The sequence below is a fragment of the Diospyros lotus genome, chromosome 9 (assembly GCF_014633365.1).
Source record: "Diospyros lotus cultivar Yz01 chromosome 9, ASM1463336v1, whole genome shotgun sequence".
Lineage (NCBI taxonomy): Eukaryota > Viridiplantae > Streptophyta > Magnoliopsida > Ericales > Ebenaceae > Diospyros > Diospyros lotus.
In genome coordinates, this window is record NC_068346.1 from 15375493 (window position 1) to 15447581 (window position 72089).

At 37.7% G+C, this 72089-nt stretch overlaps 2 protein-coding genes across 2 annotated transcripts; both read left to right on the top strand.

Moving 5' to 3' along the window:
* Positions 1-11454: 11454 nt before the first annotated feature.
* LOC127810538 (protein PECTIC ARABINOGALACTAN SYNTHESIS-RELATED) lies at positions 11455-20606 on the top strand. Its single transcript, XM_052350072.1, has 11 exons — positions 11455-11888; positions 12993-13043; positions 13141-13231; positions 13954-14030; positions 14865-14953; positions 18285-18404; positions 18710-18826; positions 18913-19056; positions 19153-19276; positions 19363-19554; positions 19886-20606. The coding sequence occupies exons 1-11, from the start codon at positions 11595-11597 to the stop codon at positions 20243-20245; spliced, it is 1659 nt and encodes a 552-aa protein (XP_052206032.1). The 5' UTR covers positions 11455-11594; the 3' UTR covers positions 20246-20606.
* A 2001-nt stretch (positions 20607-22607) lies between these two features.
* On the top strand, positions 22608-35265 carry LOC127810073 (alpha-galactosidase mel1). The gene is made up of 14 exons (XM_052349313.1): positions 22608-22752; positions 23402-23549; positions 23699-23956; positions 24218-24392; positions 30663-30724; positions 30861-31024; positions 31218-31315; positions 32153-32211; positions 32306-32440; positions 32526-32776; positions 32867-33026; positions 33372-33447; positions 33539-33589; positions 34807-35265. The coding sequence occupies exons 1-14, from the start codon at positions 22688-22690 to the stop codon at positions 35031-35033; spliced, it is 1929 nt and encodes a 642-aa protein (XP_052205273.1). The 5' UTR covers positions 22608-22687; the 3' UTR covers positions 35034-35265.
* Positions 35266-72089: the final 36824 nt, after the last annotated feature.

Sequence of the window (72089 nt, forward strand, 5' to 3'; positions counted from 1 at the left end):
ACAACCATGAACTGGTTGGCATAAAGCCCATGAGCCCAAGGCTCCCATCAGAATCACATACCAGAGTCCCCAAGTCATAACTATCTAGAGCCCAGCTTCCACTCATAGCTATTGAGGGTCAACTCCATACCACGACTCATAATCACAGTCCATATCGAACAGTAACTATGCAATGCAACAGATAATAAATGCAATCGCTTCTGTAGCATCAACGTGATGGCAAGACCCCCATAAGCCAAGCATCAGACCATGCTACGCCCACATAAGAACTCACACAAGCAAAATGCTCTAAATGCATATGCTCACTTAACATACCCAAGTCGGCACTCAACAGACCAATCGGGTTATGCCAATGTGTACACTTCCCCATATATATAAAACATGACCCCCAATGGATGTAACCATAATTCCATGCACTGTAATGTTATGCAAAATGCCACATAATGGCAGAGCTAATCGATAGTGACCAAGTACCGATTGACAATCCATGACTAGGAACAATCAATCGACAGCCGTCCTCGGCCCTATGACGGTTTGCCCCTATGTCACCAAATAGTCAACACGTTACCTCACCGAACGAAAACTCAAGCCGCCCGTTATTACCACTCACGCCCACAAATTAAACCATAACCATATCATGATAGGCACAACACTAAGGGTGGGTGTCTGGCGATACCAACTTGCCCGACCCATCTATAATCTATCGTAACAGCTGATAACTGACGCATATACATCCAGCCATCAATTGCTACGACCCAATAGTCGACAGTCAGTAGCTTTGTACCTCACACCCTATAACTCACATAAACAAATCTCAAGACTCCCAGTTACAAAAACTCATCTCGGAAGGTACTGATTAGTGGTTAATTTTGTAAAACTTGTGTTATAATTATACCCTTCTTTTGATCTTAAAAATGGTTTAAATTAGATATTAATATATATTTTATGGTTATATGCAAGTTTAAATTGAAAAATGAATGAAATAAAATCTTTAAAGTAAAATTTAATAATAATAATAATAATAATAATAATAATAATAATAATATATAAAATACATATACATCATTATATGCTTGCATGTAATATATATATATAATCTAATATATATATGTGCCATGTGTAATACACATATATATAATATATAATTTATTAATAACATTAAATTATTTTTTTAGGCATGAAGAATTCAAGTCCATGAAGAAATCAAACCCATGAAGAATTCAAGTCTATGAAGAAATCAAATCCATGAGGAAATCAAGCCCATGAAAAATTAAAGTCCATGAAGAATTCAAGCCCATGAAGAATTAAGGCCTAATTTGAGCAACCCATGGAAGATATTATTTGGAGAAGGCCCAAGAATTATTTTTAATCCTAATGAAGATTAAAAAAATCAATTTATATAAATCTATTTTTATTTTTTTATGTGAGAGCTTTATTAGGTGTGTTTTTTAGCTAAAATCCATTTAATATTAGGTGTGTATTATAGCTAAAATCCATTTAACTTTAAGTGTGTGAGTGCCCATTAGATATAATTATGTCTAATTGAATAATTGAAATTGTGTGGTTTGTATTGCATCTTGTGGCCTATAAATAGCTCACTTGATTGCATTTGTAAGTGTGATTATTATTCTTGAATCAAAGTTTAGTTATTTCTTTAGAATTCTCTCTTTGAGAATTGCTTTTGTTCTATCTCATTTTCTTTAGTATTTTCTCTTGTGATTTTACTTCTTTCTTTCTTCTTTTAAATTCTTATGTCATTTATGGTTACTTTATTATTCATCGCCTAAATGGCCGGTTAGTTTATGCCTTTAAATTTCTGCAATTTTAATTTTTGTATTTTAATTATCTACCGCCTAAATGGCCGGTTAGTTTCTACTATTTTAATTCTTGTCATTTAAATTCTGTTATTTAAATTACGTCGTTTAAATTCGTGTCAATTAACTTTTAAATGGAAATGAGTAGCTAAATCTAATCTTGGGTTAAGGCAAGGACAATGTCCAACGCCAATGATTCCAAAGAAAGCTGCGCTTTAAATGAATAACATTAATTTAAATTTCAGTATGAGTGTGTCTTAATTATTGAGAAATCACTAGGTTTGGATTGGAGCGTAAGCCTAACTTAGAGCTTTCATGTCATGCATGAGAGTTACTAGAACTGGAAACGCTATCATACCCAAACCCGAATGATTAATTTAGTTGTCTTGTATATTAATTGTAATTGGATTTATGGTAGTTGCTTAAATTAGAATCTCACATATCATGTATGGGGATTACTTAAACTAGAACTATCATCATCTCTAATTGCATTTAATAACAAACTCTTATATCTGAAATTAAATTAATGTTGCTAATCTTTTATACTAAAATTTGGGAATCAACGGGTTGGTACTGAAATTGTCTTAACTCAAGTACTATCTAATTTCATATTATCACGTTCAGTATTTATTACAACTTCTGTCTTACTTTATTTTCTAGTATTTGTTATCTAAAAAAACACCATAAAAAAATCATGTTATCAATCCATCTAAATGCATGTGCGTGTGTGTGACATTCTTTTTCTTTTGCCATAAATAAATCTCTCAGTGGACGATCTGGACTCATCCAGAAAGTATAAATTTAAATTTGGACTACAACTGTACTCGTACACTGACGAGTATAAACCTTTCGCCTAAATAAAGAAAAAAATATAAAATTTTTATTGTGTTTTGTTTTGTGTTTTAATTGCAAGGTGAGAGTGCAGCCAAATTTTGGCGCCGTTGCCGGGGAGATTAAGGCCAAAACAAAAAGAACGAAAAAATTAAAAAAAAAAAGGAATAAGCATCGCCTAATAAATTCGGTAACTCTTTGTGCATTGTATATGAGACTGAGATCAGGTAGAATTCTGAAACAACATTTTCATATCATTTTGATTCTTTACCTGCAATTTGATTGTCAACTTTACACTCATGTCTCAATACTACTACAATCTGTTTGCACAAGATACTTATCATGATGAAAATGATCATTTTGAATCCGATTTGTCTAGACCTTTTAAGGATTATCTATACCCTCCTAGGCAAACCACTTTTAATTTGCAACCAGACACTATCCATTTGTTACCCACTTACCATGAAATTAAGGTTTGGTGTGCTGTGTGTGAGACTTCAGCTCATTTGACGGATGACTGCCCTATAATACCTGCTTTTAAGGAGATATTGTATGGTCAATCCAGTTACACACACACACACACAACTATGAGGGAATGTATTACCAGAACCATGAGGAAAACTACCATTCGGACTTTGATGCATATCACCCTAATTCACACTTTCATCCAAATTTCTCATGGGAAAATGATTTTGTAGCCCAACCACATGAGCACTTCATTTCCCAGCCTTAATCATTTCAAATGAATGAAGGGTTTACATTCGATGCATATCAATCCCCTCATGGGAGTTCTTTAGAAGATACCTTCAATCTATTTATGCAAGGCCAAATAGGAATTTTTGCACAAATGTCCAAATGTCAAAAACATACCATTAGAGTTACAGAGGACATTAGGAACCAATTGACACAGCTAACACAGACTTTGAGCATGTCAGAGCCTATCCATCCTAACTCACTTCAAATTCCATTAATAAAACCCATAATCAAAAATGAAAGTCAAGAGCAAGACATAAGAGTGACTGTCTTAAGGAATGGAGAAATAATTGAGAAACTTGATGCCCCTAGAACAGTACACCCTCTGGTGCAAGAAGAGAGAGTGGTTGATCATAGTGAGGTAGATGTCAATGAAGCCTTGGAGGAAGAAAAAGACCAAAATGATGTGAGAAAAGAAGAAACCTGGGAGGAAGAAGAGGATAAAATCCGAGAGCTAAAATGTGAAGATGTCAGGTACCCACAACCACAACTGACCCACTAAGAACCTAACCCCAACCAGGTTCAGCATCATTCCCAAGAAAGTATGGGCGATACAATACCCCATAAGCACATATCGAATTAAATCTCGGACGTTTCCTACTTAATTTAACTTAATAAAATTCGCACTATAAATACCTATAGCGTATATAAATAATTTCTAGGACCAAATTGAGTGAAGGAAGGAAATGAAATTCATAAATCGAAGGAGACTCGCACGGGAGTAGAGAGCTTGCCCTAAATTAACTTACTTCATTGATTATACGCTCATACGCAACCAAATTAATATACGCTGTAAATTAGTTTAATTCAATAAAAAATTAATAAAATTACACCCTAAATAAAATTCCAACTGTACAAATTTCTTTATATAATTTACTCAACTTATCGATATATTTAAATTTTAATTAAACTGCATTTTTCTTTGAATTTCTCTCCTTATTTTCATGGTTGTGCGCGGCTTCTTCCTCTTTTTAATTTCCCCTCAACTGCTTACTGATTGCTGGCTTGAAGAAGGCCAAAATTGGCATTTAAATTAGCAACAATGAAGCCATAGAGAAGGCCACGTGGCGACCGCTAGAACCCACGCTGGGGAAGTCACCGCCTTATCAAAATGACGTCGTTTCGACGTCCATAGGCTGGAAAAAATCCAGCTTTTTACCCTCTCCAGCGTGCACTCACCCCCACTCGAACTCAGGTCGCCTGGCTAGTCTCTCACACGCGTGACCAGCTAGGCTAGCAGGCACTACCAACATGTAATCTCACTATATTGATTTTAAAGTGATTCTTTGCCACTTTCGGAATTCACATTTAACCCCCATAACTTCCAAGATTTCACACACACCCCACATAATAATATCTCTCAAACCCCAAATTTCTAATAATTACTTTTATACCCCAAGTTTTCCAACAATTAACTACCCCTCACTCTAACACAAAATAAATTAATATTTCTTTTAAACCTATCATTATTCAATAATCATCACAAATACAATAATTATTAACCACTATCGATTAAATTAATAGTTATTAATTATTCCCAAATTATCGGGATGTTACACACTCACTCACGTCTCAACCTTTGGGATGGGCCGCGAGACTCTCGGGATGGCCACCACGTGTCCCATCTCTTTCTCTTTTATAAATAGAAGGCCACTCCTCTGACCTCAGGTATGCTCTCATTGGCACTCTAAATACATTATTGTGTTCCCCGCTCCCAATAACTGACTTAAGTATCGGAGGATTTGCGAGAAGACACCTACTCGTGCGTTCATCTTATAGGTTTCTCGGTCATTAAGACTCTCTCGTTCATCAAGGGTCACTCGGTCATCAGGAAGCCTCCCGTCAGATCCAAAGAAATTTCCCGCTCATTAGGTCTCTCGTTCAAAAGATCACGAAAGGCTCCCGTCACTCACCATACCCAAGACTCTCATGACACTTTGGTGATGAGATTCTTAGGACACTTTAGTAACAAGACTCTCAAGATACTTTAGTAACAAGACTCTCAAGGCTCTTAAGATCCTCAAAACTCTCATGACCCACGAGACTCCTAAGACTCTACACTTTCAAGACTCTTGTGATCAACCATATACAAATTGCATTCTCCCATGATTAAAAATAGATTGTTGTATTTTGGCAACAACAGTTAATGTTATCTGTGGAAAGAAGAACAAAAAGTCAACTTAAAATATGGCAAACACCCGCGGACATTGACGAACTTTCTCTCAAGGTGTAGAAACACACCCATTTTCATGGGGCCCTCAGCCACATGAAGCACATATTCCTCCTCTAAACTCTCAGCCATAGAGAAGTGCTCGCTCTATTCCCTTGAATCCACAGGTGGGGTACCAGCCAGCCCCGCCTCCACTTAACATCAGCTCACAAGCACACCCCACTTATCAAGCTGGGACTTCGTGACAGGCCTCATTTATGGTCCCATGGGATGAGTATAAAGTATTAAGACAACAACATGTTGAAGGTATGCAAGCACTTCGGGACATGGCTGGGATAGCCACACTAGTCTCAACCTAATTTGGGAGTCAATTCCTATCGGGAAGCCACTATTGACTCTCACTCTCGATCTTCTCCTCGCCGGGAGAATATGACAAGATCACCACCACAAAGGAAGAATCCCCACGTTGTGCCCAAAAGAAACGATAATCCGTGAATGGAGGATAGGGTTAGAAGCCCACAAAAAGGGAGGTACCAAGAAACTGTGGCCAGTATGCCAACGGGGCGAAGACAAGATAACCAAACAGTAGCAAGTATACAAGATGACATGAAAATGGTAGTTGAGGAGGTACTTGAACAGAGGAAACTAATCCCGGTCGTAGAAGAACAACAACGTAGAAATTTTTTCTTTAATGCAAATATATTGGAAAAGCCACTACTTAGAAAATTCAAGATACCCTAAGTCTCCCCTATTCCGGAAAGGATGATCCTTACAATCACATTCAAAACTATGAGTCATTGATGCTATTACACGAATAAGATGATGCCATAATATGTCGGGCCTTCTCCCTAACTTTGTCGAGGCATGCCTAAACATGATTTAACAGTTTACCTGAGCCCTTTATCTCTTCATTTGGACAGCTTAGAACATAATTTATTAAAGCCTTTGCAATTAACAGTTGGAGAAAGAAGGATGCTACATACTTACTCAATATTCTGTAGGGAAATAAAGAAACTCTGCGTTAATATATAAACAGATTCCGTAACATTACTCTTGAGATCCGTAATTTACTAGTTGAAATGGCAATGTCTGCTATGTTATAAAGAACACGACTAACTTCCTTACAAGAATCATTATCTTTGGACCTACCAACATCCCTAGTAGATTTGTTTGCTAGAGCAAATAAATACGTGCTCCATACAGAAGTTATGAGAGCTGTATGAGGGAATGAGGATAGAGAGCGAAAAAGGAAGGAACGCGATGTTGAAGAAGACTCCAGTCGAGTTAAGGGATCAGATGTACCTCGGCCCCAGTTCCACGATTATACCAAACTCCTCTAACCTCAGCCGGTTATACTTGCAACCATAAAAGGGTCAGGTCTCATTAAACTCCCAAAAAAAGTTGACCGTGGGGAAGAATAGGAAAGAATATTGTAGATATCACAGGATACGTGGTTGTTCCACCGACCAGTGCCGAGAATTGAAAAATCATATTAAAATGCTCATCTGATAAAGGTATCTGCAAAGATATGTACAGAATGAAGAAGAAGAATGTAAGGAAACTATATGAAGGGAAGGCATGTGTGAGGGGCAAGAAAGGCAAAACCTAAGACAATAAGAGATGATAAGGGATCACAGACAAAACCTCTCTCCAGAGAATGAACCAACCCACCAAGCCATCCATATTATTTTGGGTTGTGAAACTTTGGCTAGAGATACTTCAGCCTTACGGAAGGCATATGCCTATCAGGCTTACTAGGTTATTTTAGTGATGAAAGTTAGAGATGATGAGAAACCAATTACATTCACTCCTACTGATAAAGGAGAAATAATACTTTCACATGACAATCTGATGGTAATTTCTACGATTGTTGCAAAACACCTTATCAGTAGAATCCTAACGGGTAGCGGCAGCTCTGTTAACCTCATCTACTAGAATTGCTTTGAGCAAATGCGTGCATCCCATGATCGATTAAAGAAAGTGTCCTTCTTCCTGTATAGCTTTACCGGGAAAGATGTCCCAGTAGTAGAGTCCATTCATTTACCAATCATGTTGGGCTTGGATCCCCAAAGTGTGACTCGGCAAGTGAACTTTATGGTGGTCAAAGCACCTTTAGCGGTATACAACATAATCCTGGGCCTACTATTTCTCAATGATATGAGGGCTGTTGTGTCTTCTTGTTACTTATTGATGAAGTTCCCCACACTCGAAGAAGTAGGATATGTTCGAGGAGATCAAAAGAAGGCACGCACATGTTATGTGTCATCCACAAAAGGGAAAAAGAGCGAAGACTTTATTCATTACCAAGACAAGCTATGAAAGGACATGCCCTTAAGAGAAGGGCCAGCTATCATCAACGCCCTCGCAGAAAGAATTGGGAGCAAACTTCATACACATTCAAGAGGGACTATGTGAAATATCGAGAAACTAAACTGTTTGAAATTGTGTGTGACCTGTGTATCTCATGATCAGTAGTAGTGATAAAACCTCAAAATGAAACAGTGGATGTACTCTCTTTTTGTTAAACCATGCAAAAAATGTTGGCGTTTTCATTACTTGCACATTGCTTTATGAAAGTGTATTTATTATGTTTTGCTTCTAGGAAATAAAAACAAACTCAAGCCCGTTGCCCTGCTTACATCCCAGTAACAGGGAAAAAACAAATTCAAACCCGTTACCCCACTTACAGCCCGACAACGAATGAAAAAAAAATTTGAGCTCGTTGCCCTGCCTATAACCTGACAACGAGAGAAAAACAAATTCAAACCCATTGCCCTTTTCATAGCCCGATAACAATGGAAAAACAAACTCAAGCCCATTATTCCGCTCATAACCCGGTAATGAGGAAAAAACGAATTCAAGCTTGTTGCCCTTCTCACAGCCCAGTAACGAGAGAAAAACGAATTCAAGCCCATTACACCGCTTACAGCCTGGCAACAAGGAAAAAATAAACTCAAGCCTGTTGTCCTGCTTATAGCCCAATGATGAAAGAAAAATTAACTCCAGCCCATTGCCCTTCTCATAGCCCGACAATTGGGGGAAAAATCCAAACTCATTGCCTCGCGCATGACCCAACAATGAAGGGTAAATCCAAAACCCATTGTTTTGCTCAATGGTCGATAACAAGGAAAAAATGAACTCAAGCCCATTGTCTTGATTACAACCCAACAACGAGGAAAAAATGATCTCGGGCCTCTTGTCCCACTCATAGCTCGATAATTGGGAGAAAAATCCAAATTTATTGTCTAGTGCATAGCTCGACAATTAAAGGTAAATCCAAAACCCATTGTCCTGCTCAAGGGCCGATAACGAGGAAAAAATGAACTCAAGCCTGTTATCCTACTCACAGTCTGACAATAAAGAAAAAATAAGTGCAAGCTTATTGCCCTACACATAATGCGATAACTAGGAGCAGAATCAAGCCCATTATATAATGCATGGCTCATCAACGAACAAAATCAAATGCATTTGTTCGGTACATGGATCAACGTCTATGGAAAGAAAACTTGTCATGCATCTCTTTAAGAGAATTGGAGAGTATGAGAGACCAAGAAATCCAAACACACGATGCGTGAATAGATTCGAAAGAACGTGTAAAAGTGAAACAACTAAAAAAAATGAATATCGAACTGTTTCTAGGACAAGGTACTCTTCTGCTTGGGATTCTCAGCCGAAATAGTAGATAGCAATTGATATGCCTTGCAAACGAGGAAATGTTCATAGAAAATCAAGTGGGCAGACACCTCACGGTAGAGTCCAAAATGTGACGAGAGTCTAAAATGTAACGAGACCTGAGAAAACTTGAACCTTGAAATCACCCATAACTGAAAAACCATCCAAAGCGAATGTGATATGCCCTAAAAATTGCACTCGTATCCGGTTAAGAAACAAATATGAGTATTGGAGTAGAAATGGGTTTGAACCAAGGCGAAAAGGCAAAAAGAGCCGTTCAAGACCGAGCGGGTGAAGATTCACTCGGTCATATGACCGAGTGGGTGGGGGGATTTTTTCCCCCACAAGGACATGACCTACTTGGTCATATGACTGAGTGGGTAAGAGCTCTTCTCATTCTTTATCTTTTCTACCCTCCGAAGCATGAAAAAACCAGGTCATTCGGTCAAATGACTGAGTGGGTGTCACTCATTCACGTCTCAACCCTTGGATACACCGTTGAGATCGTGAAACTCTTGGGATGGGCCGTGAGACTCTCAGGATGGCCACCATGTGTCCCCCATCTCTCTCATCTATAAATAAGATGCCACGCCTCCGATCTCAGGTATGCTTTCCTTGGCACTCTAAATACATTCTTGCACTTCCGCTTTTGAGAACTGACTTAAGCATCAGAAGGTTTGCGAGGGGACACCCACCCACCCAACCGTGCATTCATCTTACAAGTCTCTTGATCATTAAGACTTTCTCATTCATCAAGGGTTACTCGGTCATTAGGAAGCTTCCCGTCAGATCCAAAGAAGTCTCCTGCTCATTAGGTTTCCCGTTCAAAAGATCATGAGAGTCTCCTATCACTTACCATAACCAAAACTCTTAGGACACTTTAGTGACGAGACTCTCAAGACACTTCGGTAACGAGACTCTCAAGATATTTTGTTAACGAGACTCTCAAGTTTCTCAGGATCCTCAAGACTTTCAAGACCGCAGACTCTTAAGACTCTACATTTTCAAGACTCTTGTGATCAACCACGCAACAAATTATTGTATTCTCCCACGATTAAAATTAAATTATTTTATTTTGACAATAACAAATATGAAAATTAAAAAAAATATGCTTATTATTTTACTTATCAAATATGTTTATTATTTTATTTGTATTAATTTTATTATTTTAATTTTATTGTTCCCTTAATATTGCAAATAAATCTACCATGACAACATATATTGTAAATCTTGATTAGTGATATTGTAAACCTTAATTAGTGATGAAAATTTACTCAAATAAATCACAAAAATCGCATTATAAATACAGTGCATGGTTTTTGGAGATCAAATTAGATTGCGTAATTTGGAGTAATAAAAAAATCGCACATATGATTTAGCATATTGAAAAATGCTTAGATCAACCAAACCGCACCTGATCACTCCTATCAAACACTTTACAAAGTATCAATATTGCCATTCCTGGAAATATTTTGTTATCCATGCATTTTGGTGTATTATTGAAAAAGTTATCTTATAATTTTTATATTTGTAAATCCTATAAATAAATAAATTTAAATACATAGATTAACGCTCTTTATTTTTACAGTGCTTGTCCATATATCAAAATATTATGAAGGATTTTCTTCATAAATATTTAAGAATTATAAGTGTCAAATTTAACTGTTAAATTAGTACAAAAAATGATGTAGTAAAATATCATAAATTATTAAGATTAAAGATTTAAATATCACAATTATCCCTAATTTTTCATTCAATTTTATATTATTACACTATTGCTCTAAAATAGAAAATATTCAGTTACATAAATAAAAAATAGATCAAGAGAAGAGTTTTTAAATATAAAGAAAAAAAGTTTCAAAAATTAAAATAATTCTTTTCATACGAATTATGTTTACAATTAAATTTATATAAATTTTGTATAAATAACATCATTGATATTGTCAACGTATGATTGGGTTCTCTACACAAGATATTGTTCACTTTTACCTAAAATATATTTATATATTTAGATATGACCACATGATTTTGTTATAAAAAATAATAATCCTCATAAAAATAATAATTTATCACTCATAACTCATGGTCCATGTTTGACTGCCTTCCAAAGATAGGTGTTTGGGGGTTAGTAACATTGGGTGTAATCTAGGGGTCGTCGGTGTAATTTACACAAAAAACTGGATGAATCTGTGGTAATGATAACAGGACCCTTGATAAGTGCGAAGATTGCAAACGGTATTGAAATGGCGATTGAGCTTGATCGGAACTCACGTGGACTGTGCGACCCGCAAGACTAGACATACAGATACAGCGAGATCTGGACAGAGAAGCTGGCCTACAGTCCGAAGCGAGCGATGGCGGAGCTTCGCCACTCGAGCTCCATGGGAAGCCGCGCTGTGTCGTCGTCGTCGCCGAAGAAGCGAGACGACGTAGCGTCGCCTCTGGTGCCGGAGAACCTGCCGGACGACGGCCACGACCGTCACTCCAGAGACCGAGTCCGCTCGTTCTTCTCAAATTTCCAATCTCTTTGCCCTTACTTTGGTGATGATAATAGATTTCACGTGTACAACTCCAAGATCTCGCTCTTTATCCTCGCTCTCCTTCTCCTCGCCGGATCGATCTCCGTTTTCTCAATCCTGAAACGACTGGTATGGTAGTATTCCTCATTTCTTCGCTCACGTACATTGTTACGAACTTTACATGTATATCTAGTGTATTTTCCATTTATCTACATATTTGCGATCTTGATTCAGTATGTTGCATGAAGTTATCGTCAGATTTCGCGAATAATGACATATTGTTTTTCTACTGCCATTTTTAGTTGTTCTAATCAGCTTCTCACTCTTGGAATTGTGTGTTTCCCGCAACCAAGGCTAATATGTAATTTCGTTTGGGATAGTTACATTATCCATTGGGCATTCCTAGGGCGGGAGGGAGCTTAATTAGTTTATGTGACAAAGAGCGAATGTAGCAATTTTGAACTGAAAGAGTGATGTAGCTAACTAGGATTATATAGACGATTACAGCAAGTTGGGAAAAAGGCTTTGGAGTTGAGTTTATTATTATATAATAAGAATGAAATTAAAGGTGTCGCATGACCATCAGTCTATGACATGCTTGATATGCTGCATTGTCGATCATAATGCTTGGATAATTGTCAATTTGGCGAGGCAATTATGCAATTACATATTTCTTATTTAGCAATGGGCAGTATATAGTTGAAGTTGGTTTTGTTACCAAGGCCCTGGGTCCTTTCTGTTTAATAGTGTTAGATTAATTTCAGAATGGAAAATAAGAACGTTAATTTCCAGTGAGCTTATAGGAGCTATATGATCCATGTAACTTTTTGTACTTAACTCTATACATGAAAGGTTGTTTATTTTCACCTAAGCACAGTAGTCAGAAAATAATGGAAACATATAGTGCATAGGTGGTAAGGGTGCATGTATTTGTGTTCTCCAAGGCTCTTTAGTATTATTTTATGATGTAGGGTTTCTTCCTTTGCGACTGAATGAGTTCATTTTAACGTGCAAAATGCCCCTTTTCGTTTCTTCTCTTCTGTATGGTTTAATATTTTACAGTCATATGTTCACATTGTCAGCTTGTGTGTTCTACATTAAAAAGATTATTTGTTCTGTCGCTGTTGAGGATTGTATCTATTATTTTCTACATAAAAGAAAAGCAAATTGACATTTTCATATTTGTTTTATCCATCACAATTTGTCTCCTTTGCATTTTTAAATTATTGACAGAATGCTCCATACTTGTGCAAAAAAGATGGCATTACTCTTCTTTGCCCTCGAGTAAGTTATAAGTGCCTGTTCTATTTTATATATCCTTTCTTTTCTAATACTCTTTGTGACTTATGTTATTTGCTTTCCTTGCCTGTAATTTCACAAGGTTAAGGAGTCTCCCTCACTTTGGGAGAATCCTTATTCAGCCACCACCTCATGGAAACCTTGTGCTGAGCGGCGCAGTGGTGCAATTTCTGGTAACAATAGAAATATGTGCTTATTTTTTCTGAGTTAATCTCATATTACTTACACTTGTATTGTTCTCTAAATTTTGTTTTGTCAAATGTTAAACTGAAAACAAGCAAGTTAAATGCTATTCAACTTCTGATTCAAATTTTTTCTCTCCCTAAAACTGTCATTTTTAGTTTTGAAGCTAGTAATTGGTATTATGATGTTATTGGGGTTTTTCCTTTAAAACTGCAGGAATGCCTAAAGGGTGAAGTCTTGTTCGAACCCTATGGTTACATGTTTTCCAGTCACCTACCTTTTTCACAGTAGATGTATAAGATTATATAGGATTATAAACTGTGAAATTAGTATCTTTCATAAGTTTTTAAAATGGATGTTGTGGAAAAAGAAGTTCCAACAGAAACTTAAATTTTTGGTAAGTTTATCTTTAAATAAAAAATTAATGTATTATAAGTCTTAATGAATTTCTCAAGCATAAACATTACTAGTCTTGTGGTTTGCTGCACATATAATATATATATTCTTGAAGCAGTTCAAGCATCAGTTATTGTCTGAATATATCTGAAAATATTAGTCTTTTAGCTTGTTTTGATCTTTCCTTGCTCTCTCTCTCTCTATATATATAAAAAAAAAACTGGATTGAATGTTAAGTGGATTCTGATATCTAGTTTCTTGCTTTCTTCTTCTTGTTCATTATTTTTACATTTCATATGATTTTTGCTCTTTACAGATCTTCCACCTGAGAATGAAACAAATGGATATATATTTATACATGCTGAGGGTGGTCTAAACCAGCAAAGAATTGCTGTATGTTCCTATTCTTTTAGTCTGTTCAATTGAGGATCTATTTTTGTTTCCTTATTTTGGATTTCATTTTGCCATGTAATTAGGTCTTTAAATTTTGGGCTCATTTTATGTCCTTCATAAAGTTGAGTCTTTTACACCTAAGGCTTATGTCTTGCATCGCTAGAGGTCAAAAAGGTGACTTCTGGCTCTTGTTTAGTGAAAGCTCTATGATATTCCTTTCCTAGCCAATTTTCCATAACATTGGATCTATCTATGGACCTGTCTAGTTATGTGAAGTATGTTACACATATGGGATGAATAACTCCATGAAATATTTATGAGCATATCTTTTTAGAGTTGATATTGTACAAGCAAAATTGATTTTGTCATTGTAAATAAGTCCTCTTTGTGCATTCCTTTATTGAGTAGTTGCTCCAAAAATAAAGTGCATGCTAAACCCTCTATGCCAAGTTTGCTAACAAACAAACACTTTACCAAGAAAAAACAAAGAGATACTTAGAAACATCCCTGCCCCACCCCCCCCCCCCCCCCCCCCCCCAAAAAAAAAAAAAGAAAAAAAAAAAAGAAAAAAAAAAAGAAAAAAGAAACACAAAAGAAAAACTGGTACTAGTTTGTTACATGGATTCCATGACTATTGGTGTAAACATTCTGATTTGACTTCTGCCTTGTACATGTATTTTTGCTACTTCTTTGTTGTATCTATATCTCACCTTGGCCATGGTACTAGTTTTATTTCTTGTTTCCTTTTAGGTTCTTGTTTATTAAAATGAAATTTGCTTAAATATTGGAAATTTTGGCTTGGTTGTTTTCTTTTATTCCCCAAACCACATGCAGATTTGCAATGCTGTTGCTGTGGCCAAAATAATGAATGCCACCCTTATTCTGCCAGTGCTGAAGCAAGATCAGATATGGAAAGACCAAACGTAAGTTATCTTCACATATAGTTACATGACTGAGTAGTTCTTATGGCAATTTGGCAAACAACAACATGAATGAGCATATGGACTGTCTATGGAAGTTTATACCACTGGTGCCAACTTTTTTCTGTCCAATGACTCTGGTTGAAAATTGGTTAAACATAAAATAATAATGAAGAAATCCAATCTTTTATTCTCCTTGCACAAGGTGATTTCTTGTGTTGACCATTTGCCTTACACTTTGAAGGCCCCTAACTGGATATGGGACAGCATGATTTTTGCTTATTAACTTGATGTTGTGATCAGGCTGCACCACTTCAAGACTGAATTGGTGGATTAATAAATGAGTTCTTGGCTTGACTAGAAATATCCCAAATTCTTTCTTTCCTTTTTGTTTATTCTTTAAGGTGGTTGTCATGATTCCAGCAATGTGGCTACATGATATTCACTGTTTGAAAAGTAAAATCAGCTGCCACATGCTTCCCAGGAGAGTCTATAAAGGAATTTCATAGGGAAAATAAGTACTGTATTTGAATCTTACTGTGTTTTTAGTCGTCCATTCCTTTTTCGGTAAATATTTGCTCGGGCATCTGAATTTTTAAGATTGTGATCAGTTACTCATCTTTGATCAAACACACTGTAAGGTGGTATTGTTTTCATACTCATCTTTAATGTAGTTACTGATTGAACAGTATGAGAATTTGTTAGTGTCTTTTTTTCAACCCCAAAATCCCTTTGAAGCCTCAAAAAGCTGATGGCACAATCAACTATTCTATTTTGTTTGCCTACAATTTATATACCATAACTTTTGGCATGTCATCTTCCTCAGACATACGACCTATCTGTTGCCGCTGCAAAGCATTCTGTTCTTTCTTTCCCCTTTCTTTTACTTTTTTTGTTCTTGCGATGTATGTGTGCTGTGCTGATAAGCACACCACTTTCCCAAACATATTTTTCAGGTAAGCAGGATTAGGGACTTAGATCACGGGATTATCGATGGACTCAGTTTGGGATAATTTAAAATTTCAAGTATTTTCTACTATTTTAGTTATGTAAATACAATAATATTTTAGGCCTTGTGAACTTTAAGTCTTGGCTTATGGTTCATGGTCGGTTACACAACTAGTGGGGGGGGGGGGGGGGTGACAGTTAAATGGTATTAGAGTGAGATTCTTGGGATAAACTTAGAAAAGACCTAGATAGATAGACTTGAGCCCACCAAGTACACTAAGAGGTACTAAAATAAGATTGATTTATATACCTGATCATTTAATTGAGATTCTTTTGGTGATTTAGGATGGCTCGAAGCTGCTTTCCAAAGGAACCATCAGAAAATTAATTTTGGTGAATATTATCGGTATATGTGTTGGTTATACCAATTGATGAGGCATAGTGGACTAATAACATTAGTATAAAAACTTTTGGTGGTTATGGCATGTCCAAATATTTGGAAGCTTTTGTAAATGCAAGAGACATATCCTCATTTATTAAGCTAGATTTAAGAAAGTTTCAAGGGTGGAACTTAATTTAACGGGGGGAGTAATTGTAACACTCAAATTTTTGGAAAGAGACAAATAAGAGGGAAACAAAATCCAAGAGGAAATAGGATTTTCTAAAGCCGTTGTATATTAGGATAATTGAAAGTTTAAAAGATATTGGAATTGAGTTCAGATTCTAACTGAAGATTGAGATAAGCGGTTATCATAGTTCTAGAGGAATTTTGATTTGGTTGGAAGTTTGAATTGAGAATAAGCTTGATTAAGTCTTTGATAAATAAAAACAAAATCCCTCCAGAACTATGATTATGTCTAGAACTATGATACATATATGTATATATGCGTATTTGACTTCATGAATTGCATGCTAGCCCCAAATTGTTAGAATATTGATGCACGTGCTTAAAGCTTCGTATTAAATTCATTAAATCCCGATTTATTGTCATTGAACATGCATACATGGCCTTGTCATTTCCTTATGACCTGGTGACTTATAAGGGGAGGTTATATTTCATTATCAGTGGGTAAGTGGTGTTAATTATCCTGAACCATGGTGTTAGGTTCAATTGATAAATGAATTAGTGTTTTTGCAACCCCTTGGTCATAAGGTGTGGATAGGTAGATCATGAGCACGCATATGCATAAAAAATAATTTTGAGGGTGTCACTAAGTGCTATCATCACTTACTATCACTTACCGGCTATTTGACATGCTAGGTAGTGAGATGTCTGCCTATTTAATAATCGGCTCACTTTAAGTATAGGTGGCTTGTAATAATTATTTTCTTTGAAAACTTCTATAAGATGTATGGCAACGTGAATGCTTATTCCTTAATAGTCAATATAAGTATGATTTAGTTTCAATTATTAAGGTTTGATCTTAAACCACATGCTGCAAAAGCCTTGATGAAATAAGGAAATTTGAAAAAAGAAGAAGAAAAATATCCTTATTTTATCATAGTAACATGCCCCAGAAGGTAGGGTGTTACAACATAGGGAAATATTGGTGAATATTTAAAACTGAAATTTGTTTTTATTATATACTTATGAAATTCTTTATTTTGGTTTTGATCTATTATGTGGGGTGACCTTGACTAGGCTTTAAGCTTACCACTCTTGCGAACATATTTTTCAGGTTAGCAGGATTAGGGGGCTAGATGTGGACTTGGATTGGGAGATTATCAATGGACTCAGTTTGGGATAATTTAAAATTTCACTTCCTTTCTACTATTTTAGTTATGTAAATAGGAAGGATTTTAAGTTTTGTGAACTTAAGTCTTGGCTTATGGTTCATAGCTGGTTAAACAACCTGTAGAAGGTGGGTGTGCCATATTCTACTGCTGCAATCATGCCTACTTGTCCTTGCATCTACATCCATGCCAATCCTGTCGCCACTGTTGTAAGAATGGCCGCCTCTCCCACTGTCAGCAGCTTGAGCACAAAAACTGATCCTAATCATCACATTTCATTGGTTGGCCACACAGACATCCTCTTCAACTGCTAACCTTCATCATCGGTATTGCATTGCCTTTGTAAAAATCATGCTGTGGTCACTTTGTGTGCTTGTCAAAAGAAGGAACCCCATCTTCCCCAAATTCAGTGGGGATGACATGGAAACTAGTTGAATTCACTTCTGTTCATTTTTGTTTTACCTGTAGCCTGTGGATTTCAAGTAAAATTACTCAAATCATTTGCGTTCCTTTACTAATATTTTGGAGAAGCTCTTGGGTTTTTTCTGTCTTTAGTTATTGGAAATTATGCTGTGTGCCACTAGGCTTTGCCTGTAGCATTTTAGTTTCAGGGACTTTAATTGTTGATTTTCATTAACTTGAATGTCTGCAGGAAGTTTGAAGACATATTTGATGTAGATCATTTCATTGACTATTTGAAGGATGATGTTCGAATTGTTCGTGATATCCCTGAGTGGTTTACTGATAAGTCAGAACTCTTCAGTAGTATAAGGTTTGATGTTTTCATTTTCTCACCTGTAATATATATTGGCTGATTATGGGTCATTTTTATCAATTGTTTTTTGTGGGACTTATAACATTTAGCAGAAGAGTTCCCTTGATCTAAAAAATTGTTGGGGAGCTTTTAGCACTTGCAAAAGTGTTACACAGTGGGGATTCCTTCCGTGATCTCTTCAAATTAGAAAAATGGTCTCAAATTCACACACACACACACATTATATTATTTACACTCATAATTGGTATAACTATCTTCCAAATGCTCTATATGTTGCTCAATATTGTTTCTATTCATGACAGACGGACGGTAAAGAACATTCCAAAGTATGCCCCCGCACAATTTTACATCGACAATGTTTTGCCTCGGATCAAGGAGAAGAAGATAATGGCCCTAAAACCTTTTGTTGATCGACTTGGGTAAGTTGCAGATGTTACAGCAAATCTGTTTGTATCTTTTGTGAAAAAACGTAGCTTAATGTTATTCCGAGTATTTTGTTGTTCAGGTATGATAATGTTCCTCCAGAAATCAATAGGCTAAGGTGCAGGGTGAACTATCATGCCCTGAAATTTCTTCCTGATATTGAACAGATGGCCGATTTATTAGCATCAAGAATGAGAAACCGAACAGGCAATTCAAATCCGTACATGTAAGTGACCTGGGTATGTTTTTTTTGCAACCTTGGAGTAGTCATATTTGTTTATTGTTATCTTTCTTGCAATAATACAGATTTTTTCATAAACAGGGCTCTTCATCTTAGATTTGAGAAAGGGATGGTAGGTCTATCGTTCTGTGATTTTGTGGGGACGAGGGAGGAAAAAGTTCAGATGGCATTATATAGAAAGAAAGAATGGCCTCGACGGTACAAGGTGAGAACTTTATGGTCTAGTTGGTTTTGTAGGAGAACCATACTGACATGGATCTATGGCATGATTTTGCTCTTTGTTGTGATTAGAATGGCTCCCATCTCTGGTCACTGGCTCTGCAGAAGAGGAAGGAAGGACGGTGTCCTCTTGAGCCTGGAGAAGTGGCGGTGATTCTCAGGGCAATGGGGTATCCTAAAGAAACACAAATTTATGTTGCTTCTGGGCAGGTTTATGGTGGACAAAACCGCATGGCACCACTCAGGAACATGTTTCCAAATCTTGTAAGGCAGTTTACTTGATTTCTTTTGGAATTTTTCTTTGCCAACTGAAATTTAATGAAGTTACCTGTCAGTGTCTTACATACCAAATACTTTGTTTTCAAATAAGCACAAAACTTAAGCCTCTTTTCTATTGAAATTTTGAGTTAGTTATTTTTTTTTTTCTTTTGCTGTTATTATTATTATTGTATGAAGAGTTTGTTGAAATCAAAATGTAGTCATCACTGTCAAGTGTTTCCTAACTCTGTTAATTAGATACCTTCTGTCTTCATTCCTCGTCAAAATGCTTGGTTAAGTTTCTTGCCCAGATGATCATTTTAAGGGTTTGTAACAGGTCACGAAGGAGGAATTGGCAAGCAAGGAAGAACTGGATGGCTTCAGAAAGCATGTCACGAGCTTGGCAGCACTAGACTTCTTGGTCTGCCTGAAGTCTGATGTGTTTGTAATGACCCATGGCGGCAACTTTGCCAAACTGATAATTGGGGCTCGCAGGTACATGGGTCACCGGCTTAAGTCCATAAAACCGGACAAGGGGCTCATGTCCAAGTCCTTGGGCGACCCGTACATTGGTTGGGCGACCTTCGTGGAAGATGTGGTTGTCACCCACCAGACGCGAAGTGGATTACCCGAAGAGACTTTCCCAAACTATGACCTCTGGGAGAACCCTTTGACGCCTTGCATGTGTAGAGCCTGACTTTGATAACAACTTAGAACATTCAATGTCAGATAATTGGTACATGGATCTGCTTCTTGAGCTTGAGGTAAGCAGCTTTAGAAATTTCGAGTTGCTCTTCCATGAATCTAAAACGAGTGAGGATACTTGCAAAACATAGTTCATACAAGTTTAGGAGGCAAGTGAAGGCATGGCACGGGCTGGTGTGGTGGAGGATACAAATCCGGCCGCTAAAAGACCGTGGTGGGATAGGGTACCTCTCTCTTGTGGGGGAGGGGGATAGACAGTTTTGTATTCTAAATGCCCAGATCCATCTTGTTTATTGGTGTTGTCTCCAGATAGTTATGAGATTTAGTCAGTCCAGAAACGACAGCTTCTTTTCCATCTGAAATTTCCAAACGTTCAAGCACAGGTGGGAAATGATTGGCGAAAGCATGAGCCCACGGTAGTATAATCACATGGAGGAGGATACCAATGGCTAATCCATGAATGGATCACACTTCAACACAAAATTTAGGCCCTTTTGATTTTGTTGTTACTTTTAGCTTGTGTTCGTTTTCATAATTTTCAATGAAAAAAAACGAACAAGGCAAAGCTCGTTTGACAGCCTCGTTTTTATAATATGAATATTCATAATTATTTGTATTGTATATATTAGGTAATATTTTGTAAAATAAAATTATATTACATGAACTTACAAAATTTGTCATTGATATATGGAAAAAAAAATTGATACATAAATAAATGTTATTTAGTGTTTTTCTTTTCAAACTTTTTAGATGACAGTAAAAATCATCAAGCGTAGATTTTATTTTATTAATTAGATAAAAAGATTTAACATAAACATTGTACACGAGCACGTCTATGGATAGGAACGCCATCGGTGGAGAGGCAATACATAAAGATGAGGTAGGGCACACGTACCATTCGCGCAATTAATTTCTGACATGAACAAATCTATGTAGGAAAAAACTAGAGAGCGACAATCGTCCGAGTTATTGAAAGAGGGCTAAAAGACAAATTTGTCCCTACGTCTTGCTCTCTCCTTTCTCCTCTCATGGATTGTCCTACCCCTACTCTCTCATCTCCTCTCTCATGGTCGTCACCTCGCTTCATCATCGTGCCTCGTCTCTGTTGCTTCGCTGTCATTGTCGTCTTGCCCCGTTGATAGTCGTTGTATCGACTATCGATGAGGCGAGGCGACAACGGCAGTGAGGTGTGGCGGCAAAGTGAGTAGCGACGAAGAGAAAGTCATGGGAGGGGAGAGAAGAAAGCAAGGGCGGGGACAGTGGCCTGCTTTGTAAATTTGTAAAGTGGGCGGAGGTAAATTCGTCATTTTACCCCATTTGATAAGGCGCTAGGTAGGGCTGTTTGACCTTGTAGAACGATTCATCTATCTAAACGTCTGTCAAATAAATTTATCTAAGCTTCAATACATTGAGATTTGAGTGTCTGTTATGCAAACTAACCCCATACCTAATCAGTTTTATGACGCCCAAAGCGTAGATGGCATGGCATGGCATAGCAATACAATTTTTCACGTTTTCATATTTTATAAACCAATGGCTGAACGCACTTGTAATAATATTGTAGAAATTAAATTTTGAGCACTATTTTATTAGAATCATCAATCCTATTGGTTTCTCAAAATTTATTGGAGTGATGTTATCAAAATATTATTACCATTTTAATTTGGTATCCTTCTTTAAGTTTTACATCATAATTCTCATATATTTAAAAGAAAGAAGAAAAAAAAAAAAACCAGATAAATGTTCATGTCTTTGCAAAAATTTGAACTGTAACTGTTGCACCAACTTTTTTTAGTTCATCTTTCTTGCATGACTCCACCTTATGATAATAATAATAAAAAAAAAAAACTGATGGATGTAATATGAATTTGTCTAATTAGAATGAAAGGTTTATTTTATTTTATTTTAATAATAACTATGACTTAAATCAATTTTATATTTTCAAGAAATATAAATCCCTCAAAATTTAGTAATAGAATAATTGAAATTTAAAAGATTTGAACTTAAGATTTTAAATTCACCCAATATAGTACTAAACAATAACTCAAATGTTTATAATTTATAATTCACGCAATTGAATTAAATTAATCCGATGAGATAAGAGGACTTACTTAGAATTGGATCATAATAATAAGCAGATACGTAGGAATTGAGGATTTGGTCTGTTAATTGGGATGGTGGTTGATTCAAATCTAACCTCCTCTTCAGACGTGCCATTTTAACACCGTATCAGTCATTGAAATCCGCGTCAGTTCCCTGACAGCTGGTACCTAACGGTTATATAAAAGATATATTATATATATATATATGGTCTAACATCACGGTTTTGTCCGTTAGAGCGTCACTAACTCCGTTAAGCGTGCCCCTTCTTCGCCATCAGTATATTTCAGACATTCACTTCTTCACCATCTTGAGAAAAAAACTGTCCACGACAATGGAAGCCTGCGTTTTAACCTCTCTCTGCGTTCTCTTCAATCTCCTCCTCCTCCTCCTTCTAACGTACTCTCAAACTCCTATCTTCTTCTATTGTTGCTCTATCGCTCTATTTTTTACCCTGACCAGATCTAATATGTTGATTCTTCAGTTCGTTTTCTTAATTGATTGGTAGCAAAATAAACCCAGTTCATAGATATTGTTATCCATTCATGTAGTTATTGATTGACCGGTATCTTTGAGTCCTGAACTTGACCGATGGGTCATAGATATCATTCCTGTTTCGTTATGTTTAAGTTATTCAAATTGCTGATCCATTTTCTTGGACTTCATCATGTGTTTGAATTGATTGATTGGTAGAAAAAGAAAGCCAGTTCGTAGGGTATGTTTTCATTTTATTTTTTTGCCAATGTATTTTTGTTTATCTATTCATTTAGCTGATCCCACATAGTGGGATAAAGGCTTGTTGGTGTTGTTTAGCTGTGATCTCTGTATGGAGTTAAGCTTTCGGTGTACTTCTCATAGAATTGGATCCTGATGATACAATTAATAAAATTTATTAGTCATTTGAATTAGGCTGACAGATTTTGGATTATTGTACTGGGTCAAATGTTTCGAGGTGTGGATGTATTCTTTGTGGACATGATTGAGGTTAGTTTGCTGAAGTTGTTGTTTCTATAAAACAAATAACAAGAAGACTTGTTACTCATTTCAGGGTGATCTCTAAGGGACAATCAGAGCATGCTAGCTTGCCACCAAGGGGTTGGAACTCCTACGATTCCTTTTGCTGGACTATCTCTGAAGAAGAGTTCCTGCATAATGCAGAACTCGTGGCACAGCGATTGAAGGCTAATGGATATGAGGTCCTTGAAACGTTACTTGATACCATATGTTTAGTACATCAAAATTTGTTTCTTAAGTACTCCTTACCTACATAATGAGGACAGATAACGCTAACGATGTTTTTCCCTCTTTTTTTCTCTTTCAACTGTCCCTTTGTGATCCAATGTAGTATGTTGTGGTGGATTACCTCTGGTATAGGAGGAAAGTGGAAGGTGCTTACACGGATTCTCTGGGATTTGATGTAATTGATGAATGGGGGAGAATGATTCCTGACCCTGGTAGATGGACTTCATCCAAAGATGGAAAAGGGTTCACTGAAGTAGCCAAGAAAGTTCATAGTATGGGTTTGAAATTTGGGATCCACGTTATGAGAGGAATAAGTACACAGGCTGTCAATGCAAACACCCCGATCTTAGATATCACCAAGGTATTACTCACTGCTCAAATCATATCTCAGTTCTATTTCTCTCTTGTAGAACTAAAGGATGCAATATTCCTTAAATCTATAGTTTGCACCAAAGATAGCCAATGCGTATGCAAGATGCATTGAGTATGCAATGGTTGGCTAGTAACTTGTACTAATCTAGCCAAAAAAAAAAAAAGAATGGAGTGAAGGGCCAATATTCTGAAGATATTTGTACACTTATGTCTAAATCTCTTGTATCTCTGTTTCATAACTTTCCTACAGGGACGTGCTTATGAGGAATCTGGCCGGCGGTGGTATGCAAAAGATATAGGCTTAAAGGAGAGGGCTTGTGCGTGGATGTCACATGGTTTCATGAGTGTAAATACTAAGTTGGGAGCTGGAAGAGCTTTCTTAAGATCACTTTATCAACAGTACGCGGACTGGGGTGTTGATTTTGGTAATCTGAATACACCAGGAAGAAAATCACTATGTTGCAGTCTATATTGTTCTTTTAATAACTCTTTTTAGTCTATGTTCACCACCACTGTCCATTATTTGATACAAATTGGATTAGCTTGTAAATACAAGGGAAAAGAAGAAACCATTTGACTATATTTTACAGATTCTGTAAAGGAGTTGAATGACTCCAAGCTTTGTTCAGGATCAAGAGCTGCCCGAACAAATGGGTTTCTTCTCTTTCTTCCACACATGCTGATGCCTCCTCTAGTGCCCAGGCACCATCAATCTCTAAAAGCCCTACCAACCATACCCTCTTTGCTTGCACCTGATGCACCATCTGATCCCACTGGAACTCTCCTATTTTCTGCAACACTAAAGTCGATAGAAGATGAACAAAATAGGGTTTAGAATAGATTCACCTCACTGATTTCATTGATCTCTCTGCTATATATACAGAAAAACATTGCCTAATCTAGGATGCTGAAGAATATACACAATAGGTTTCCTATTCTAGGAGAATGTAATATTTACAAGATTCCTTTCCAAATCTAGAAGGTTAATTGAGAAAATTAGAAAGATTTCCTAAGCTATAAATTTATTACAATAGGAAAGGAATAAATACTAAGATGTTGCTGTCACTCGGATTCTCCAACACTCCCTCTCAAGTTAGTGAATAGATGTCCCTCATTCCCAGCTTGCTAATAAGTGATTCAAAACCCGGTCTTGACATGGCCTTGGTGAATATATCCACCTCTTGACTAGCTATAGGAAGATAAATGAATTTTATCCCGCCCGGTTCAATTTCCCTTTGTATAAAACTTCGATCTATCCTTACATGCTTCATCTTGTCACGTTGGATGGGGTTATTAACAATGCTGATAGCTGATTTGCTATCACTATACAACCTTTTTGGTAAAGTCAGGGCCTTGCCAACCAAATTAACTCATAGATTCCTTGAGTAATAGCCCTGAATTCTTCTTCTACACTACTACGTGCCACAACGGATTGCTTCTTACTCCTCAAAGTGACTAGGTTTTCCCACAATTTAGTGCAAAACCCAGATGTTGATCGACTATCCATCACAGAACCTGTCCAATTAGCATCAACAAATCCTTCAGCTCCTCTAGCATCACTTTTTTGGAATAGTAGCCCTTTCCCCGGTGTCTCTTTTAAGTACCTTAGAATGTGATAAACTGCAGCCAGATGTTATTGAGTAGGTGACTGCATGAATTGACTCACAATACTCACAGCATAAGCAATATCCGGACGAGTGAGAGACATATAAATAAGTCTTTCAACTAACCTTTGGTATCTTCCTTTATCAATAGGGGGATCATTCTCAGTTATCCTCCATTTCCAGTTTCTTTCGAGAGGTGTACCTGTTGGTCTACTTCCCAGCATTCCAATGTCCTTTAGGAGATCAAGTGTATATTTTCTTTGAGAGATTAGAATGCCTTGTTTGCTCCTGACCACTTCCATTCCTAGAAAATATCTCATGGTGCCCAAGTCTTTAACCTCAAATTCATCTCTCAATCACTGTTTAAGTGCAACAATTTCTAGAATGTCATCACCAGTGATTATAATATCATCCACATACACAATCAAAATGGGTCGTTTTCCAGTAGTTGCATGTTTAGTAAACAAAGTATGATCTGTTTCCCCTTGCTTGTACCCAAACCTTGTAAGTGTAGAACTAAATCTCTATTGTTTTAATCCATAGAGTGAATGATACAGCTTACACACTTGGCCAACCATTTCTCCTTTCTCAAAACCTGGTGGAATCTTCATATAAATTTCTTCTTCCAATTCACCTTGAGAACAACATTCTTGATGTCTAGCTGAAACAAATCCCAATCCAAATTAACAACAAAGGAAAACAACACCTTTATGGGATTTAGCTTTGCCACATGAGCAAATGTCTCCTCATAATCGATTCCATAGGTTTGTGTGAACCCTTGAGCTACCAATCTTGCCTTGTATCTATCTATAATCCCATTTGACTTGTATTTGACGGTAAATACCCACTTGCATCCTGCTACTTTCTTGTCTTTGGGGGATTCTACAACATCCCATGTATGGTTTCCAATCAACGCCTTCATTTCTTCCATAACAACTTCCTTCCACTTTGGGTCTTTCAAAGCATCTTGAATATTTTGTGGAATAGCCACTCTATCAACTACTGTGGTAAAGGCCCTGAATTGTGGAGACAGTCTAGAGCATGTTAAGTAATTAGAAATTGGATACTTAACAGAGGACCTTGCCCCCCTTTGAAGAGAAATGGGGATATCCAAGTCTTTGTTAACCTTAGTGTGTTCCTCTCTTGATGGACTAGCCTCTGGTTCCAATGATTGGTTGAGTTGAGGAGTAGGAACTTTGGGTCACCTGGAATGAACCACAATAGGTTTTTTTGAGTCTAATCCTCCTCCTTGACTAGTCACTACTGGCTTAGTTGGTTGGGTGAGTTGGTAGACTGGGGTAAAGACAAGAGGCTTGGTTAAGTGAAGAGTAGCTGGTTTGGGCTGTTCAAGGGTAGCTGGTTGGGTGAGATTGGGAGCAAGAGGTTGGGTTAGACTTGAATTTGAAGAATGTGAAAGAAAGATAAGTGGAAGTGAAATGGGCATAGAAATTGTGGGATCCTAATGGCACTTTTCCTTTACTATCTCTCCCTGAATAGAAGCACTTGGGTAAAGGAATTTGTCTTCAACAAAGGTCACATCACAAGAGACAAAGAACTTTTGTAAGAGTGGACAGTAGCATTTGTATTCCTTTTGAGTAGGAGAATAGCCAACAAAAATGCATTTGAGGGCTTTTGGTCTAAGTTTGTGACGAGTAGGATTGACTTGGTGAACATACACAACGCAACCAAACACCTTAGGAGAGAGAGAACTTAAGAGTCGAACATGAGGGAATGTGGCCAGAAGGGTGTGCAAAGGAGTTTGGTAGTTGAGGACTTTAGATGGTAACTAGTTTATTAGGTAAGAAGCTGTTAGGATAGCTTCTCCCTAATACTTGTTAGGAATAGAACTGGTGAACATTAAGAAGCGAGCAACCTCAAGTAAATGGCGATTTTTCTCTCAGCCACCCCCTTTTGTTAAGGTGTGTGGGACAAGTACTTTGATGAAAAATCCCATGAGTGGTGAGGTATTTGGTAAAGGGATGAGAAAAATATTCACGGTCATTATTAGTCCTTAGAATACAAATAGAGGACTGAAACATAGTAAGAATAAGCTTGTGGAAGCTTTGGAAAATAGCACACACCTCAGATTTCTCTTTCATAAGATATACCCAACAAACCCTTGTATGGTCATTAATAAAAGTGACAAACCATTGTGCACTAGACAAATTTGGAATGTGTGTAGGTCCTCAAATGTCACTATGAATCAAGTAAAAGGGTTTGGAAGGCGTGTGAGGATGGATTGGGTGATTGCTATGGGTTTGTTTGGCAAGAATACAATGCTCACATTGAAAAGACACTTTCTCTTTATTGATAAACAAATGTGGATACAAAAATCTTAGATATGAGAAACTTGGATTGCCAAGGCATTTGTGCCACAACATAATATCATAATTAGAAACAAAAGTGAGAGAAAGCTTATGTGGTGATTGATGTCTTGGAAAAGACACTTTCTCTTTATTGATAAACAAATGTGGATACAAAAATCTTAGATATGAGAAACTTGGATTGCCAAGGCGTTTGTGCCACAACATAATATCATAATTAGAAACAAAAGTGAGAGAAAGCTTATGTGGTGATTGATGTCTTGGAAAAGCATTATCTCCTAAAACATAATAGAGCCCATCCTTTTTCTCAACACTACCAATCATCTTCCTCAAAGACTGATCCTGAAATATGCAATGAGAAGGGGAGAAGATCACAATACAATCCATGTCCTTAGTTAGCTTAAGCTTACTAATAGACAGCAAATTGCATTTCAACTTAGGCACATATAGAACATATTAAAGTTGCAAACCGGACATATAAATAGTCCCTTGTCCCAGAACTGAAGACATAGTACCATCTTCCATCAAGATTGTCAATTCCTTATGATGACTAGGTTGAAGTTGGTTTATTGTAGTCATAGAACCTGTAATATGATCAGATGCTCCTGTGTCTAGAATCTAGCAATTCCCATTCAATTTTCTAGATAATAAGGAGTATTTCATGTTACCTTTTTGGGCCGCAAAGATTGTGGGATTAGTGACTGAGGTGTATGATCCCTTTGCCATATGGGTACTGCTCAATAGCTTCTAGAGGAAATATAGTTGCTCAGTAGTCAGGTTCAAGTTTGTACCTTTTTCAGGTGTGGGAGCAATTGTTGTGGTATAGGTTGGCCGCTCTTTCTCCCTTTTATTCTTTGGCTTCCAATTTGCTGGCTTCCCATGCATTTTCCAACAAGTTTCCTTTGTGTGATAGGGTTTATTACAATGCCCACACCACTATTTGTCCCTAGGCTATTCTTCACGCTTAACTGTAGCAAGGGCAGAGTTGGAACTTGGGTCCACAAATGAATGGAGCATCACAAGTTTTATGCTTTCTTCTCTTCTGGCTTCTGCAAATACTTCCCGAAAAGATGAAATTGGTTTGGTGCCTTGTAGTCAACCACAAGCTTCATCTAAATCAGCATTGAGTCCTTGAAGAAAGTCAAAGATCTTTTTTTTTTCCAGCATCTTACTATACTTCTGGCTGTCAGTAGGACATTCCCAACTTGGATCATAGAAATGATCCATCTCCTGCCATAGTTCCATCAAGGTATTATAGTATTCAGTAACACTAATATTACCTTGTTTAATGGTACGAATAACAGATCTAATCTCAAAATATTGTGCCGTGTTTTCAAGATTATATCTCCTCAACTGCCTCCCAGACTTCTTTAGCAGTCTTGTAAAACAGGTAAGTTTGTCCATTCTTTGGCTCCATCAAGTTAATAAGCCAAGCCATGATGATAGAATTTTCTGCCTCCCATATTTGATAATCTGTTGTATCCTTTGGTGGAGTTGAAATTGCTCATGACAGATAGCCAAACTTGCCTTTGCCTTTGATTACCAAAATAACAGATTGAGACCATTCTCAAAAAAAATTTCTGTTCAATCTATGTTGAGTAATATGCAAGGTTTGATTGTCGGTTGATAGAGGAACGGGTGAGATGGTTATAGATGGTAAGTGGGAGATGATAGAGGATTCTGCAGTTGTCTAGACTGCATTCTCAAGGTTGGAGGCTACCATAGCATCTAGTTATTATTCCTAACTAGGTAAAACTGGGTTCTGATACCATGAACAAAATAGGGTTTAGAATAAATTCACCTCATTGATTTCATTGCTCTCTCTACTATATATACATAAAAATATTGCCTAATCTAGGATGTTGAAGAATATACAAAATAGGTTTCCCATTCTAGGAGAATGTAATATTTACAGGATTCCTTTCCTAATCTAGAAGGTTGACTGAGAAAATTAGAAAGATTTCCTAAGCTGTAAATTTATTACAATAATACTAAGATATTGCTGTCACCCGGATTCTCCAACAGAAGACATAGCTTATCAACTATCAGTGAGGACCATAACTTTCCTTTCAAAAATCTAGTGCAAATCTCTAGTACTTTAAAGTTCATACTTTTTGTCCTCTCCATCATAACCATCCATTCTAATTGCTACAAGAGCCAAAAATTGCTGAGACTGGAACACCTTTGACCAATACCTCTGCTATCACATCCTATGGCCAACTCTTTTCCAACTGCAGCAGATAAAACACATCAATATGTATGCGGGAAAGGAAGGCAATGAGCATGGATCTGCATGTTCTTTTTTGTAGTAGAAAGGCCTCAAGGTACCAAAGTAGACAAATAGGGAGGGTTTTCAATTTTTGGTCCCAAAATAAAAATGATTTTACGAAAACATTTTTGGAGAAGTAATGTTTCAAACTTTGATGTAAAATATTTTTTTCAAAAAAGTATTTACTTGCACCTACAAAACATTGAAGATAGTTATAATATTTTACCATGAAATATTTTACATCAAAACAAACAGAGTCTAATTTGGCTTCCTCAATTAGGATTTGAGGATATAACATTACTTCAGCTTTTGTAATAGACTATGTCAATGGGGTCATTTTTTTAAATGCCTTCCAAATTTCAATCAGTATGCTTTATGCCTCTGTCAAATTTGTCATTACCTATGTATAGAAGTTAACCACACAAGAACATCATAGTGTGATCTTGGCAATCCTCTTAGCTGCTCCTGACTCATTTATCCCATTGGTTCTCTTCTCAGTGAAACATGACTGCATATTTGGGGATGACTTGGATCTTGATGAGATAGCCATTGTGTCAGAGGTATGTACAGGACAGGACCTCCTTTCTACTGCAATACTTGTGATATTCTATCTAAAATTTTCTGTTAATGGAGAGAGGGGCATATATTGAAAAGGAACTACCAAATAGGCATTAGTATTAAGTGCCTTGCTTGCAGGTTTTGAGGGGACTTAACCGCCCCATCCTATATTCCCTATCTCCAGGAACTAGTGTGACACCAGCCATGGCGAAGGATGTCCATGGACTAGTTAACATGTACCGAATAACAGGGGACGACTGGGATAAATGGAAAGATGTTGCTTCCCACTTTGATATTGCTAGGTAGGTAAAAGTATTTTCACTTTGTTTTGTGGGTTTGCCAGTTGTATCTATTTCCTCTATTTCTCCTTGCTCTATTCAGTTCCTCTATTACCAGTTAGGTGAAGTGTTTCCTTGCTCTCTCTATCTCTTTCCTTTGTTGATTTGGCTTATTTCCTTTTCTTGTCTTTTATGATGTTCCCCACCTTTGTATTAGGGACTTCGGAACTGCTAATATGATGGGAGCTCAAGGCTTGCTGGGAAAATCGTGGCCTGATTTAGATATGCTACCACTGGGCTGGCTCACTAACGAAGGTATAATTCATTGTGGCCCCTCGTTTTGGGTCATTTTGTCTGCAAGAGGAGCAATTGATCCAATCACTTTGAGGGAGTCGTCGAGTAAAAAGGGGCATATATCTTACATCATAACAAACAGTGGCCTGGCTTGATTCCCACTCTAGGATGTCTTACTAATGCAGGTTTAGCTTTTGTCAGATTTAATCTTGTGTCATAATGTCTGATAGAAAAACACTGCCCTTTCACTTTAATGGAGATGAAGAGAGGGGGGCACGCATCTTGCCTCATAAAAAATGGAACTTTTGAATTACTCTAAGCAGTGCTTGGCTATGTGCTTAAGTTAGTTAGTGAAGTTGGAAGATACACAAAATAACTGTTGCAATCAGAATTGGTTTAATGGATTCTAAATGGTATGAAAATATCTCTCGATTCATTGCCTCAATGGTTGAATAAAGTTTCTTCCATACTGAGAGCTTGCATATGTGTATTAACCTTTTTGTATTAGTAAAATGCTTGATTCTTGTTACTATGAGAGGACATAGGATGAGGCAGCCATTGTGTGTTAAACCATAGAACATTATCCAACTGATGCTCCACGTGCTCAACATAGAGGTTGGACATTATTGTACCCATAGTTTGGTAGTTACAACACATTATTGTGGAGCACTGCCACATGCTTAATTCCCTTTCCCTTTATTTAAGGAAAGAGTCTAATCAAGATTAGTCCTTCAAGTAAATTTTGCCAAAACAGATACAGATTCAGTCTTGAAACCTTGGAATACTTCAAGCCAAATGATATTGTATTTTTATACTTGAAGTTTAGAATTTCAGTTGGGATGAAAAACTTCAATATAGGTTCAAATGAAGGCCCCCACAGAAGATGCAGTCTCACACTCGACGAGCAAAAAACTCAGGTATGTTGGTGTAGGTATTAACTGAAAATGATTTAGGAACTTTTCATGTACTGGTAACTACTATTTGTGTGAAGCAATGAATTTTCTTTGACAGATGACGTTGTGGTCCATGGCCAAGTCCCCTCTCATGTTTGGAGGGGATATGAGAAAGCTTGATGAAACCACATTCAATCTTATCACACACCCTACACTACTAGAAATAAACTCCTTCAGCTCAAACAATATGGAGGCAAGTGAACTAGTTTATTCTCATAAATCCTTATCCTTATAATTTACAGAACAGGATCATTAAAAAACCCTGTTATTGCATTCAGTTTCCTCATGTTACTAGTATAAACGGTCTCCGATTTGGAGAACGGGGCCTGAGCTGGGAGTCAAGAAGCTTGGCAGATAATGATTCACCAGGACATAATTTTAGTCTCAGTAACTGTATGGACCCCAAGGCAAAAGGTTGGTCCAGTGAAGCCATTGATAATGATCTTCAAAAAATATGCTGGAAAGGAAGCACAAGAAGCAGATATGAGGAACCTTTTTGTCTGTACAAGAGAGGAACACTTTTGGCATCGTAATAACCTTTGACCTTTCAACTCTTTTGTTGCACAATTTTCATTGTATGCAATTCTATAGTTTTTCTCATGAAGGGACATTGATGTAGAGACGAAGAGATGATGTATGAGCACCAATATCAAGGGAAATTTCATTTATTAGCTGCAGACACAATGGATTTTTGCTTTAGTGGCTCTCCAAAAAGGAAGCTTACTTCCAAAGAGTTCAGAAGAGGTTCATTTTCACCTTGCAAATGGGACACTAATCAGGTATATCTAGTAAATGAACTAATAAATGGTACAAGATCCTGATGCCAGATATGAAGAACTTTCTATCCATGGGAGGAAAAAAATATGCTTTTTAGAAAGAAAAATCTTTTGCTGCCACACATCCTTTTTGTCATTGGTAAACAGTGGGATCCTTTGTGATACGTTAACACTCTTGAGAAATTTCTTTTAATTTATGCAGCCATAGTCCATTTGGGATGTCTATTTGAACATATAAATTTTCCCTATGCTGTGTTGAAAGTTTAATACTCTCTCTTATGTAGAGTTTAAAGACAATTACTACAAGTAGGGAAGAAAAATAATTTCTGGAGTGTCTACTCTTAACAGATGTGGGAGTTGAGACATGATGGATCCCTCAAAAACAGCTATTCTGGTTTATGTGTTTCAGTAAATACTGTCAAAGGTGGGATATAGCAACTGACTGCTTACATTACAATCATTTTAGTTAGTTTTTAACCCATATATTGGTAAATGCAAACTGATACTGTATGCAGTAAATGCTGATTCTGGTGGAATTCGCTCTTGGATTGCTACTGGAAGAAGAGGTATGATTTCCTCCTCTGATTATTATTATGAGTTAATAGGAATATCCTAACTTATCTAAAAACATGGTATTGAAAGTATGAGTTGTGAGAAGCCGTTAACCGCTATGAGTGTTTATGGACTGTGCATTTGAAGAGTACCTCATTTTAGTTAAAACCAATTGTCATGCCCCTCTTTGGGGCGAAATTGGCCATGAGCCTCGAGTCTTAATAATCCAAGGAACGTGGGTTCCATAACAAAACAAAGAAAAAGAAGTACTCGAATCTAGTCATCATCATCTATATCCCAAGAATTCCATTAAAATAATCCATTAGTCATGAATGCTGAAATGAATAGTCTTGGTTCTTTTTGTGCACTTGGATTACATCAAAGATCTTCACTAAACCTTTTATTTTGGTTTTTATGGTGGATGACACAAAAGGACACCTTAGAAAAGGCTTTAAGTTGAGCATGTCAAAAATTGAATGCATTGAACATGAGTTTAATAAAACTAAAAGCATGGACAATATTGAGATGGAACTTAAAGATCAAGTTATTGATAGAAAAGATAAGTTTAGATATCTGGGATTAATTGTTTAGAAAGAAGGGAATAATACCATTGAGGATGGTCCTCATAGAATCAAGATATGATGGTTAAAGTGAAAAAGTGTGTGCAACATTTTATGCGACCCTAAAAAAGATGTTTTCATCGGACGACTATATGTAAGAACATTTTTTTGTATGACACAGAATGTTATATGGAATTTGCAGCCAAACAAAAATGACAGAATTAGAATCTAGATTGTTAATAATAAGATTAGAGACAAGATGTCATGATGTTAGTTCATTTTGTAAGGCTAGCTTGATAGATAGTAAGTCTTTTGAGTAATCCTATGTTGGTCAAGTTCCAATGTAATTTACTCCTTTTGTATGTCACAAGATTTCACAAATCCCAATCCCAGTTAATTTCCTTCAGACAGTAAAAATCTTGACATCCTAGACCTACACTACCTACCTACATGTAGATTGTGCTAGAGTCATCTCATTGTTCGAGTATGATGCATGACATTACTTGCACAAATAAATGTCGTGCCCTTTCTTTTCACTAACATTGCTGATTTTTTATGTGTTGGCGCATCGACCACTTGCCACACGAAGGATGGATAAAGTTGAGACGTTGATTCTAAGTTAAGCATTGGGGGATAGATTTCTCATGGATTCAATTCACGTCTCTTTGCAGGAGAAATATATGTTGCATTTTTCAATTTAAATGCTCAGGGGACTGTAATATCGGCGAAGATTTCAGACCTGGCTGAAGCTCTTCCCGGTAGAAATCTAAATAACGGAAAGGATTCGTGCAGCGCTAAAGAAGTATGGAGTGGGAAGGATCTCGGAGAAGTGAAAGAGACGCTATCAACACCCGTACAAATGCATGGCTGCGCGTTGTTTGTCCTGACCTGCCACTAGTGTTGTGCTGTTCTGTGATCTCTTCCTTTTTCCACGTTACTTCTTCTTCTTCTTCAAGAGCTTAGAGCTGCACTAAGATCATTTAATGTTACCTTTGAATACACTCTGGGTTCAGAGTGGCAACTGTTTTTCTTAAAGTTGGTGTTTGACTTCCCAGGTTGCTTTCATGATTGATTGTGTTCTGCAGATGTGTCGTCGAGTAAATTATGGCTGCTTAATGGATTAGTTCGAAGTGGATCTGGGTTTTCAACAACCAACCGCGAGGTCTGGTTTCTTGCTTTGTGAAAGTCGCCGCGGGGGGGTGTATGTTTTGAGAACTCGTAATAGCAGCTTGCTCGCTCTTGCGCCGATAGAAAACATAATTTATTTATTTATAATGTCCACCTCAATGCCATACCAACTTTCTTGTCCTTCTTAGAAGAATATGCTTACTAGTTAGTACCCACAAATAATATTCTTGATAACACTTTATTTTATACATATTTTTATTTAATTTTAATATTAAGTTTATGTTACTTTTTTTATTTAAAATGTGAGTTTATATAGATATTACATAATTTAAATTTCTTTATGCGGAAAACAAGTAGAAGAAATTAATTTGAATAATTGTGTTTAAAAGAAAATATTATAAATTAATTTATAATATTAATTTTAAAAGTCATTATTGTTATGCTCAACAAAATAAATGGACAAATTCGATTAACAAAGATAAGCAAGGAAATTGGAGGGAGGAGGCGGCACCAAGTGGTAGGTTGAGAGGCCATCTCGGGTCTCTCTAGGTGGGGATCACCCAGGAATGGCATAGCTAGGCGAGGGCTTTTTTGCACAAGGTCGCGAGGCAGTAAGGTGGGGGCCCCGCACACATGGTCACGCCACACGATCGAATAGCGAGGGCCCTCGTGCGCAAGGCTACGGCCTACCACGTGGGCGCAACTGCACCCCCAAGTGACCCTTACTCACGGGTATCGCGAGCACACGTTAGCGCACACCAATGCCCCAATACCCCTGAGTGACCCTCACTTGGGCCATGGGCACGCCCATGCCTGTGTGCCTGTGTGCCCACTCCTGCACTCCGCGCGCCCTCACCCCTACGATCAAAACTACCTCCAAACTATTTGCCGAGAAGAATGGATCGCCTGACACCTGGTAGCCTCTTTCATTACTACAAATAAGGGGGCCTTCCCCCCCCCCCCCCCCAATTCAGTATGCAATCTCTCACACTCATATTTTCTTCTTGGATTCAAGTATTTTGCATTTTTGAAGGGTTGATTTAAGTATCGGAGGGTCTGTGCAAGGATTCTCACATGCTTTCCTAACTAATTTTTTTTTCCAGACAAGTCATCCATCGCTATCATTCCATCCCAGGAGAGACATTCATCGCTATCATTCCACCCTGAGAAAGTCATCCATCACTCTAAAGAGTCACCCATTATTCGAATAAGTCACACGTGAGCTATCCTAAGGCAATTTTTCATACCTAAATTCATTGTTTTAGTTGAGCAACAACAATTGGTGTTGTCTGTAGGAATCTAACAAAAGGCCTAGAAACACTCACTCATCATCTCATAAACCCAAAGCAGCCGACAAACCTTCTTTGGTGGCGCTCATTCACCCCAACGAGAAACCCTATCTCGTGTGGAAGATCACGATCAGTCTACCCTTAAGGGCCAGCTACCTCTCACCCATCACTCCTCCCATGAGGTCCAACCATTCTTCACCTATCGATCTCCTCATGAGGGTCATCCCTTCTTCACTCATCAACAGCCGCTCTTCCCAGGGCATCCACACCCATTGGAGATTCAGTTCCAAGTTCTGCCCTTCTAAGACCTTATTTTTTCGATCACATCAACTCAAGTGAACAAGCTGTATCTATAGCTCCCTGAGTTGAGTACGAAGCCCTGCAACAACAGCATGCTGAGGGGATGCAAGCCCTTCATGAAATGGTAGGAATGTTGCTGTAACGCCCCGCTTTTTCGAGTGTTAAATAACTTAAGAATTTTGGTAATATTTTTTTTTGCAATATAAACTATTTCCCGACAATCCCGTTTTATCTTCCCAGCATACTAAACAAGAATCAATAAGCTAAGACAGGTAATCATCATAAATGCGAAAGGTTAAAATTGAAACCTGATATGGTACATAACTGAATTCACTTAATCATAACATAAGAATCTGTACCATCATATCATTAAATACTTAAATACATGGAGACTTATCTGTACAATCTGACGATTCCTCAGAAATATATAAAACCATAACAATTATACATGATCATCAATATAATAATATATCCTGAATCCTCATGAGGAAGAAAATACCGGGACAACTCGCCAAACCTATCGGCCACGTCATCAATCATTCCTTTGCCATAACTACAAATCCTAACTGGAACGTTTGAATGTTCCAAGGGCATAACCCATTTAGAAGATGAATCTTTTAGTGAGGGTTTAGAAACATGATACATGAATACATGATGCAATAACATTATTTAACAATCATATACCCTAGTGTAACTTTCTTGACCCACCAGCCTGACACGGAACCCTAGGTAGAATCCCGACCTACTTTCAGGATAATCCTAACATTGTTTCATCATTTGCCCTTGGGAATTACAACTACAATATCAAGACAACATCCCAATCTCATGCACGAGTATCAATATGCCAATAATATCGTGTCATGCAAAAATCACGACTTTCCATGTAATATGATAAAATGATCATAACTTCAATAAATATAAGGCATAATGAAGCAAACATGTCATATATAGGTTCTTGGGACAAAACCACTCACCTTAGAACGAAATTCGAAATACCTCGAAAAATGTGCATCACCTTGGATTGCGTGCCAACCTAAAAAATAATGAAAATCATCAAGATCCTTGCCCAAATCACTTCCTGACCAATCATTTCCAAGGAAAAATCAATAATCTAATTTTTTCACACTTTTTCTTATTTTTCCTCTATTTTTCATAGTCATAACATCTTCCAAAATTCAAAATAAATACATAATCAAGTAATTTATTGAATTTTTCTTCATTAAAATTCCTAAAATAACATTTTTAAGCTCCATAAAGTTTCTGGGAATTTGTCAAAACCTCTTCCTATTTTTTTCTAATTAACGTTTCTTTCAAAAATTCACAATAATTATTTTCTCATGCTATTTTCGAACTAAAAAAATCATAAAAGCAAACTATTAATTTTTCCTGTATTTTTGGACATTTTTTCAGAATTTTATCGATCTTATTTCTATTTTTACTCTATTTTCCTTTATTTTCAGTATTTAAAAATAATAAAAATTACCTCTAGTCATCTTCTCTTGCGCCGACACACTGGAAAATGAAACTGACTATACCAAAAGATAGCCCACTTTGATTTGAACACCCTGGCCAAATTTGAGCTTGAAACAACATCCCGAAGACCTCCCTCCAGGTAAAAATTAGTTCGGCTCCAATAAGATTCGATTTTTCCGGCAAAACTCTGATCACCCCTCAAATGAACTCTAAAATTCTTCAAAATTTTCAGAAATGATCCTCACCTCATGGGAAACAAAATCTCTATGGTTTGGTGCCTTAATTTATTAAAAAACGAGGTCGATTTGAAGCTCAAATCTTGTAAAACATTCGGCCACTATATCCTTTATTTATAGCCAAATTCGAACCCCAAAACGATAGATCTCGAGCAACCCAAGGCCTCTGATGTCTCCCCTTGCCATATATTCGTCCAAAATCCACTGAAATAGCCCTCAAAAGCTTGATTAAAGTGGCTAATTTTTTAGCCACTTTCGGCTGAAATTTGGCTATTTCGGTCAATACCAAGGCCGATTATCGGCCTAGTTGTTGCCCCAAGGTCCCTCAGCCCACTCCCTTGAGTCTTCCGCCATTGAATTCGGTGATGGGAAGGGTGGTAAGAAGCTTGGTCTGCCATGGCAGCTTCCAAGTTTTGGAAATTGCACTTTTACCCCATTCATTTTTACTTATTTACTTTTTTGGTCTTTCCATGAAGTCTCAGAACTTTCTATAACTTCCATTGAGTCCCTCAAGCTTTGAACTCTTCATTTCATCCTATAAGATTCTGAAAAAATGTCATTTCGACCTCCCTCTACCAATTTCAAAAAACTGAACTTAGGCCTAAATCTTCGTTTTGGTCGTAAACCTTTTCATTTCTTCCTAAAACCACTGAAAGGTTGTCCTACATACTGAATATGAGCCTCCTCAAGGTTCCATTGATTTCCCGGAAGTGTCCTATGATAATTCAATTTTGCAACCTAAATCGCAGCTGCATTTTAGTTGTATCGAAAATCGTTCCTGATTCGACTTCTCTTGATGCTAAAAATCATTTCTCAAGATGCTCATTAATGCCACATTATTTTCTTTTGCCATCTCGGCTTCAGGGTACTCCCTGCAGTCAATTCGATCAATTTTTTGGGCTATTTAGATACCAATCTTCCCTGAAATTTCATTTTCTTAATAAAATGCTTATTCTCCAATAATCTTAATTTCTTGGGTATTACATTCACCTCTTCTTAAAGAAATTTCGTCCTCGAAATTTGTATCTGTCTGATCAAGTAATTAAGACAAAGCCCAGCTTATTATCTGAACACCTTGATCACATATCGATTTAATCCTTAACAAACACCTTGAGTTTGTATTCTTTATACGGCCAAAGCTTACAAGCATACCGTATCATTTATAGAATTTCCTGTTGTGGTTCTTTTATAGTAAACCACACATCTTCCAATATTTTAGGCATGCACATTCTACCCTGACACTTTTGAGAATGCCATTTCGCATTTCAAAAATCAGAACCCTTGGGTTGGCCACGATCATTAATCATAGACAAGTACACTTGTCAACCACACATGCCTTCCGTATCTCATTCACCAGATCCAGCTAAACAACCAGGCTGGCGCTAAAAATAGACGATCATTTTGGCACTATACTCATCGTTAGCAGGCCAACAAGCCTCCAACATCTGGCACTCACAGCTATCCACCCAGGTCATGCGTCAGTCACCTCTTTGCCACGCCCCGGGTGATTCGAAGTAATGCAGTCGTAGTCCTTAAGAAACTTCATCCATCGTCGCTACCTCTCATTTAGCTCTTTCCGAGAGAACCCATACCTCTGGCTTCTTGTAGTTCGTGAGCACATCAAATGTCCCACCATTTTGGTAGTGTCTCTATAACCTCTAGAGCACATACCCCAGCTTCCAGCTCTAAATCATACATTGGGTAGTTCTCTTTGTGCCTTGGTGTAATCTACATGTAATCATTCATTCATGTTGCACTAACACGCAACCCGAGCCTTTGAGCTATCACAAACTCTCACTGTATCTGGCAAATCATTCTCATTAGACTCTTCTCACGAGTCTTATTATGAACATGACTATTCCGAAGTGTCCTATCATGACCTTTTGACAACAGCTTATCAAAACATCTTATTTTGAAACATCTTAAGATTTTATTTCGAAACATGATTCACAAAAATTTCATCTCGAACCCTACGTTGCTCCATGTTTCAAAACATAGGGTCGGGACTATAAATACCCGAAAAGCCCCGAACTCGACTTTCGTCTGTTCGAATAATTTTTTTCTTCTTGTCAAAATCTCCAAAATAATAAAACATGTTTTTCCATAAAATTCTACATTTTTTCCATTTTCATTTCTTTTCTTTTCTTTCCCTTTTTCTTTTTCTTTTCTTCATTTCTTCTTCTTCTTCCTCCTTTTTCCTCTGGTTTCCTTCTCCACGAACGTCCACCGCTCGTGTACAGCCCGGTCGTTCCTTGGCCTCCGTCGCATCCTCCTCTAGCTAACTCCATCAGCCCTGCGATCGCACCACCGACCGACACCCCCGCGGCCTCGATCTCCTGCGCTCAGCGTCCCCCGTCGCTACAACATCACCTCCGGCTGCAGCCCTCCGCAGGCCAGATCTAGCCACGCCGCTATCGCCGCCAGCTCCCTTGCAGCCATCAATCATCACCCGGCTTCCCCCGACTGCCAAAGCAACCATCGTCGTCCCTACCGCTGCTACCAGATCTGGGTTCATCCGACCCAATTGGTTCGACCCGACCCGACCTGATTCAGATTTGACCCATCCCTGATTCGACCCATTAGATTTGACCCATATCTGATTTGATCCATCCAATTAGATCTAACCCATATCTGATTTGCTTAAATTTAGCCAGAACCTAGATCCATCATGCCAAGATGCAACATACCAAGACCCCAGCCTCGGTGTGGTGTTTGCATAGTCTTGCATGCCCAATGCCCCCCACGGTGCTTCTTTGTCCCGTATTTCATCCATGAGGAAGGAGCTATAGACTTTTCTGCCATCCAAAGAGTTTTTGGTGTCAGTAATGCCTCATTCCTTCTGTACCAACTTCCAGCAAGGGATCAGTCAGAGGCAGCTGCTTCACTTACTATTGAAGCTTTAGTTAGGCTTTAAGATCCTGTCTATGGCTGTGTATCTCACATTCTTACTCTTCAACAACAGGTTAGTGATTTGCAAGTTTATTGTGCTCACACTTGAGATATGTAATCTACCAGTTGAAATGGCAGTGTTCGCTATGTTTCAAGGAATACAACTAACTTCCTTATAGGAATCCCTATCTCTGGACCCGCTAACATCCTTGGATGACTTGTTCGTTAGAGAAAATAAATAAATACTCCATACGAAAGTAGTGAGGACCGTAGGAGGAAATGAAAACGGGGAGCGAAAAGAAAAAAAATGAGAGAGATGTTGAAGAAGGCCCAAGTTGGCTAAAGGAAAGGGCCAGGAGATTGGATATAGTTGGGCCCCATTTAATCATTATGCCAAACTCAATCAACCTCAGTTAGCCATATTAGCATCCATAAAAGGCTCGAGCCTCCTTCGACTTCTAAAAAAGGCTAACTGGCCTATGGGAAAAAAATCGAGATGAGTACTACAGATATCATCGAACTCGCGACCACCCCACTAACTAGTGTAGGGAATTGAAGAACCAAATTGAGGAATTTATTTGAGAAGGCCACCTGCAAAGGTATATAAAGGGTGAAAGAAGAAACGACTGGGAACCTTTGAGGAAGAAAGAGAGGCTTAAGGGTCAAGACAAGCAAAACCAACAACAAAATGATGGGAGAATGGATGATAGATTGGCCATTCCCCTAGATAATAAGCCCACACATCAATCCATTTATGTTATCTCTGGTGGTGAGACCTTAGCCGGAGACACCTCCTCTTCTCGAAAAGCATATACCCGTCAAGCCTAACAAGTGAATTTAGTGATGGAAGTATAAGACAATAAAGAGTCGATTGTTTTCACTCTCGCCAACAAGGGAGATGTGATTACACCCCATGATAATCCTATGGTGATTTCAGTTGTCATCGCAAAATACCCTATTGGGAGGATCTTGGTTGATAGTGGCAGTTCAGTCAACCTCATTTACCAGAACTGCTTTAAGCAGATGCATATTTCTCACGATCAATTGAGAAAAGTCTCATCTCTATTATACTATTTCACTGGGGAAGTAGTGCTAGTAATTGGTTCGATTCAATTGCTAGTCATGCTAGGTTCCGACCAACAAAGCGTGACTCGTCAAACCAACTTCATGGTGGTAAAAGCTTCTTTAGTCGCATATAATGTGATCCTAGGGCACCCCCTACTCAATGATATAAGGGCAGTAATTTCATTGTGTTACCTACTGATGAAGATCCTTATGCCCCAGGGGGTGGGCCAAGTCCATGGGGATCAAAGAAAGGCTCGTACATGTTATGTCTCTTCCACGAAGGGGAAGAAGAATGATGAGACCCTATCAATTACTAAGCAAGCTATACATAAGTCACTCACCGAGTAGGCTGTACACAAACCCCATCTAGTTAAAAAGTTAGAAGCTGTACAATTAAGTGAGACTGAACCTGTGAAGCTTGCTTATGTGGGCTCACAACTTTCGAAAGAAACAAAAAGGGAAATTGTTGAATGCTTAAAAGTCAATATGGATATATTCACTTGGATCTCGGCTGACATACCTAGAATCAGCCCAGATGTAATCTTTCATCACCTTAATGTTGATTCACAATTTAAACCCGTCTGGCAAAAGAAACGAAATATTGCCCCTAATAGGTTATTGGTATTAGAAAAAGTAGACAAGCTGTTGGATGCTGGTTTCATTCAAGAAGTACAATACCCTGACTGGTTAGCCAACGTTGTGATGGTAAAAAATCCCAATAGAAAGTGCTGAGTGTGCATTGACTTCACTAACCTCAATAAAGCCTGCCTAAAAGACTCGTACCCCTTGCCCCAGATCGATTGATTAGTGGATGAGATGTCGGAATATTGATTGTTGAGCTTCCTTGATGCCTTTTCAGGGTACCAACAAATCATGATGTATCCTCCAAATCAAGGAAAAACCTTTTTATCATAGAAAAAAGAACTTACTACTATAGGGTTGTGCTTTTTGGGCTGAAGAACGCTGGAGCTATATATCAACAAATGGTGAATAAGGTGTTCAATAATTTACTGGGCAATACGATAGAGGCTTACGTCAACAATATGACTGTAAAAAGTTTAGAAGAAGAATCTTATGTTGAAAAGTTGACTAGGTGTTCAGAGTTTTCTGATGATACAATATGTGACTAAACCCTATGAAGTGTGCATTCGGGATTCAATCAGGGAAGCTCTTGGGGTACATGATTACACAAAGGGGAATTGAGGCCAACCCTAAAAAAATGCAAGCCATACTAGACATGGCACCCCCAACGACTATCAAAGAAGTGCAATGGTTACAAGAAAGATTACAACCCTAAGTCGGCCAACACAAGCCTCCCATTTTTCTAGACGTTAAGAGTCAAAAAGGGGGTTTGAGTGGACATATTAGTGTAAGAAGTCCTTTGAAGACCTGAAGGAGTATTTGAAGGAAGTTCCCTTTCTGACACAATGTAACACCTCAGTATTTTGGGAACGAATAATAAATTAACTTCTATTTTTGAGATGATTAATTGATGATTTATTAAAAATTTATGGCTTTAGAGAATTTAATGGAGGCCATTAAATTTATTTTATTTTGAATGGGGAAGTGGAATTTTTTGGGTTTAAATGTAATTTTAAAAATTAGGAGTTGGATTAATATATAATTAATTGTGAGTTTTATCACACATGGGTGTGTGATAAGTGCTAGGTGGGCTGGGGGTGTAGGTTCTATTCCACACATTTCTTGTTAAATTTATAAAGCTTTAACATGTCCCCTAAATTTAGGAAAGCTATAGGAATTTTTTATCCGTGAAAGCTGCATGGAATTAAGCAGGAATTCTAGAAGATGTGGGCACTTTATTGTGAATATGAATTAAATTTTTTAAAGCTGAAATGGTGTAAATTGTGTATAAATAGTTGACAAAATCTGAAAGTAGGGAATTAATTTGGAAGAAATTGAATTAGTGTAAGTGAAGAGCAATCTGGAAGCAGAGGCGTGAATTTAAAGAGAGATTTAAAGGGAGAAAGCAACAAAAGCTAAGGAGCAAAGTAACTAAAATATATATGATATTAGATAAAATTGGGTTTAGTGGTACTTATTTAAATATATTTTTACTTATTATATTTAATTGTTAATAGAGTAATTTTGAGGCTTGACGTTGGTGATTCTAACGGCTTAGAGGAATTTGTCAAGAAAGGAAGTAAACATTATTTTGATAAGGGTTTAATATGTTTTTTGTGCAAATTATTTTTGTCATGACTTGCATATGATAATAGGGAAATGCCTAGGCATGAGGCTATGGGTTTTTATTTAGACGAGACGAACTTGTGTTAGGGTTCATAGAAAATCATAAAGGGCCACCAAGAGTCCTAGAGGGGTGAGGTTGACGGGTCTGCATGCATGATTCATTTCATATTTATTTATATTTGTCATGATTTACAATTTGCTATGTTTACATATTGCTTTTACTGAGTCCCTGAACTCACCTTTTATAAATAACCATAGATGATTTAGGCCCTAGTAGAGGGAAAGGAGTGATAGTAGATGATTCACCGATAAACATGGTCAACCAGTCATGATAGGGTCCTTGTTGTAATGCGAATTTATGAGTATTTTATATTCCTGGTTTGTAATATATTTGTGTGAGACATACGATATGTTAAACTTATAGTATTTCGTTAGGAAAATAATTTAATTATAAAAAATTGAGCTTCCATCCCAAAACCTTGTAAAGCATATAGCTCGGCCAAGATGCGGGTGCCCTCCGCTACCTATGTTTTTTATGGGACCTGAGTTTTTGGACGAGCAAAGGCTGTAAAACTTAGATCCCACTCAGGGTGCCTTAACTGTAGAGCATAACCAACCTTCAAATTTGTTCAATGACTATGGTTGTAACCGTGGGTTACGGTGGCACCCCGGATGTGGGGTTGAGGGTGCCACACATGGCCTAAAATAAAGGAATCCTTGTACATGTATCTAGGGGTGAGCGACAAAGTCGTGAGTGTTGTGTTGATAAGGAAAGAGGGCCAAGTTGATCGTCTAGTCTATTATGTCAGTAAACTCTTACAATGAGCGAAAATACGATATCCCTTGACAGAAAAGGTGGCCCTGGCCTTAGTGAATGCCTCTAGAAAATTGCACATGTATTTCCAATCTCATTCCATCATTGTCTTGACCAATCATCTACTGAAAAGTATCTTACCAAAACTAGAATGCTTGGGTTGACTTACTAAATGGTCTATAGAACCGAGTGAGTACGACATACAGCTTCAACCAAGGCAGACTATAATTGCACAAGCATTATTCGACTTTATTATTGAATGCACTCTTACCAAGGAAGTTGAAGAAAAGAATGGGATAGAGTGGTTGCTATTTGTTGACGGAGTCGCTAGTTCGCAAAGGAGCGAGGCCAGAATGGTGCTCATCCCATCTGAAAAAAGAACCTCTAGAGTACTCATTAGATTCGCTTTCCCAAGCTCAAATAATGTGGTTGAGTATGAGGCACTAATTGCTAGTTTGAGGTTGGCTTGGAAACTTGAGATGGCACAATTGATAGCCCAAAATTATTCCTAGTTGATTATTTAATAGTACCACGAGCAGTACAAAACCAAGGAGCCGGTTATGGGACAGTATCTACAAAAGGTCAAGACCCTTGCATAGTTGTTTAAAAATTTTCAATTGGTTTAAATCAATAGGTCCTTTAATAGTCATGCGAACGCGTTATCTAAGTTGGCATCCACTAAAGAACCACTGGAAGAATATTGTTTGTGGAAGTCCTTCAGCAACCAAACATAGAAGAAAGTGAGGTGGCATGCGTTGAGAAGCGACCAAACATAGAAGAAAGTAAGGTGGCTTGTGTTGAGAATAGTAATGACTGGATAACACCATTTCACAAATACTTGACTATGGGAGACCTATCGACTAACCTAATGGAAGATAGGAAAATGAAAATCAGAAGGGCCCGATTCACCATGATTAATGTGATACTATATAAGCGAGCTTTCACTATGCCCTCAAGAGGTCGAACACACCTTGGCTAAAGTTCATAGCGAAGTTTGTGGAGAACATCTGGGGGAAAGGGTTCTCACGGCCAAAATCCTACAGGTTGGTTTCTTTTAGCCCATGTTACAGCAAGAAGCTCTGAGGAAAGTAAGGGGATGTGACAAATGTCAAAGGCATGCTCCAATTTAGTCTGCTCCAATATCACAATTACAACTTGCATTCTAACCCATCCTTTTCACACAATGGGGCTTGGATATTGTGGGTCATTTCCTCAAGTGATGGGTTAAAGGAAATCTCTTCTAGTTGCAACGGATTACTTCACTAATTGGATCAAAGTTGAACTCTAACCATGATCACTACAAAGAAGGTGGAGGTCATGGTTTGAAAAGACATTGTATGCAGATTTGGGGTCCCAAGGATCATTAACACTAACCACATAAAGCAGTTTGATTGTGATTCCTTTCAAAGTTTTTGTGAAAACCCGGGCATTCAATTACGGATTGCTTCAATGAAGTATCCCCAAGCTAATAGGCAGGCCGAAGTTAGCAACAAAACCATCTTACATGGCTTGAAAACCCGTCTAAAGGGAGGCAAGTGGAGCATAGGTTGATGAATTGTCAACTATCCTGTGGGCCTACCGAACTACTAGCCAGGTGTCAATGGGCGAAACGCCCTTCAATCTGGCATATGGAATAAAAGCTTTGATTCCATTGAAAATATTTGTTAAATCTCCCAGGTTGAGCGCTTTTGAAGAATATGGTAGCTCATGTAACTTTGAATCATTGAGAGAAAGCCTTGATCTTGTCGAGCAGCAAAAGGACAGGGTAACCGCTCAAATTGCTACCTATCAAAAAAGGATTACCAACTACCACAACTCTCCGGTAAAGAGCAAGCCCCTAAATGAAGGTGATTTAGTTGTTAGGAAGTCAACCATCACCAATGCACTTCGAGATGATGGGAAATTTTGAGCTCATTAAGAAGGTCCATACTGCATCCAGAAAATGATATGTCCCAGTACATGCATCCTCCGAACACTCCAAGGCGAAACCATGGACAAGACTTGGAACAAAAATCATTTGAAGTTGTACTCTCCCCCTAACATGTGATGCAATGTATGAATGGTGATTGTAAATAATGATATGAGCCCGAGAAGGCTGAATCACGTAAAAATACTTGTGTGTGCTTACTAGTTTCTCGTTTTTGTCTTCCAAGCCAAAAGCTGAGAAGGTGACCAGTTATGAGTCCCCGCCTCATAAAGAGCTTCGCTCTCCTATGAAATGAAGAGACAAGTTTCGCCCAGCCGCGAAAGAATAAAATATGGGTGTCCTGCAAATAATGCAATTTGCTTGGTCTGGTAGCAATTGAATCATTATCCCGTTAGTAAGACATTTTACTAAGTCTGATAGTAATATAAAAAGTGCCCTGCTGACATTGTACTATGTGTGGCATAGTAATGAACTTTGGTTTATTTTGTAAAAAACACGGCTCACTGGGCCCAACGGTTGTGGCATTAGTAACTGTCCTGCCATCGAGCCGAGTTGCCTGACTTAATGATGGGATAAACATAGCCTGCCGAGCAGAAGCTGTCCCATTAGCCAGTCGATCGGCTTGGCCCGATAATGGAAGGTCACCAAATCCCCAAAAGACCACCATAGGCCTAAATCTCATATGACAAAACAAAATGCCCATGGTCTGTTTCGCGACGTAAAAACCCAAACCCTAATATCAAAATAATTCTCCCAATGGGCAAATTTACAAAGAAGGTCAGTTTGGTTTGTTATTGCTACAAATCCTCGATTATTTCATACACAATATCACTCAACAAAAGAGAGAATTGAAAATAAAAATTTTATTCATGCGTGGAAGATTACAAAAATCGAATGGGACTTCACCTTCTTCTCGACATAAGGGTGGAGGAGTTGCTTTGGTTGGTGGGATTCCACATTCCTTTGGATCATTAGCCGTTGGGAGGGCCTCGATCAATTCTCCTCCCGCAAGGTAAAAACATATGGCTCCCACAGACCCGTCAAGTTTGCCAAATCATCTACAAGATTTGAATTCAAGTAAGTCCCGGGGCTTGTGGGATCCGGGTCATTGTACACTCGCTAATCAAGGTTCACAAACTCCTTCCCCTCTTCTGTGAAGACCAACTTGAGAAATTGTTCTACAAGACGCTTCGATTCTAAGAAGGAGTGTGCAAGATAGAACCCATACTTGGCGAAGCAGCTCCCACAGAGTATCTTCCTTTCTTGGTAGTTTGTCGAAAGGCAATAATCCCCCACTGCCTTTTCCCAAGTTGTAAAGAGCTCATCCTCTCACCTAGGGGACTTATTTTGCTTCTTTTGATGCACGATCTCATCCACCCTCAAGGAATATTCCTACAATAGGTTTTCATGTGTCCCCCAAGCTTCGCCGAGCTCTTTCTCCAGTGATTGCTTAGTTTTTCTGAGCCCTTCAATAGCTCTAGCCTTCCATTACAACAAGGAAGACAAAAATGAAGACAAAATGGAGAAAACAAAAAATTGCTAACAACAAGAAAAAAAATGGCCAGAATCTCCTCTCCTTTCTCCTCTCAATCCCTGGAAACAAGTGCTAAGAGGCCTTAAATACATGGCTAAGAAAGGAAGAGCTAGGAAGGCTAGGGTTGGGCCTAGCCCAACAGAAAAGAAAAGAAACAAAAGAGAGCCTAAAACAGCAAAATCGAGCAGCCCAAATCTGCTCCTTGAAAGTGAGCCCAGGCTTCTTTAGATGAGTCCCACAATTGCCCAAGGCTGGCCTACCCTCATGAAGTCCGAAATGAGCCACTTCAAGACTTTTCCAGCTGCTTCTCTAGCCCATCCAATATTCCCTAAAGCTAAGCAAGCTTGGATCCATAGAAGTATGATAGAAAATAGTGTAAGGATGATTTGAAGTATAATAAAATAGAAACCATGAAAGATCAGCAAAAATTACTTCAAATAGCATAATAAGACTGAGGTGAAATGCCAAAATATAGCATAAATATGCATGCTATCAATTCCCCCATACTTAGACTTTTGCACTCCTGGGCAAAACACTAGACTCTATGACTCAAGAATAAAAATGTGGAAAAACACAAATCAGATGCAAGGTAAGTCTTCGAGAATTCATCATTCAAAGATCATCTTTCCTCTACTTCCAAGAAAACAAGTGACATGGCAATTCATTCAATAAGACAAATCAAAAGTAGAAGCCTCTCACAGGACAAGTGTATGCTCAAAAATCTCTCACAAGAGGTGGTGGTGACTGTTTCGCTCAAATTCACCCAATCACAATTCCACTACCATAAGCTTGTTTATCTTCTCAATCTCCACTATCCATGTCACATGCATGCCACAAATCAAAAGGGCTTATTCAGGGTTGTAATGTGGGGAAGAAAGAAATGGAAAGACAACAATGAAGGAAAACATGCCTTAGGTCGAGAAAACATTTTATGCAACTCCAAGATCAAGAGATAGAATTTCCAAGCATTATGAAAAACATTGCATCTTTATTCGGTTGAGTGCGTTTTACGCTCTGTCTCAACTTTGCTTTCTTTTTCTCATCAATTTTTTTTTCATTTCATTTTTTTCAATTTTTTTTTTTTTGAAAGAGGTGAGTGCGTTTTACGCTCCTTCTCACCATTTTATCCTTTGCTTGCTTTTCTTTTTCTTTTTCATGGATGCAAATGGCCTTTGGCCTTATGACTTGCTTGATGAATTCAATCTCTCTCTCTAGAATGCACTTAATATTCCTCTTCCTAAGGTTGGAAGGTCCAAAAAGGTGTATGAAAATGAAGGGTAAGAATGATGGCTCTAAGTGGCAAGCGAAAGGGATTGATTGATTTTTTTTTTTTTGTGGCCAAATGGGGACAAGAAAGAATGCCTTAATCATGTTTGAGTTATGCATGAACAAATATAGCCTCAACCAAGAATCAAAACAAGTTCTAGAGTGGAGATCATGATAGGTGAATGCACACACAAGAGAGACAATGGGCTCAAAATCCTCACGGCTGTAGACTACCCAATCAATCTATCAAATCAAACTCATTGCCAAGCCACTTGAAATCAAGGAAGATAAGATTGAAGTTCTAATCAAGCTGGGTTCTTTTAGACTTAATTGCTTAACTTGCATTTCCACACAAAACAGACTCAACTAGACCCAAGGAAAAAGAAATATGAAAAGATAAAGAAAATGCTGCTAAAATAAGAATGCTGCTCCCCCCCCCCCCCCCCACTTAGACTTTACATTGCCCTCAATGTAAACATGCAATTCCAATAAAAAATAGGACAAGTAAATGTAAAATATTATGGAGAGAGAAACAGCCTGATGTATCAAATAGAGGTGGGATTGAGGAGATGCAGCTCCTCCACAATATGCTCCTGAAAGCTCTCGTAGAATGGCTTAAGCCGCTGCTCGTTCACTGTGAATTGCTTTGCATTGGACTTGTCCTTGATTGCAACTGCACCAAAGGGAAAAACATGAATAACTATGAAAGGACCAATCCAACGAGAACGTAACTTACCGGGCATCAACTTGAGACGGGAATTGTATAGCAGAACTTTCTGGCCAACTTCGAATGTCTTCCTCACAATAAGCTTGTCATGCACAGCCTTGGTCTTCTCCTTGTAGATGCGTGAGTTCTCATATGCGTCCATCCTAATCTCCTCAAGTTCTTGAAGTTGGAGCTTCCTTTGGGACCCCGCTTGACTGATGTCCATATTGCATTGCTTCACCGCCCAATATGCCTTATGCTCCACTTCCACCGGCAAGTGACACGCTTTTCCAAAAACCAACCTGTAGGGGGACATGCCGATAGGGGTTTTGTAGGCAGTGCGGTAGGCCCATAGCGCATCTTCTAATCTCTGGCTCCAGTCTTTCCTATTGGGCTGGACAGTCTTCTCCAAAATCTGCTTGATCTCCCTATTTGAGACTTCAGCTTGCCCATTAGTCTGTGGATGATAAGGAGTCGCCACTTTGTGTATTACCCCATACTTACGAAGTAGGGTGTCCATCTTTCTATTGCAAAAGTGGGATCCTTGGTCGCTGATGATGGCCCTGGGCATGCCAAACCTGCAAAAGATGTGAGAACGAACAAAATCTGCAACCACAGAAGCATCATCAGTCCTGGTGGCTTTAGCTTCCACCCACTTAGAAACATAATCCACGGCTAACAGAATGTACACATAACCAAATGACATAGGAAATGGACCCATGAAGTCAATGCCCCAAACATCAAAGATTTCACAAAACAATAAGGGTTGTTGAGGCATTTCATTCCTACGTGATAGTGCCTGTGTGTTGGCAACGTGTGCAATTCTTACAGAACTCATATGAATCCTTAAAGAGTGAAGGCCAATATAATCCAGAATCTAGGACTTTCCTAGCTGTACGTTGGGGACCAAAGTGACCACCACATGCAAGTGTGTGACAAAAATTTAAGACAGATGCAAACTCATGGTTAGGCACACATCTCCTGATGACCTGGTTACTACACATGCGCCATAGATAGGGATCATCCCACACATAATACCGAGCCTGACTCTTAAATTTATTTAGCTGTTCCTTCTTAAAATATGCAAGTAATTCAGAAGCAACTAAATAATTTACCAAATCAGCATACCAGGGCTCAACACCATGAATGTGGTATAATAACTCATCTGGGAAATCATCCCTGATAGGCTGGGAGTCCATGACAGATTGATCTGAGGTGGAAGGAATGCGACCGAGGTGGTCGGCTACCAAGTTCTCTACTCCACTTTTATCCTTGATCTCAATGTCAAATTCTTGGAGCAAGAGCATCCACCTTATCAAACGAGGTTTGGCATCAGGCTTCTTCAAGAGGTACCTAAGAGCTGCATGGTCAGAAAAGACAATAACTTTAGAACCAAGTAAATAGGATATAAATTTATCTAATGCAAAAACAATAGACAAGAGCTCTTTTTCCATAGTGGTATAATTAGTCTGCGCCGCATCCAATGTACGCGAAGCGTAGGCTATGACATGGGATTTCTTCTCCACACGTTGGGAAATGACGGCACCCACTGCAAAGTTGGAGGCGTCGCACATCAACTCGAACGACAACTCTTAGTCGGGTGGGTGTATGATGGGTAGAGAAATCAATCGACTCTTCAGTTCCTCAAATGCCCGCTTGCACTGCTCATCAAAGTGGAAGGTCACTTCTTTCTGGAGAAGGTGGGAAAGTGGAAGTGCAACCTTGCTGAAATCCTTGATGAACCTCCTGTAAAATCCTGCATGGCCAAGGAAAGAACGCACCTCCCTCACAGAGGTGGGGTAAGGCAATGAAGCAATAACATCAACCTTAGACCGATCCACTTCTATACCCTTCTTAGACAGAACATGCCCTAAAACAATTCCTTGTTCTACCATGAAATGACATTTTTCAAAATTTAAAACAAGGTTCTTTTCAATGCATCTCTCTAGGACTCTACCCAAGCTAACCAAGCAATCATCAAAAAAAGTGCCATAAACTGAAAAATCGTCCATGAACACCTCCATGCAATGCTCTAGAAAATCTGAAAATATACTTACCATGCATCGCTGAAAGGTACCTGGAGCATTACATAGACCGAAAGGCATTCTCCTATAAGCGAATGTGCCAAAGGGGCAGGTGAAGGTGGTCTTCTCTTGATCCTCTGGGGCTATGCAAATCTGAAAGTATCCAGAAAAACCGTCAAGGAAACAATAGTGTGACTTACCAGCCAACCTCTCCAACATTTGATCAATGAATGGGAGGGGAAAATGATCCTTTCTGGTTGCTTGGTTCAGCTTTCTATAATCAATGCAGACTTTCCAGCTGTTTTGCACTCTCATGGGGATAAGCTCATTCTGCTCATTTGGGACCACCGTGATGCCCATCTTTTTTGGAACAACCTGCACGGGACTCACCCACTTCTGTCAAAAATAGGGTAAATAATACCGGTTGCAAGTAATTTACTTACCTCCTGTTTTACCACATCAAGGATGGTTGGGTTAAGTCTTCTTTGAGGCTGCCTTGCTGGTTTTGCTCCTTCCTTCAATAAGATACGGTGCATGCAAACAGATGGGCTGATTCCAGTTATGTCCGCTAAAGTCCACCCAATTGCTTTCTTATTATTTTTCAGCACATCCAACAACTTTCTCTCTTGGTCAGGCTGCAAGTTATTTGCAATGATGACTGGCAGCTTCTCATCTTTCTCCAAGAATGCATACTTGAGGTGCTGAGGCAAAGGCTTGCACTGAATGGTGGGTGGCTGCTGCAAAGAGGGGGCTGGCCTATTTGACTGCAACTCTAACTCCAAAGCATTATCAACATGCTCAACAAGGTCAGCAGCACTATCTTCCACTTGGGGAATGTTAGCATCAAAATCAAACTCATGCCTATGCAAAAATTCAGCAATCTCTAAGCATGCAGCACATTGACTCTTTCCATCACTACAATTAGTGCAAATAATAGTATATGGGAACTCATGCATAGTAGGGAGTTTATCAATTAAATCAGAAGACTCAGAACATGCTTCATTCACTAACAGGTCAACTCTATTTACTTGAAAAGTGGAATGATCCTCAGCAGGGAATTTCATGGCATCAAGTATCTTGAAGTTAATTGTGTTACCAGCAAATTCCATGGAAAGTGTACCCTCATGCACATTGATAATAGTTCTAGCAGTTTTTAAGAATGGTCTCCCTAGTATCAAGGGTGCATGCTCAAGTGTGCTGCCATCTTCCATATTCAAAACATAAAAATCGACTGGAAAGATTAAATCCTTAACCGTAACCAGCACATCTTTTAGGACTCCAGTGGGGTGTGCAGTACTTCTATTGGCCAGCTGGACAACCACTCCTGTTGGCTTCAAAGGACCACACTGCAATGAAGCATAGATAGAGTTAGGCATAACATTAATGGATGCACCTAAATCTAGTAAAGCATTGCTAAATTGCATGTCTCCTATAGTACAAGGAATGGAAAACGTCCCTGGATCTTTGCACTTCCTTGGCATGGCAGGTTGTATGAGAGCTGAAACATTCCTCCCAAGGTTGACCTTCTCATTCCCCTTAAGCTTCCTCTTGTGAGTACACAAATCTTTGAGAAATTTTGCATACTTGGGGATCTTCCTAATGGCTTCAAGGAGGGGTATGTTGACTTCCACTTTCTTGAATGTCTCCAAAATCTCTTTATCTAATTCGACCTCTGCTCTTTTCTTGTTTTGTGTTGCTTGATGTGGGAATGGCAGGGGCTGGTTGTTGGAAGACTCTCCTTGTTCTTGATAGCTGGAGTTTGGCTGCTTAGCTTCTTGGATTGAGGAGGGTTGCTGCTCTTTGCTACCTTCTACATGCTGCTTCATGTTTGATGATGGTGGAGGGGTTGGGATGATTACTTCTTACCCACTTCGAAGCATGATGGCACTAACATTACCCCTCGGATTGGCAACTGGTTGTGAAGGAAGCTGCCTTGAACCTTGACTCCTTAGCTCATTGATGTTTGTAGCTAGCTGGCCTATTTGGGTCTCCAAATTCTGAATTATGGTTTCTATCTTTTGCTGGAATTGGAGTGTATTGGCTGCTAGTTGTTTAACAAGATCATCCAAGCTAGGTTCTGACTTAGGCAATGGTGGTGATTGTTGCATGGCTTGGTTCGGCCTTGGTGGGGCATGGTTGCTAGAACTTGGAGGATGGAACCTTTGCTGAAATGGTTGATTCTGGTATGGCTGTTGTTGCACATGTTGATTGGAAGGGCCGCCATATCTGAGGTTCGGATGGTCTCTCCAACCTGGATTGTAGGTGGGGGAAAATGGATCATATCTGTTTGGAGGTTGTGGTTGGCTGTGCTGCTGGTTTTGATATGGTCTACCAGGAAAAATGCCTGCACAGGTCTCATTATTTTCTTGCAACTGTGGGCATTGGTCTGTTATATGGGATGGCAAGGAGCAAATGCCACAAAGCTGCTGCTGGGGTTGCTTTCTCTCTAATGCCAACTGCCTGACCATGGAAGCTAATTCCTCAAGCTTGTTTTCTATCCTTTGCTGGTCCATAGTGGCAGCCACACTGACTTCATTGATGGCTTTTGTAGGAGTGTTAATTCTGGTGCCAAACTACTGGGCATTTTGTGCCATCTTTGATATCAGCTCTTGTGCAGCTGCTGGGGTCTTCTCTGCCAAGGCTCATCCACTTGCAGCATCTACCAGGTACCTGTCCATGGGGATTAGACCTTCATAGAGATATTGAATTAGGAGTTGGTCACTTATCTGATGGTGAGGACAGCCGGAACACAACTTCTTGAATCTCTCCCAGTACTCATGTAGAGTCTCACCACTCATCTGCCTTATACCACAAATTTCCTTCCTTATTGATGCTGTTCTGGAGGCTGGGAAGAATTTTTCCAAGAAGATTCGTTTCAATCCATCCCAGCTGGTAATGGCAGCTGGTGGCAGGTAGTAGAGCCAATCCTTGGCGGATCCATCAAGTGAGAATGGGAAGGCTCTGAGCTTGATTTGCTCTTCATCTACTCCTTGTGGCCGCATGGTTGAGCAAACAACATGAAACTCTTTTAGATGCTTGTGCGGATCCTCTCCTGCAAGACCATGAAACTTGGGCAACAGATGGATCAGTCCAGATTTGAGTTCAAAGTTAGCATCCAACTGTGGGTATTGAATACATAGGGGCTGATAATGCACATCAGGTGCAGCCAGCTCTCTAATGGTTCTACCATCCAAATGACCATGATTTACATTATTTCCATGATTTCCATTATTGCCATTACCATTATCTGCCATATTGATGAATTCTGGAATAGGTTCGGATGAAGTATTAGACACACTGTTAGGGTCAATCCTATCCTGAGACTTAAGCTCTCTAGCTTGCCTTCTAAGAGTGTTCTCTAATTCAAGATCCAAATCAAGTAATTTTTCCTTAAAGGACCTGGTCATGCACTAGAGATTAGCACAAAAACAGCACACAAAATGGCCTATGCATACCAAGAACTCAAAAACACAGAAACACAAAAACATATCAAACAAGAAGCCCTTAGATGATTTTTTTATGCAATTTTTCACAAAATTTCAACACAAAAACATTGAGGGACCTAAAAACACTAAAAACCACACAAAATTAGCCACTGAGAAACACAAAATGGCCCAAAAAGTGGTCTAAACGTTGGAATTTGGCCAAAAAATGGCTGTTGAACCACTCCAGAATTAGATATCTCTATATATCTCTTCTCTTCTCTAGTTTGCAGCAAAGTGCACCCTAGGTCGTCTCTCACAAGGAGCCTCACCTTCTTCTACCAACAAGGAGAACCAATATAAACAACAGTTTGTTTAGGGGGGGGTTTTGATAGAAAACTAAGTAACAAAATAGAAAACACAAGGATAGATGAAAATCAGTAAATGAAATGCAACCAGCTGTGTATTTGTCCCCTATGTGAAATCTTCCTCGTCCAACCTATAAATCTTGGTTTGTTAGATGTTTTAATCTCCGGATATCAAACTTAAAGCATCCCTAACAACCGTCCAAGGATTAGAATGATTGGAACAACAAAATGAATACAGAAATCTCTTATAAACAAAATGCAACCATTCACTCTCTATTCAACCCATTCGGAGCTATGCAAGAACAACCATTCAAGCACATTATATTCATTTCCGAGATGTTATACCAACCGGCTACAACACACTCTGTTCTCTTAAGCATTTAACAGAAAATGAATCCATGCAAATTCACACAAACCTGCCATGAACTCCATGCACTCGAAAGTCTGCTCAAACCAAACCAAATGGAAATGAGTAAGATTAAAACAAACAAACCAGTTTTTGCAGCTCATCCGGGACTTAGATTCCACACGGGTTCAAGATACACAACCAGTTACAATAGCTCTAGCCTTTCATTACAGCAAGGAAGACAAAAATGAAGACAAAATGGAGAAAACAGAAAATTGCTAACAACAAGAAAAAAAATGGCCAGAATCTCCTCTCCTTTCTCCTCTCAATCCGTGGAAACAAGTGCTAAGAGACCTTAAATACATGGCTAAGAAAGGAAGAGCTAGGAAGGCTAGGGTTGGGCCTAGCCCAACAGAAAAGAAAAGAAACAAAAGAGAGCCCAAAACAGCAAAATCGAGCAGCCCAAATTTTCTCCTTTAGATGAGTCCCACAATTGCCCAAGGCCAGCCTACCCTCATGAAGTCCGAAATGAGCCACTTCAAGACTTTTCCAGCTGCTTCTCTAGCCCATCCAATATTCCCTAAAGCTAAGCAAGCTTGGATCCATAGAAGTAAGATAGAAAATAGTGTAAGGATGATTTGAAGTATAATAAAATAGAAACCATGAAAGATCAGCAAAAATTACTTCAAATAACGTAATAAGACTGAGGTGAAATGCCAAAATATAGCATAAATATGCATGCTATCAGTCATCACTAAAAGGGGGTGGGAAACGGAAGTGTAATACCCCAAACCAAAATAAGTAATATATCGAAATATGTCATATTTCGTGATGTTAGAAAAGTCAAGTTTAAAAATCTAGAAGACAGTTTAATCATTTTAAATAACTGAATCAATGGAAATGAGTACCCAAAACGTAAATATCTCTAAGGAAAATAGTAAGACATTGACAAGCGTCTTGAGACGAGATTTATGACGCTGAAAGAAATTAAAATGGGGATAGTTTTTGGTACAATTAAAATACAGCATAGAAAATTAAATGATTGTAAGGGATTTTCGAAAAGTCAATGGAACCCTAAAAGGGCTCCAGTTTTATGTAAGAATCAATACTGAAGTGGTTATAGGATGAAATGATAGTTCTATGAGGTCATTAGGGCAAAAACGTACGTGCGTAATTGCAATTAGAGAAAATACCCAAGTGAGATGATGAAAAAATTTGGGATTTAAATTAGTAATTTCCTTTATATAATAGTACATATTATAATATCTAATTATATATATGTGCGTGTGTGCAGTGTGCGTGTTGGCCAAGTTGTAGTAAGAGATTTCTTGGCCAAGAGATATAGTTATAATATACTATATAGATATTATATATACGCGTGAGAGGCTATAAATTGATTGAAGTGGAAGAAGGAATGGAGGGAGAGAGGAGATGTAATTAGGAGAATCAAGAAAATGGAGAGAAAATAGTGGCAGGAGGCGGTTGGAATTGGCCACAATAGCAGGCGGCAATAGGCGACGAGTAGCAACCGCAGTGGCGCGTGGAGGTGGCCAGTGGCTGGCAGTGACGTGTGCGGAGGTGGTCGATGGTGTTGCGTGCGACAGTTTGTGTGTAAGAAGAAGGGGAAGAAAAAGAAAAGAAAAGAAAAGGAAAAAAAAAGAAAGAAAAAGAAAAATAGTGAAAAAAAATTGAGAAAATAGGAAAAATCTTCTGAAAAATTTCAAAAAATTTTGAGAATTAATTTGGAACTAGAGGAGCATGCTCGAAGGCAGGGAATTATCCAGACACGCATATCGAGGAAGCTTGAGAGGCTAAGTCAATGGTATGTTGAGGTTCTAAATTGAGTACATTAGAAGACTGACAAGAGAATCAAGATATTTTGAGATACGTTCGATGTAAGTGGTTCGACCCAAAACTCGATTTTATGTAAATGATTTTATCATGTTGTTATGTCTTGTCATGCTATGCATAATGTAGAATGCATACACATGTTATATTGATGAGAAATGCATATATATTCATTGGTGAAGTTTATTTATCATGCATTGTATGTTTATTTGGTGACTTGGGAAATTGACGGTTTATCAGGGATGTTATATTACATCCCAACCTTGTAAGGGAGGTGGTGAGATGATGGTTGGAATGTTATTCCAACACAGATGTTAATGAATGTTCCAGCCTCAGAAAGGAGGTTGGAAAATGGTAATGAATGTCCCAGCCTCGGAAGGGAGGTTGGGAAATGATGATAGAAAAGGGTTTCCCCGTGGTCACTAAAGAAAGGTAAAGAGATAATGTTATTATTACATTTTGCATTCATGCTCAAATCATGTTTATTATGAATCCCTTACATAGATAATTCAACATCTAACTTGGGCTATGCTCCTGAAACATTCAAATGTTCCAGTTGGGGCTTGCAGCAAAGGCAAGGAGATGGTTGAAATGTAATGACACAAGATGTCGTGTCTGATGGGTTTAGCAAGTTGTCCCTGGATTTTGCTTCTTCATAAAAATTTGGTTATGTTTTAGTCATGTTGAGAAACTTAGGTTCTGTTCATGAACAATCTTGTAAAATAAAATAATGTTATTTATTACGAATTATGTTTGAGGAATGATTATGTAATACTGTTATGGTTCAATGTTATTTTTGAGGTTCAATTCTTAGCTTTCGCATTTGATGTTTATGATGATTCTCATTTTATATAAGTGAATGGAAATTTTGGGATGGATATGAGGAATGATATGGTTTAACATTAGTTTTGAAATGGAAAAATTTACTATCCCAAAATTATCCTAAGTTATAACACGCCCGAGAAAATAGGGTGTTATAGGAAGTCTCCCCTTTTGGGAGCTAAAAGTGTTGCAAGGACCTTCTGTGGCGCCTTTAAGAGTAAGGGGGTCTAGCATGGACACGTGCGATGAAGGGGTTTAGGATTCAAGGCAGGAAGGGTTTGTTGAAGTACCTGCTTCGGACCTTTTCATTCTAAGACATCTTCAAGACGAATCGGGAGCTTGTGGTGGGAAGGGTTGAGGATCTTGTTCACTTGGCGAGTGTGAACTCCCACAATGCCTTTAAGTGTCTGCTCTCTGAAAAGACGCATGCCTACAAAACAAAGAATTAAAGCAAAAGTCATCCGCTAACACTGGTAAATAAAAACAATCTCTATGATACTGAGGGTTTACCCTGAGAGAAAGAATGCTCATGAGAGACTATGAAAGAGGGTAGAGAACCGATAGCCCTTAAAAAATTCCCCTCTTCCTCTTTCTTGAACCCCTTATCCTCTTCTTCGGGGCCCTTATCCTCTTCCTTGCTATCCTCTTCCTCCTCAACCTAAAAGGCATCCTTAGGCATAGCCAATGGCAGCACAAAAGTGAGACTGGAGGGCCAGAGCATGTCCTCAAGCTGAACGCCCCATCTTACAGCTATAATATTTTCTATGAGCAAGTTAGGCACAGTACAGGTGCTTGATATTTTACTCTTGTGTTTAGTTTTGATGATGAAAAATTTCAAATGTATTTTTTTCTCAATCAATGGATATGGTTTGGAAACAAAAATCAATTTCAAAGTGCTTTGTTAAAATGATCTATGATCTTTTATATTATTTGGAGATTAGCATAAACAAGTTTTAAGATCTAAAAAGAATCTCCTTGAAATCGTTGGTCAAAATAATTCTAAAGCAAAAGACCAACTAGAACATGTTTTTGAAAGTGTGTTCATTTTAGAAAGTGTTCATTTTAGAAAACTATCTCCTAGTATTTTGATATCTAATATCTCTTGGTAATGAATGGTTTTGATAAATGATTATATGAAAATCAATTTCTACTATGTGGATTATATGAATGAGAAAATGAATTTTTAGTATATAAGTTTTGAAGCAAGATATGAAAACTTATAAAAGAAATATTGAGTATGGTTGAGAGTGATTTGAAAAACTTGCTTGTTGAGAGTGATTTCTTTCAAAATATACTTTTGATGATCTCAACTTGCTTTCAAAATAATCAAAATGAGGATTCAAAAGAATCAAATGAGGATTTGATAAATTTTCAATCTTTTCAAAAGGATAGTCGACTATTTTGGTTGTTCTGTCGACTATTCAAGGCATCTGTCGACTATTTTTGCCATCTGTCGACTATCGAGTAAGGATAGTCGGTCGACTATGACTTTTGGTCTGTTGACTATTGTTGTTCATAAAATTCAAAAATTTCTTCATATTTCTGCATCTGTCAACTATACAAATGTGTCTGTCGACTATTGTAAATTTTGTGTTATAAGATAGTCGACTATTCATTTTGTCTGTCGACTATTTCTTGCTTTACTTGTAAAAATAGTCAACTATGCATTTCTTCTGTCGACTATTTCTTTTTGCAGAAAGCTCCAACGGCTCCAAACGGCTATATTTCTCTTCAACCTTGTGGGACACTTATATATACATGTCATAGATGATCAAGAGAAGGCTAATGGATGAGAATGAAATTATTTGAGCTTACTGTTATTCTCATTTGTATTTAAAATCGCATGTGCTTTAATTTTCTCTCTTTAAGGCTTCGATCTTCACTTGTAATTATTTACTTCAAGCCTTGTATCATTTTTGAGAGATCATTGTAACTAAGAGTTGTACTCTTAGATTCTCTATTCGATTGTTTGTATTTTTCCTAGCAATAGCTAGAGGGCCTATTAAATTGAGAGGTTGTATTTTTCCTAGCAGTAGCTAGAGGGCCCATTAAATTGGGAGGTTGTATTTCCTAGCTTGTGTAGCTAGAGGGCCTACTTGTGTAAGTAGGAGGTTTTAGTGAATTAGTTTAAAATCCTTAGTAGGAGCTAAGGTAGTGGATTAGGTTTGGTTTAAGCCGAACCACTATAAATCCTTTGTGTCTTTTATTCTTCTTGCTTTACATTTATCATCTCATATGTTCTATGTTTTAAGTCACTAAAACCTCAATTGGGTCAAAAAGTTTTCAAGTTTCTACCAAGCTTTTAATTATACCAATTCACCCCCCCTCTTGGCGTGTGCCATAGCATCTCCCGTTCTAACAATTGGTATCAGAGCCTAACTCCTTTTTCAAGGTCTAACAACCTGAGGAGAGATCCATGGCTCTTAAGGAAGGTTATCCTACTAATGTGGCACCGTATTTTGATGGCTCTTATTATGATTTTTGGAGAAAAAGAATTTGTATTTTCATGACATCCATCGACTGTTATTTGTGGCATATTGTGGAAAATGGTTTTGTTTCAAAACCAAAGATGGAATGGGATGATCGTGATAAAATGATTTTTTCTTTAAATATTAGAGCTATGCATATTTTACATCATGCCCTAAGTGATGATATTTATGGTAAAGTTTCTAAGTGCTCTAGTGCTAAAGAGATATTGAGTACTCTTGATTCATTATATCTCTCTGACAAATCTTGTGAGCATGTTGATGAAAGAGTGCAGGGTGAAAATTCATTGAATCATCAACAAATAGAGAAGGAAGAAAATTCAAAACCCATCCCGTGCTTCATAGCTCAAGAAGAAGAGGAGGTAACCTCTACTTCTACTTATGATTTTGATGATAGTAATGATATTGAAAATGATCATGAGTCTAGTTCTTTGAATGCTAAAAATGATGATCATGATACTTTTTCAAATGAAGAGTTATTGAATGCTTTTAATGATTTATATGAAAATTTTGAAAAGCTTTGTTTGAAAAATAAATCTGTTCAAAAGAAATTAAATCTACTGTCAAATGAATTGGAAGTATTGAGATCAAATAATGAATATTTTCTTGCTTCCAATAAAGAATTTTCAAAGGAAAATGCTTTGGAAGAATTTGAATTGAAATCCTCGAACAGTGCATTAAATGAGAAATCCATTTTAAAAGAAGAGATTTCAAATTCTTGTGATCATAACAAAGGTGTTGAAATTTTTCATAGTCCAAGAGCAAAAGCCAAGAGCTCACATTTACACACCTATCATGAAATTAAATGCTTTTATTGTGGTAAATTAGGTCACATTGCATACAACTGTCCTTTAAAAAGGAAATCGTATTCTGGACCTAAAATGAAATGGATTCCTAAGGAAACCAAGCCTTTAAATGTTTCTCATGCAAATCCCCAAGAATCCAAGCATGTTTTGATACCTCAAAACTCTCATTTTAAGAGGAATGTGCATAAGGATAAGAAGCAAACAATTTTCATAAAGAGGAAACGTAAGTCCTTTGCTTCACATCCTAACTATTGGTATCATGTTTTTAACAAAGATTTTATAAGGAACTATCCCAAGGTTCTTAAACAAGTATGGGTTCCAAAGGGAACCTTCTATGCTAACAGTGGTGATCCCAAGGTGGTTTGGGCACCAAAGGCTTGTGGATAGTTATTTGTGCAGGTTGCTTGACATCCAAATGAACTTTAAAGAGAAATTCTTGTGGATGAGTCAAGCATGAAGGAAAAGGGGATGAAAAGAGATTCAACCCCAAAAGATGTATTGTCATCCAATAGTAAGATTTTATTAATTAAAATCTTGGTGGTACATTTCTATCCCTAAATTCTCTATGTTTAATAATTTTGATGATTTTGAATTATAAGTGTGCCATTATGATTTTGTTGAAAATTTTCTATTCATAATGTCAAATATATTGGTTTCTCAAAATTAAGGGATATTTATAGTGTTATGATATAGGCAGTGACTAAGGGGGAGAATAAAATTTGTTTCCCTAAATTTTGTGCTAGAAAATATTGTCTTGATAAATGGTCTTAAGCTCAACCTAATTAGCATATGTCAATCGTGTGACAAAAGATATTAAATATGCTTGAATGCCTAATCATGTGATGTATCTTGTCACAAAGCAAATGAAATGAAGATCATAGAAAACAGGATAGAAATTGTGCATAGACTTATTCTCATCTAGTACAAGAGAAATGCCTAGTATCATTCATCTCCTATCTATTTATCTATGGCATAATGAACTAAGTCATGCAAATATAAATATGCTTCTATAATCTATCCAAACATGATCTTGTTGAGAAACTGCCTAAAGCTAAATATGAAAAATATTTGAGGCATCCATGAAAGGCTAACAAATAAGTATATCATTTAAGCCTTCAAAACTTGGCTATATCATAAAAGACTAGGTCATGTGAGCATGAATGTTGTTGACTATCTATCCAACGTGATTTTGTTGAGAGATTGCCTAAGAACAAATATGAAAGAAACCACATCTGTGGTGCATGAATGAAAGGCAAATAAATAAGTTTATGTTTAAAAATGAGGGTTCAACCTTTAGGCCTCTAAGTTTACTTCATTTAGATATTTGTGGTCCTATGAGAACTCTAAACTTAGGTGAAAAATAATATGTGCTAATTATTATGAATGATTACTCTAGGTTCACTTAATAATATTTCTTATATCTAAGAGTGAAACATTTAGCCCATTTGAAATATTTTCAAAAGATAAAAGTATGTGTATTTCAAAAATTAGAAAGTGAACATGGGGATATGTTGAAATGAACAATTCAAGCACTATTGTGAAGAAAAATGATATTGGTCATAATTTTCTAGTGCTAGAACAAAATGAGGTAGTTAAAAAAAAAAAATAGATCTTTACAATAAATGGCTAAGAATTGTGCTATGTGACAAAATTCCTTTTTAGTCCAAGCCATTAACACCTCATGTTATATGTTGAATAGGATTTTTATAAAGCCTATCTTAAAGAAAACCCCTATGAGTTATAAACCAAATATTCCATATTTTCATGTTTTTGGCAGTACATGTTTTATTCTTAATAGTGGTAAAAACTCTTTAGAAAAGATTTGATGAAAGAATTTTCTTAAGATATTCTACTCAAAGTAAAGCATATAGAGTATTTAATAATATGACTCTAAAAATAGAAGAATCTATTCTAGTTATAGTTAATTATGTGAGGGTTGAAGTTTCAAAACCCAAGAAAGGTGGTGATAAAGAATTAGGATAAAGATTTGAAAAATTCTCATTAGATCATTAGAATCAAATCTATCAAATGATAATAAGCTTAATTGCTTAATGAAGAAAATGTAGCTCATGAAAAGAGAAAATCATCATTTCTAAGAGAAAATGTGTGCAAGATAATGAGATCATAGAAAATGTTTCTAGAAAAATTAGAACAAGATCTTCTCATTAGTAATAAGTGTTAATATGATGTCTTTATATCTCAAGAAAGCCAAAAATCATTAAGAAAGCCTTGAATGATGAAAATTGGTTTATGGCTATGCAAGAAGGGCTAAATAAATTTGAAAGAAGTGATGTGTGCGATTGGTTCCAAGACCTAAAGATCACCCAACCATATGAACCAAATGATTGTTTAGAATCAAAATGGATAAAAGAGGAATAGAGCTAGATTAGTAGCTTAAGAGTATAATCAAGTAAAAGGGGAAGATCATAATAAAACCTATGCTCCCGTAGCAAGTCTAGAAGCCATAAAAATGTTGTTGGCATTTGCATTCCATAATTCTTTAAGCTATATCAAAAGAAAGTTAGAGTGCCTCTTTAAGTGGTTATAAATAAGGAAATATATGCGGAACAAACTCCCAATCTTAAGAATCCTCAATATGAGAATCATGTGGTTGATAGGGCACATATTTTCATATTATTTAGCCCTCATATTTAGTCTTTTTGCACATTAGTTGTGTCATTTTATTCATCTTGATTTTATTTCATTTTATTTTATAGGAATTGGGCTTCACACTATTTTACTTTATTTTTCCAGGTTTAGGGCTATGGGGCATGAGACGTCTTGATGGCAATGAGATATCTTGGAAATTGGAGATAGAGAAGTAAGGGCAATTTTAGCAGATTTAACCTCCTGCACTTCCTTCAGTATTTTGGCCAAGATAAAATTCCAGAATGAAGATGATGTCTTCAGAGATACTATAGAGAACTTCTTGGGCTTTCTGGAATGGTATGGTTTTTCCAAATCCGAGTTGGTTTGGGCCTTCAAACAGCACTTCAAAGTCGGGGCTAGGAAGTTGGGTCAAATTAGAAAAGCTGCACAGATGCTGATTCTTTAAAAGGCCATATCTTGGGCGTCCGATATCCAAATCAAGTGATTTAAAAGCCCAAATTCATCTAATATTCCTGATATACAATTCTTATGAAGAGGCCGAAGCCCAGAACACACGTTAACCTATCCGAAATCGGCTGTGAAGTTGCAGTAACCTAGGGTTTCCTCCTTAAGCTCTACTTAAGCACCTTAAGAGGCCATTAAAAAAGAGTATTCTTTTGAAGGGCATGAACAGTAGCCAACTTTTCTTCTCTCCATTGTTCTTGTCAAGATGGAAGGCTAAGGATTCTGTAATCAGTTGCAATACCATCCTTGTTCCCGGTTTGAGTCTTTGGTTTTAATGGAAATCTATTTTTTAGTTTTAACTTTATTGTTCTCTTGTTTCTATTCTCTCTTAAATCTATGTATGTGTTGATACCGGTTGGATGAATGCATGCATTGTCTTTGTTTGAGAATCCAAGGTTTTTGTGCTCGGTTGAGATTTTAACCGGAAGCAAGAACAACCTGTTTGGATGGTATTTCAATCAGTCTCGAATCTGTGCAATAAGGGGAATCAAAACTGATAGATTGAACTAAGAGGTTTCTGAAATCTGTTTATTGGTTTTCTTTCCAATCTTTGGCGGTTGTTAAAGGATTTTTCTGATTTTCGATTTGAGGATTAAAACTAAACAAATTGTTTATTGAGAAGGCGATGAAAACTGGGATAGAAGGTTGGTTTGCAACTGATTGCATCTCGATTTATTGTGTTCTTGCTTATTTTGTTTTCTTTTTTTCATCAAAAACTTCCCCCCCCCCCCCGTTTGGCCTTGTTTTGACAGATCCGTTTGAGGTTCGTTGGGAGACGACTTTGGGTTGCACCCCTATTGCAAATCTGAATCATCATTCATCTAATCTATCGGTGTTCGACAGCCCCGATCAGTGGTCAAACTCAACAAGGCACTATATTGTTTAAAACAAGCCCCTAAGTTAAGTCCTAGCAAGTTTGTTCTAGAAGAAAACCTTAAAAGAGCTCAAATAGATATAACATTGCTTCTAAGCCTCATAACAAGGACATTTTATGAATCTACAAATGATTTATGCAGCATCTTCAAATAAATCCCTATGGAATCTATTTTCTAATTTAATGCAAAGGGAACTTGAGATAAGTATAGTATAAAGAAGATGAAGGGATCCTTATGTCTAAGCAAAAAATTACATATTCTTAAGAAATTTAATATTTTTGAAAAATTGCATCTCAAAAGAATAGTACATCAAGCCTAAACAAATATGGGAAATGCCAAATGGTGGAAAATGAGCTATATAGAAATATGATTGGACCATTGCTATATTCTATAGCTAATAGGATGAACATTGTGTTTAGTGTTTGCCTATATGCTAGATTTCAATCCAATCCTAAGAAATCCCATCTTGGAGGCAAAATGGCTAAAAAGAACACTAGTGATCCATGTCAAGTTATAAGATATTTCCTAGTGTCTCTGTTTAGAAGAAACTCAAATTCCATTCCATTCTTGTTCACTAAAGGTGAATATGTAGTTGTCGAATCCTATGGATGGAACAAAAAGACTATAGCATAAATCCCCACAATATTCCAAATCAAATGTGCAAAAATTCAAGGAATCTTGCTGAAAAAGAAAATATCAAATGGTATCATGTCCAAATCTATTGGAAATCAAACTCTAGATAAATTCCCATTAATCCTTGAGTTCAAGTGATTTTATTTGAAGAAGTTTCGAACCTTCATGTCTCTCAAATCTATCATTGGTTAAATCAAAGGGCTTTGCCGTCAATCTCTTAGATCTCAAAAAAATTGATGAATGATATATTCTTGATGGCATATAGTATTCATGTCTTGAATCATTTTATAATGCTATTTTTCTTGTATGAAATAGCTTGATTATCTTTGTGTGACAAATGAATACTTGAGTATGAAATCATGCTTTATTTGCTAAAGGATCATCTTGCTTTTTGAAGTTATCTATATGTAATGATCCTATGTGATTACAAGTATGGCTAAGATTATCAAAAGACAAATGCATGTTCTTAAAGCCTATCCTTTAATATGTCTTGCATTAAATCTGCCATAACTTGTTTAGATTTATATTTTTGGATGACCACTTATTCTTTGAACATATATATATGAGTGATTACTTTGAAAGATATAGATTGGCTCTGATATGATCATGAGTTCCCAAAATGGTATGAATTTTTTTTTGCATCTCATGAAAAAGTTTATATATATATATATATATGACGTGCTCAAAAATTATGTTTGATATTAATAATGTCATCTTAAGGGGGAGCTATCTCTAGTTCTTAAAACTATCTTTACTTGATTATGATTCATTTCTATTGAAAAGATTTTGGTTTAAGGGGGAGATTATTTATTTTAAGATTTGTGAAATCGTTTGAAATATTTTTATTTAAATATGAAGTTTTTCAAACAATCATTGGGGGAGAGTTTAGAAGGGGGAGAGAGATTATCTTTTGATTCCAGGAAGAGTCCATTTTTTTAAAAGACTTACCTTTTTGATTTATGACAAAAAGGGGGAGAGAGATATGTTGAAATTGATTTTAAGTTTTGTCATCATAAAAAATGGGGAGATTGATATTTTACTCTTGTGTTTAGTTTTGATGATGAAAAATTTCAAATGTATTTTTTTCTCAATCAAAGCATATGGTTTGGAAACAAAAATCAATTTCAAAGTGCTTTGTTAAACTGATCTATGATCTTTTATATTATTTGGAGATTAGCATAAACAAGTTTTAAGATCTAAAAAGAATCTCCTTGAAATCGTTGGTCAAAATAATTCTAAGGCAAAAGACCAATTAGAACATGTTTTTGAAAGTGTGTTCATTTTAGAAAGTGTTCATTTTAGAAAACTATCTCCTAGTATTTTGATATCTAATATCTCTTGGTAATGAATGGTTTTGATAAATGATTATATGAAAATCAATTTCTACTATGTGGATTATATGAATGAGAAAATGAATTTTTAGTATATAAGTTTTGAAGCAAGATATGAAAACTTATAGAAGAAATATTGAGTATGGTTGAGAGTGATTTGAAAAACTTGCTTGTTGAGAGTGATTTGTTTCAAAATATACTTTTGATGATCTCAACTTACTTTCAAAATAATCAAAATGAGAATTCAAAAGAATCAAATGAGGATTTGATAAATTTTCAATCTTTTCAAAAGGATAGTCGACTATGTTTTTCATTCTGTTGACTATGCCTCAAAATAGTCGACTATTTTGGTTGTTCTGTCAACTATTCAAGGCATCTGTCAACTATTTTTGCCATCTGTCGACTATCGAGTAAGGATAGTCGACTATGACTTTTGGTTTGTTGACTATTATTGTTCATAAAATTCAAAAATTTCTTCATATTTCTGCATCTGTCGACTATACAAATGTGTCTGTCGACTATTGTAAATTTTGTGTTATAAGATAGTCGACTATTCGTTTTGTCTGTCAACTATTTCTTGCTTTATTTGTAAAAATAGTCAACTATGCATTTCTTCTGTCGACTATTTCTTTTTGTAGAAAGCTCCAACGACTATTTTTTCAAATCCCAACGGCTCCAAACGACTATATTTCTCTTCAAACTTGTGGGACACTTATATATACATGTCATAGATGATCAAGAGAAAGCTAATGGACGAGAATGAAATTATTTGAGCTTATTGTTATTCTCATTTGTATTTAAAATCGTCTGTGCTTTAATTTTCTCTCTTCAAGGCTTCGATCTTCACTTGTAATTATTTACTTCAAGTCTTGTATCATTTTTGAGAGATCATTGTAACTAAGAGTTGTACTCTTAGATTTTCTATTCAATTGTTTGCATTTTTCCTAGCAATAGCTAGAGGGCCCATTAAATTGGGAGGTTGTATTTTTCCTAGCAGTAGCTAGAGGGCCCATTAAATTGGAAGGTTGTATTTCCTAGCTTGTGTAGCTAGAGGGCCTACTTGTGTAAGTAGGAGGTTTTAGTGAATTGGTTTAAAATTCTTAGTGGGAGCTAAGGTAGTGGATTAGGCTTAGTTTAAGCCGAACCACTATAAATCCTTTGTGTCTTTTATTCTTCTTGCTTTACATTTATCATCTCATATGTTCTATGTTTTAAGTCACTAAAACCTCAATTGGGTCAACAAGTTTTCAAGTTTCTACCAAGCTTTTAATTATACCAATTCACCCCCCCTCTTGGTGTGTGCCATAGCATCTCCCGTTCTAACAGTGCTGAGAGCACATAATCTTTCTATCACTCAGTGATAGACAGCCTAGGCGATTTCAATGTCAGGGAGCTTCTCCAACCAAACTTCTTGCTTATTATCCCAACACTAACAAAGCGGTGCATTCCAATTGGGGGAGGCTCAACCACGATTCATCGGGACTTGAAGTCCACCTTGTTTTGAAGTTTTAAGAAGATGGGGCTAGGCCTATGATTCGTTGAAGGGTAAAAAAGAAGCCCATTCACTCGACTCTTCTTAATCTATAAAAACAATCGAACAATTTGATAAAATGAGGTATATTAATTCTACAACAAATGATGGTGAAACCATCAATTAAGCCCAACCATTGGGATGAAGCTACGCTGGAATGATACAGTAATAATCTAGACATTCCATGTCGAAGCTAAACAAAAGGAAACAGAGACCCACTTGGAAGGAAGCTCGGTAGACCTTGAAACCATTGCCCTCTACCAGAGTGGTACCTAACTCTTTTGACGCAAGGATCCCAATATGGTGATTATTAGGAATTTGGAAATGAGACTGGATCCCGTCTAGTTCCCTCCCTCTTCTTCACTCTGGATCACTTTCCAAAGGATATATACACGCTGGGAGCACAAGGAGGATAAGTCACATCGTTCTTCCTATGACCCATGTTGAATACTTGAAACAAGATTGCTAAGGAAAAAATAAGAAGACCATATGAACTCAAGGCAACCTAAGACCTTTATGGATGGGGGTCACTCGGAGCTGAAGGCGCCGAATACACCTATGGATAAGGGTCACTCGGGGGTGAAACTACCGAAAATACTTATGGATGAGGATCATTTGAGGGGTGTCACAAGGACATGGATGAGGTCTTATACCATGTAGAAATATTGAATGCAAGAAGAATTTGAGAGAATTTTTGAGAAAGTGTTGTTGAAGCAATGGCCAAGTGAAGGACAAAGGCCCGCTTTTATAGTGGTACCCAAGAGCCAGAATGCAAAAGATGACTATGAGAGACGTGAAGATGGAGGAGTTTGGCATAGAATAAAAATTCGTTAAAGGAAAAAAAATTCCCTCTAAAAAATAGAGCAGTTATGCAGGCGAAATACTCTTCCTCTTGGGGTACTCGACATAAAGAGTAGGGAGCAACTGTTATGCCTGAAAAAATAAATGGACAAACTGGATTAACAAAGATAAGCGAGGAAAGCTAAGGAAGGAGGTGACACGACGTGGCAACCCAAGAGGCCACCTTGAGTCCCCTCGCGTGGGGGTCACCCGAGAATGGCCATCAACTGCAACCTCGAGTAGGGGTCACTCGAGGGTGGCCGTCACCTGCACCCCCAAGTGGGGGTCACCCAGGGGTGGCACAGCCAGGCGGGGACCCCTTGCACACAAGACCATGCGACGCGATCACAAGGTAGGGAGCCCCTCCACGCAAGGCCACGAGGTAGGGCCTATGATCACGCCACATGGCCAAACGGTGACGAGCCCCTACGAGTAAGGTTGTGGCCTACCATGTAGGCACAATCACACCCCCGAGTGACCCTCACTTTAGGATATCGAGCACGCACCCTCGCACCCACATACTGTAATACCCCGAGAAAGCAAGATCAAGTCTAAGAAGGGACTCTAACAGAAGCTAGTATATATATCGAGGATAGTAAGGAAGGAAACAACACTAACTGAATACATTTTGGACTGAATGTGAATAAAGAACTTTCGGATTAAGCGTGCTTGA

Excerpts from the sequence above, each read along its gene's own strand:
- LOC127810538 (XM_052350072.1), top strand. The coding sequence starts at position 11,595 with ATGGCGGAGCTTCGCCACTCGAGCTCCATGGGAAGCCGCGCTGTGTCG. Across the intron at positions 14,031-14,864 it reads TAAACCAGCAAAGAATTGCT|ATTTGCAATGCTGTTGCTGT; the intron begins GTATGTTCCTAT and ends AACCACATGCAG. Across the intron at positions 18,827-18,912 it reads CCTTTTGTTGATCGACTTGG|GTATGATAATGTTCCTCCAG; the intron begins GTAAGTTGCAGA and ends TTTGTTGTTCAG.
- LOC127810073 (XM_052349313.1), top strand. The coding sequence starts at position 22,688 with ATGGAAGCCTGCGTTTTAACCTCTCTCTGCGTTCTCTTCAATCTCCTC. Across the intron at positions 22,753-23,401 it reads CTCCTCCTCCTCCTTCTAAC|GGTGATCTCTAAGGGACAAT; the intron begins GTACTCTCAAAC and ends TACTCATTTCAG. Across the intron at positions 24,393-30,662 it reads GGACTGGGGTGTTGATTTTG|TGAAACATGACTGCATATTT; the intron begins GTAATCTGAATA and ends TTCTCTTCTCAG.